Source organism: Culicoides brevitarsis, chromosome 1 (genome assembly GCF_036172545.1).
Source record: "Culicoides brevitarsis isolate CSIRO-B50_1 chromosome 1, AGI_CSIRO_Cbre_v1, whole genome shotgun sequence".
NCBI lineage: Eukaryota > Metazoa > Arthropoda > Insecta > Diptera > Ceratopogonidae > Culicoides > Culicoides brevitarsis.
Genome location: NC_087085.1, coordinates 13,214,123 through 13,286,211, shown reverse-complemented (window position 1 = coordinate 13,286,211; position 72,089 = coordinate 13,214,123). Strand labels below are relative to the sequence as shown.

Sequence of the window (72,089 nt, the reverse complement as noted above, 5' to 3'; positions counted from 1 at the left end):
ATTTTTATCCGGCACGACACAAACGGAGAAAGGGAAAAAGTAAATCTATAGAAAAAAAAGTTAAACAATTAGCAGGAAATGCGTCTGTTGTCCTAAAAAACACTCATTAAAAGTCTGAAAGTTTCAGTTCGAACGAAAGAAGAGAAATAAATTAATTAGAGTTATTTTCGGAAAATGACAATTAAATCCAATTTCGATGTCGTTAACATCATGATCTCATCTCATAATTGTCATTTCTGGTTAGCAGCATGTTGATGTAATTATTTTATCTTCTAACCTGACTCAAGCCTCCTACTGTGACGACGACGTTAAATAAATGTAAATTAAACTATGTGGACCATGTTAGATATGTGGTTTTGCCACAAAAATGTGGGATATGCAAATTTTTCTAATTAAACTTTGGCTTAGATCGAGAGAGATGTAGAGAAATTCCGGCAAATGTCATTATTAGAAGTTTCCATGTCTTTTATTCCGCCTCTTCCTCTGTGTGGTTGTGTGGCACAAAATTCGTGTAAATGTCTTTTTTGACAACTACTAATGATATTGTCTTGTATTTCGGTCCTTTTAGCAACATGCACCTTTCCGCCCGCTTTGTCTTTCGGAACATTTAATCGAAAAAAATCCTCAATATTGTTCGAGTTTCATGTAGATTGCGTGCCACGGCATTAGCATGCAACCAAAAATGCTACCCTAGAAGTCATCTACGACGAACAAATAAACAACAACGCAAAACAAGAGAAATAAATGAGAAAACATCCTGCAATATGTTTTGCCAAAAATAGACTCGTTCATGTGCAACAGACTGCAATGGTGCGCTGCCCCATAAAATTTTGCCAACGAGAAAAAAGTGTAATAATAAACGGAGAAAACGCCCTCTGGATTGAAAAAGGGGTCAAATTAACCCCTTAGAAGATGAATTTATCCTTTTAGGGGTAAATTTTACCTCTTCAGGGGTCACGATATTTCATTAAGAGGATAATTTGACCTCTTTTGGATTTTTTCACCCACAGACTGAAAATATTAATCCCTTCAGGAGGTTAATTTAACGCCTTAAAAAATAAATTTAACCTCTTAAGTGGTTAATTTGACCCAAAAGGTCAATTAGAGGTCAAATTAATCTATTAAGAAGTTAAATTAACATTTTAAGGGGTTAAACTAACCTCCTGAAGGGATTATTATTTTTAGTCTTCGGATGAAAAATTCCAAAAGATATCCTATTATTCTCTTACGGGGTCAAATTAACACCTCAAGGGCTTAATTTGACTCCTTTTTTACCCATAGGGCGCGAAGACGACGACTAAAGGATCACGTGCTATCTAATTTGGCTGGCGTTGTTGTTCTGTTGCTCTTGCTCCTAACAAGCAGACAGAGAAACATGTGTTGTTCTTCGTCTCTTATACTCTCGGTTTGTCAGTAGCTTTGGCAATAAGACGGAAAGTGGTTGTTAATTATGTTCCGTAGGCAATTTTCCATGTTTTCATTAAACATACTCACAAAAAAAGACACGCGTCGTCGTTGCATTGAAAAGACTTCTGTCTATCACTGCGCCCGAAAAGCTATAAAAATTTCTATGGAGATCATCCTCGAATTTCTCCCGAATAATAAACAAACAAAAGAAAATTTCATCTCATTCCCAATACTTTTTTTTCGTTCGGTTGAAAAGAAAAGGGTTTGAACGTGAATTTCAAATAAATATATTTGTTTGTGGAAAAGCGAACCACGTTTTCCCAGAACATTTATTTATAGACCGTATATAAATTTCGCCATAAAAAAAAGACAAAACCTCTTTTGTTCATACGCTCCGTGTCTTTTTCCATTATTATTTCATTTATTTTATTTTTTTGGGTAAATTGCAAGTATGGGCTTAACGTTTTCCTCAGCAACAGCATTTTCATATTTGGAAAGCATTTGTGGTGAAATGGACAACGTTGTAAAATAATTAGTCGAGCTGAAATTTATCAAGTGTTCTTTTGTTTTTGGCACGTGACTGTTATTTTTTAACAATGGCAATAACAAATTTTAATTATCTCGGTACATTTTTTTTTTGTATCTTACCAGAAATGGAGGTGCCTTTTTATTTTATTGCTTTTTTTAAATTTTTTTAAGGGTAGAATATTAAATTTGGTCGATATTTTTAACTCAAATGTCATTAAAATTGCTTAAAAATAATTTATAATTAAATGTAAATTAAATCCAATTTAATTAAAAAAAAAATATTTTAAAGTTAAAGTTTTAAAATATTTATATTAATTCTGAAAGCTTAATTTTTCAAAAAAAAAAAAAAAAAATAAATAAATAAATAAAAAATAATTAGATAAATAAAAATATAAATAAAATAAATAATTAAAATAAATTATTTTATTTCATAAATTTATTTTTTTCTTATTATTTTATATATAAATAAATAAAATCCGAAGAATACAATAAAAAAATTTTAATAAAATAATTTTTTAATTTTAATTTTATAAAATAATAAATAAATAAATAAATTAAATAAAATAATTAAATAAAAATTTTAAAATAAGGAAACATTTTTTGACTTTGTATTTTTTTACTATATTTTTGATAATAAAGACATTAAAATAAATGTTAATAACTTTTATTCATGCGAATTTATAATTTATTGTTTAGATTAAGGAACTATTAAATTTATGTAACCAAAAATATTTGTCAAATTTTAAACAATAGATAAAAATTTTGTATAAAAAAAATTTAATAGCAAAAAATATTTTTTTTTAATAAATAAAAGGCGTATATTTTTTTATTTAAACACATTATTATTTTTATTGTTTTTCAATGTTTTTAACATATTTTTTTTTATAAAACACAAATTCATATAAATTATATAAACAGCAATTAATCAAAAATTGTTTATGGCACAATCACTTTCTTCAATATTTTTAATATATTTTATTGTTTTTTAATTAATTTTATTATATTTATTTATAAATATTACGCATAACAAAATTTTTCCTCCAATATTTATAAAATTTATTTTTTTTTATAAAAAATAAAAATTATTTATTTTCTAGATTTGATATTTTTTTTCTTATACATAAATTTTTTAATTAATTCTATCATTTTATTTTCAGATCAATTTATTTTTATTGATAAGCTTAATTTTTGTGTGACCATAAAACTCTATCTATAATAATATTTTCTATTATTATTATTCAACACTTACTAAAATACATTTTTTTATAAAGATTATAATTTATCTACAAATATATCATACATTAATTCAATATAAATATAATTTTAACAACAAATATCTTTTTTTTTTGTTTTGGACTAATTTGACACGAAAATATTGAACAAAATATGGGCTCGTCCAGATATGCATCCAGTACTTATTTTGTTCAATATTTAATTTTCAACAAAATTTTTTTGAGTTTTTAAAAAATATCAAGAAAACATTAAATATATGTTTGTCATATATATTTTATAGTTCTATTTAACAACCTGTTTCTTGATTTCTATCATTAAAATTCTCCTAGAAATTGATTCTAATGGGTGGTTTGAACTGTTTAGAGTGAAATTGGAAAAAAAACGTAGAGTAATTCGGTTTACTACCGCGCAAACCACAAATTATAAATCCCATTTTCCTATATAATTATTTATTGGAAATAAATTTTAGAGGAAGCATGCCCTTGTGTTGCAGCAATTTGCAGCATATTTTCTGCGTTATTTTATTTTGCGTGCACAAAAACAAATTTATTTATGGTTTGTGGCGCAGTTATCGTCATTATTATGGTTATTTTATGCTCAAAATATGCGCTCAATGTATAACAAAACTAATTCATGTTCTTCCGACGTCAGCAGCTTAACACAGAAATGCATTTTTCGCTGGAAACATTGAATTTCTCATCTTCGTGTTTTGATAAATAAATGAGTCAAAGTTCAGCGAAACTTGTAGTTGTGGAGATTTCGCTCATTATTCGCACGTGTGGATTTGCGGTAACATTAATTGAATATTAATAGTGGATTCTAATGAAATTCTAATCAAAATTTGATATTTTTTAACCTTAAATGGTGCGGTCAGCTGGTGCCTGTGTGATACGTGACTGATTATGTTAAATAGATGGCACAACTCGAAAAACTGGTTTTGATAGTAAAATAAAAAAAAAAATTAAGTAAGCCAATAAATTCGCAAGCATCACATTTTTTCGTGATCGCTTTTTCAATGTTAAGGTTAAGTTTTAATGGAAAACCAGAATGTACCGTCATTCTGAAATACTTTTGATTTTTTTTTTCTTTTTTTGGGCATGAATAAATTTAACATAACCGCTCATTCAAAGACGCGAAATAGATTCGTTTAATACTATCATCACAAAAATCGTCGTTGACTTCAAGGGTTCGCGCGTAAAATATTCCGTTACAACTTTATTGATTTCCCTCGTTAAATGTTAAATTTATCTCTATTCTTCCTTAAATTAATTAATTTGAACCAAATCACCTTCGAACGCGACTTTGTCGTTGTTGTTGCTGCTGCCGTTCGTATTGTTGCCCCGAAAGTGGTTCGCGCTCTTCAAAATTGGATTGGGACTGGGGTGCAGAGACGAGTTGTTGTCCGATATGCCAGTTGTTGTTGTTGTATTTACCATCGTGAGTGGCTCAATTATCAGCCGGTTCGACTTTGACGTGATATTTGTCGTAGTTGTCAGTGTCACGGGTGTCTCGGAGTTGGTTCGATTGCGCGATTTGCGCGGCATAACACTATTCTCTAACCTAAGTTGGGCATTGATGTCCTTCGTTTTCGCGCAAGTACACGCTTTCATGAAGCTTTTTTTAAAATTATCACTCAGGTAGGCGTACAAGATGGGATTTATCGCCGAGTTGACGTACCCCAAGCATCCGACGAGCAAAAAAAGCGTAATTTCAAGGCGCGTATTACAGTCTTTGGGCTCGGACGTGATAAGAGCGACTTGTGACACCCAGTACGGGAGCCAGCACAAAATGTACACCGTAATGACGGTCAACACGAGTTTCGTTACCTTGCGATGCGACTTTTTCTTGTTCTTCGAGTGCGAGTTTTGCGTCTTTTTCGAGACTTTGCGCAACTTTCGTATCACGAGGAAGTAAAAGGTCGCAATGAAGCACAATGGAAGCGCGAATCCCAGCACGAAGGAGTAGATGGTGAAGTAAAAACTACTGGATGCTTCGTGTTCGGCGGGCCAAACGATGCGACACGAGGCACGATCGCCCTGCACATTCGTCATTGTGTCGGAAAAGACAATAATTGGTGACATTATTATCACAGATGCGATCCAGGCGATGGCGGAGACGATGCGAGACACTAGCGGTGTGCGGTATTTGGGCGACGAAACATGATGACAAATCGCTGTAACGAGAGGAAAGGAATTTTGTTAGATTTCAATGTAATTTATCAAGAAATTTGAGGCTTCTAACGCAGATAACGGAATTGAAGTCATAGAAAATTATTTTTCATGCACGTGCCACGCTCCATTTTTTATTATAACAATGAAAGATGAGCTGGTTATTCCCCTTTTTCGAAAAGCAAATTATATAAAAGTAAATTTTTTGCTTATCGTTGATTTATTTGAACAATTTGCATTAAGGCGAATGCAAATGAAACTTAATAATTTTGAAAGATGCCCGATATCAGAATTAAAAAAAAACGAATGAGATAAAATAAAATAAAAATGTTTAAAATTTCAAATTTACGAAAAAATTAAGATAAAAAAATAAATTACCTAAATATATAAAGATTAAATAAAAATATATTTAGTTAAATAAATTTAAATTAAATCTTATTTAAAATTTAAATTTATTATTTTTTATTTTTAATTTTGATTTTTTTTTATTTTTGTACATATTTTGTTAATTTACCATTTTTAATATATTAATTATGAAATTTTTTATTATTTAATTAATTATATTATTTAATTTAAAAAAAATGTTTAAATTTTTTTTTTCCATTTTTAAAAATTTTTCTCTATATTTTTTAAAAATTTTTTAAATTTATTCTTTTTAATTTTTTTATTTAATTTTATTAAAAATTATTGTGTTTTACTTGAAATGGCCTAACAATAAACTGCAAAACGCAAGATTGTAAAAAAAAGATGTTAATGAACTGGTTGAGGAAATTTTTTGCATTTTTGTCTCTTCCTATTCCTGTACAGATTTTATCTTCAAGAAATGTACAAAAAAAAAATCAATTAGGCATCAAGTGTCACATTCGCAAAAATTCGCACGTGTAACAATAAAATTAATTTTTATACATTTTTTAAACAAAAATCAGTCAAGTGCATACATGTTTATCGCATAAAAACGACGGAAGAAATGACGAGATTAATCTGATGTTTTCACGAGACTTATGTGAGACGAATGTAATGCACGAGTAATTTTTGTCACGAAAATTTCAAGGTCATTTTAATTAATTTTTTTTAGTAATTAATAAATGTTGTAGAGTTATTGCTGCAGACTCCGATACGCCTCACAGAAGATGTCGCCGCGCATAGTTATAAAAAGGTGCTGTCACGTCAATTTTTTTCTCATTTTACAAAAGTGATTTAGACAAAAAAAAAATATAATTAAATAAAAAAAAAGTGAAATTTTTCTTTCGACAGTTTTTTTGGTTGTCTTGTTATTGCAAAGGTAAAACAAATGTTTGTTTTAATTAAATTTTTATCGTAATTTTTTTTTTCACCGAAAAAAAAAATGTTTGATAAACAACTTTTTACTGTTTTGCGAATTTTTTGTGTCATCAGCAAAAACAAATATTGTACCGGTCTAGAAGGTGATGCGTTCGCATTTGAGCTTTATTCGTAGACCGGTTAAGTGCAATAAATTTTAAATATTTTTTTTTTAACATGTGAGTCTTATTTAAATTTTCTTAATTTTTTTATAACATTTTTTTTAATTCTGTATAAATTTGACGTCTTTGTGATTCTTTAAACGAGGGTGATAAATTTCATTGATTATTCAAAAACAAATAAAATTCTAAATTTCGCAAAAATGTTGAAAAAAAATGGAAAGTGTTAGTTTTGATAAATTTATAGTCAAATTTTTCATTAATGGATTTTTGATAAAGTTTTTTTTTTTGTTTAAATATTCAAAAAAAAAAAAAAAAAAATTGCAAAACAAAAAAAATATAAAAAATGGATATAAAAAAAAAGATAGTGAATGCCGGAAAAAAATGAGACAGCTGTTCATCATTCAAGTGACATTTATCAAGGAGGAATTTGAATAATTTTCACAAATTGATATCTCCTTTAGTAGTTTTTTTTTTCATGTTTTATAATAATCCAAAACTATTATGCAGACACACGCGCGTTTCTTATCAGTAAATTTATGTGCATTGAAACTTTTGTCTCTTAAGTAACTAACGAAAAAAAAAACTTAAGTTGAGACACGTTTTTGGGTAAATTATAGACAAATTTCCGGCAAACAAAAAAAAAACTTTTTACTCACCAATATATCTGTCTGCGGACATGATAAAGAGAAATATCGACGATGTGAATTGCGTGATAGAAGTTGATACCATGTACGCCTTACACATCGTGCTGCCGAAAGCCCAGTGCTGATAATGCATCGTCGTGATAAGAAAAGGGATGCCAATGAGGTAACATTCGTCTGCAATCGCCAGATTCAAGATGTACATGTTGGTAACGGTCTGCATATTACTAAAACGCAGCACCACATAAATAACGAGTGTGTTGCCCATGACGCCGATGATACAGACGATCGCATACAAAATTATCGAAATGATATTCGACATGGGCATCTCGATCGGCGGACACATTGTGTCGTTGTGAAGGAGGAAATCCGTGAAATTGTCATATTGCGACGTCGTCGTGTCATTCCAGTAACTATCCAGCGTGTCTTCGTTCATTTTTGTGATGATTTTAACTGCAAAGATTAAATGAAAAGTAAACATTAGTATATGGGGAATTCGTTGTTTCAACAGATTACATACGAAACGCATTTTTAATTCAAATTGCACTCAAAGTTTTTTCAAATATTATTTAAATAAACAAGTTTTGACGTAGGGCAATGTCAATGCATAGCACATATTTTTACGATGATGTTGCTTCAAAAAAGTAGGACAATGTCAGTTGTCACGTCGTCGTCTTTTTCGTCTTTGAAAAAGCCAAACAAAGCCCTTTTTTCAAGCTGATTAGTCAAATCACAATTTACGCCTAATGTCTTCTCCAACGCTCTTTATTTAACGATTTAATTATGCAAATGACTCGGATATAATTTGAGACACATGGCATGTTGATATATAGATTTTTTTAACTTTTTTTTCTGGTCATCTTCGTTCTCATGAGGTGACATTATTATAGCTTACACACGAAAGAAACTGAACATAACACGTGCGTCCTGAATGCATGTAACTGTAAAAAAATTATGGCTCGCGAAATATTTGCAAGATGCCATGAAAAAAATTTAAAATTTTGTAAAATGATGGAGAAAAATTTTTTTTCGATATTTTTTTTAAAAATTTTTTGACTGAAAACAAAAATTGTTAAAATAATAAAAATTTGTTGAAAACTTTAATTTTTTGAGTAATTTTTGTTTAATAAGTCTTTGATTCTGCAAAATAGTTAATTATTTAGCTTTAATTATTTAATTAATTATTTTTAAAAAATTAATAAATTTTAATAAATGAAAAAATTAATTGAAAAATTCTTAGTTGAAAATTGATTTTTCTTAATTTTGATAAAATGAAAAATGACTAAAAATTTAAATAAATATCAGAAAATTTTTTTTTGCATTTTTTTTTACCGAAATAAAGCATTATGTTAAATGATTTTTTATCTTCTAAGTATTTTCAATCAAAAAAATAAAAAAAATAATCGAAAAAATTATTTTTACTTTTTAAAATTTAAGAAAAAAAGATTGAAAAAGTATTTCTTGTTATAAAATTATTTTTCAAAACTTTGGAAAAAAAATCATAATAAAATACAAAATTTTGCGATTGCGAGACACAAATTTTTTACAATGTAAACATGGAACAAACCACGTAGCCCATAAACTTCTAAAACGACAATGACCGCTTGGATGTAAGTTGAAGGAGATAAAAAAATGAAACAATTTTTTCGAAGTGTGAATGAACTAACAAAAAAAGCTCACAAAACCAGTTAAAAGTGAATAATAATAAAAAAAAAACAGTTTTAAAATTTCTTTTTTTTTTGTGCCTATTAAAACTCGAATGAACGTAAAATTTCTTAGAAAGCGGGACCACAGGGCGACATGAAACAATTTTTCTTTTCTACGAATTTTTTCACAAATAGCTCAAAGTAATTTATTTTGTAGATTAAAAGTAAATCCTTCAGTCTGTGGAATTTTTTTTTCGAAAAAAAAATCCATAAAAAAATATAACACCTTGATGTTATCTAAATTTTATAGCTACGTGATAAGTAAATAATTAACAAATCGTTTCCTATGAAATTAAAGTTAAAAAGAAGAAAAAAAATGTTGAAGGTTCAATTTTTATAAGGTGACATATATTTAGCGATCATTAAACTGAAGACGTAGCGAAAGAAGTAATTTATTTATAATTCGCATAAAATTATTTAATAATAAACTGCAAGTGCGCACGATTTTCTCCGAGTTCAATGTGCCAGTAGTGGCAACAATTATGCCACATCGATAATTATTTGCTGTGTTTAACAACAAGGTGAGAGACAATATTGACTTAATTTACGAGAAAGGTCTTAAAACGTTATAAAAAGTTGCTTCTGCTTGCAAATTAACTCGAAAAATTTCAGACTACATTTCGTTTTCCTGGCAGCAACACTGTTGTCTGTTGCCTTATATAATTTTATTCCTGATGCAATTATTCGATTTTTTTTTACTTTTGGCGCGACATTCAAACTGCACCATATAAAAAAAGTAAAAACAAGTTGTCTCTTTTGTGCAGCATATTTTTTATCGAAGAATCAATATTTAAACATAACATCGCGTAATTATGTAATTATGACAATGAGCATCTTCGCCTATATTATACAGAAAGACTTTCGTTGTGAAATAGACTCTTTTTTTAATCATATCATAAAGACGACGTTCGACCTTCAATATGCTACATGTTTAAATTTTGTAATTTTTTGTTTTAATATTGGAACAAAAGACGGTTTATGTCAATATTGGTATCGTGAAGATGCTGCATTGTGGGTTGCGTCTCTATAATACCGGTTGATATATTTTTTTTTTTAGTTTTTTAGTGAATTTTTTTTAAAGAAAAGTGAAATTTCGGATGTTATATAGTCTTTTAGTTGATAAAAAGACTTTGTTTTATTTATTTTTTATTAAAAAACTTAAAACTTTTAGAAAAAAATAATTTTAAAATGTTAAATATTATTATTAAAATGTTTCATAATAGAATTTTCTGATAAATTTTTAAAAAAATATATGAAAAATTAAAAAAAAAATATATTTTTTTTCCTTTTAATAAATATAAAATGCATTTGATTATTAAAAATTTTAAATTTTTAAAAAGAAATTTTATTTTGTTTTTATAAATTCATAATTTAATTAATAAATAATTAATTTTTAAATTAAAAATAAAATTTAATTAAAGATTGACTTTTAAAGATTTTTTTTCGAATTAAATAAAATATGTTTTTAGATTTTTTGTAAAAAAATATTTAATTGCAGAAATAATTAAATTTAATTGAAAAAAATATTTTTTATAATTTAAGTATTTATGTTTAATAATTTTTGAAAAATTAATATTAAAATTAATATTGAATAAATAATATTTAATATAAATTTAATAATTAATTTTAATATTAATTTAAATTAATTAATTTAATTAATATTTTAATTAATACTCTAAATATAAAAATTGATACTCGTACTTTGTTTGAAAAATTAATTAAATTAAATCTTTTATCATTATTTTTCTGTCAAAATTAATTTTTATTTTTTTTTAACTAAAAAAATAATTTAAAAAAAATAGAAAAAATTATCAAAAATTGAAAAATTATATAAAGTCACGCAAAAAACACTTATGTTGCTCGTACCATTAAATTTATGAACTTTATATATTTTTGTAAACAAACTTTATTTATACATGCACGACATTATGTGAACACGTCTGGTGTATTTTCGATATTATATGACTACATATTTTTCATAAACGAAAGCAAAAGTTTTTATTTGTTTTTTTGAAGATTTCTTCAGCCTTCTCATAGAATCGAACCTTAATTGAGGTCTAGAAAAATACTCATGCCCAAGGATTATCATAAATTTAATTTAATGAACTAGCTCTGCAATTAAAAAATGGGTTAACGGTTTTATTTACTTGACTCTGTTTGCGTCACACAATTCTGTTTTTTTGAAAGTTTTCGAGTGTCACTGCCAATTGTACTGTTGATCTCTTAAGCCCTTTCACTCCTGCAACATTAACCAACAAAGGAGCACGTGAGTCGAAGGGAGAAGGTATTTTTGTTTATTATTGTTCGTAAAACAAGTTTGTCGCAATGTGTCACACAAATGTAAACAATTAAGTTACAAGAGGGGCTAATTTCCATGAATTCATGGCTATCATAACCCTTGGAGACAAACGTGTGAGCATTGATCAAGTCGCGTCGTAACACAAAAAAAAACTTGTTACATATGTGAAATTTTGTGTTCACGAAAGGGCAAACGACCACGTGGTAGTGCCATCCATCCATGCTTTGCAAAAAAAAAAGATACAAAACATAAAAAACAGGTTCGTGCTACAAAATACAGCTGTGATATTACCAAATATTGTGAACTTCTTTTTGTGTCTTTTAATTTCTCAGCGTTGCTGTGCGATGTTGCCATCGACACACACACACACACACACACGCGTGAATCAATATTTCATGCCGCGTCGCGTACGCGTTCTCATCTCGCGTGGAATTATTTAAATTTTTCGTGATAATACGATGCGAGGTATGTATACTATAGACGAGCACGATGCGTGCGTTTACCACAGAAATTTTAAATTTTGTGGTAAAAATCAGGTTGTTTCAAAGGCAAAAGAAGATCAGAGCGAGAAAAAGGATTGCTGTATAGAAATGATAATGAATGCTTCGTTTTAAGCAGGATACATTACTGAAATTTGCTCATAGTCTCAGGTCCGCTTGCGGCGGTCAGACGTGTCTCTTGTGAGAAAAAAATTGTTTTTTTTTTTTGAAAACAAAAAATTTGTTGCAAAAAGTTTAAGTGAAAAATATAAAAAGAAAAAAAAATTATTAAAGAAAATAAAAAAAGGAAAAAGTTTGCAAAAAAACTAAACAAAATAAAAATTAATAAAAAAAATAATAAAATAGTGAAAATAAAATCAATAATGTAAGTTTAAAAAAAAATAAAAAAAATGAACTGTTTAAAAAAATAAAATTATTAATAAAAAAAATAATTTAATATTATTTACAATTGGAATATTAAAAATCAAATAAACCATGGAACAAATATTAAATTTCATTTGCGAAATAATTTTCATCCGATAATAATATTTTAAATTCGTTTATGAGATAAATTTTATTCTTTAAAATTATTTTTTTTTAATTTTATTTAAATGAGAAAAAAATATTTATATAAAGTTTAAAATAATAATTTTATTTCAATATTTAAATTTTTTTTATCGTAGAAGTTATGATTTTTTTTTTATTTTTTTTTTCTCTCATCGAATTACAAACTATAATGATATAATTTCAAATTAATTTTATTGTAAAAGATATTCACTAATTTTTTTATTATGTTTATTATTCATAAAAATTCAATATTTCGTAATAAAATTTTACAAAGTTATTTTGCCCCTGAAAATATCTTTTTTTTTACATAAAATAAAAATTATAATAGTCATGTAACAGAAAACCAATCAAGTTTACATTTGTAAATCTATTCCAGTTTCGGATTTTATTTATGTAAATTTATTTCAAATATATTTGGAGCGCCAAAATACAAACTCGTCGCGGTTGTCATCACTTTCCAAAAAAACCAAACAAAAAAGAGAGATAAACGATTCCGCCATTGTAAATAAACCATAACAGTTCAATAATCCCCACAACCAGCTTGTGGCTTGCATTCAAATCTCTCGGTTTTGCAGTACAAAAAGTGCATTAAATCGCACGGAATTATGTAACAACAACAAAACCGACCGAAAAATAAAAGGGAATTCATTGTTTGTCAATATTATCAGTGCATTTACATTACACAACACCAACTACCATTTTCGCACAAAAATATTTTTGGTAGATATTAATTTATTTGTGAATGATATTTATGCAAAATTTAAACTCTTGTTCCACATTTTCGCACAAAAATATTGTTTGATAATATCGTTTTATAATTTTTTTTTGCCGAAAATATCAAAAAAGTCGAAAAAACCGGTAAAAGCTTAGAAAAAATATAGGTTGTCAGAGGAATTAGCAATGCAGATGATGTTCGAAATTGTCTGGTCAATTAAGCTTAGACATCAACAGACATCAATAAAAAAAGACTTTGTTCCGCTAAATGCTAATTAATACAGAAAAGTGACCAAAGTTTATATTTCTACGTGCTTTTTTAAAAAACAGGCTTTAAAAATTTTTTTAAAGCTTTTTATTACATTTTTTATAGAAAGAGCTGTAAATTTTAGCTCAAACATAAAAAAAATCAATTGTTTTCATAACAAAATATAAAATTTTTTAATAAAAAAAAATTTGAAAAAAAAAAATTAGAATTAAAAAAAAAATATTAGACGATTTATGGCAATAAATTAAGATTTTAGAATTGGGTTCAAGGATTTTCAATAGAATATTTTATTTTTTTTTTCTTTTTACTTTTTACGTTTTAGTTTTTATGTTTTGACATATTTTTATATAAAATTATACAAAATTTTATTTTTACGCTTTTTTGGCCGTGAACCTTTTTAAGTCAAAGATAAAAAATAATTTTATTTAATTTTAATTTTAAATTGACTTCAGTAAAATTTAAATAAATAAATTAAAAATATAAAAACAATAATAAATAATTTTTTTTCATAAAATTGGTTAAAAAATAAAGAATATTAAAATTAGAATTTTGAATTAATTTTAAGAATTTTAATTTGAATTTTTCTTAAACTTTAATTTAAATTTAAAATTATATATTCAGATTTAAGTTTAAGTCTTTTAAGTTTTTTTTCTTATTTTAAAAAAAAAATTAAAATCTTATGTGAAAAAAAAATTTTTTTTGGCTTTGAATGAGGAATTTTACGAATTTAAATCATTTTTTCTTCGAAGTGTTAAAAAATTTGTTAGAAAAATATTTTTGTTACAAGGAATTTCACACTTTTCTCAAACCAAGACAATTCCTCGAACGCAGCTCAAAAGATCATTCCATTACAAATATTTGCAAACAAACATTTTTGGTTAACAAACACCAATAACGAGGTGTGTTTCACTAAAATTGTCGAATATCAATTTGCCTGTACCTATCCCCGTGCAAAGCGAACGCTAAATAGAAAATTAATTAGTTCATTTACATTAAATTTACATCGTGAAAATGGGAGCCTTTGAACTCTTTATGGCATAATTAATTGCTTTTTGTGTATGACGATAATGACATATCGACATGTGCGGCATCCACATACCAAATATTAGTCAATTGTGTATTGATGATTTGCGCCTTTTTCACACTTGTCACGTAATAATTGATGGTTGAGTCATTTATCTCTACCACGAAGGTAACGTCGCGTAATAATTAGATCGGTTGTGTTGTGTTTTCGGTATTAGCACATTTACCTTCGGTGACATCTCGCGTTAGATATTTTGTGTCTTCTCGCATGAATACTTTGCATAATAATGTGATGATAATTATTAAAATTAAAGCAGTTTAGGCCAAATAACTGAACAAACCATTAAAAACCTTAAAAAGGTAACCATGTGGCGATGGAAATATCACAGGTGTCTAAATAGAACGAATTAATATTAAAAAAAAAAATTTTTCTAAACTAGAAAAAAAATCTAAACATAAATTTTTACCGATATCTGATAAAACGACAAATTTGCAAAAATTTAGAATTCAAATTTACATTTTTTTTTCTCAGCTCAGCGATAAAAAGTCCGGTTACATAAATATTGAATTTGAATAACTTTGTCGCCAGCTTGTTAAATTTTTTTGGTTTTTTTCCATAACATCGTTTTGGTGTCCGGACAAATAATAGAGGTCAATGCATCTTGAGTGTTTGCACTTCTCAAATAAATTTTGTTAGTTTTGTTTAAACACTTACACAATGATTTATTTTTGTTAGAGTCGTAAATTAAATTACAGTCTTTGAAAATAAATCGTTTGTTTATCCATTCTCACTTGTCGAATAGTTTAAGTGTCCCAAGGAAATAAATTTCACTTTGAGATGTTAATTAATTGTAACAAATTCTGATAAGACACGATAAATTATTACGTTATCTGACCAGAAACAGCAATAATTCAATTTACAGTGACGACAGATTAAAGTTTTCAATTAATTTCTGGGTATCATGATCGATTAAATTTAAAATCTATGAAAATATTTGGAACAAGGTTCATTAATAAAGTCGGAGAACGAACAAAAAATGAGTATTAATGATGTTTGATGAAAAGATATTTGTGTCCTCGAGTGACATGGCGTGACATGTATACACAAAATGATAATTAATGATTTATTTATTGACATTGTTGTTTTACTTTCTCTTCGTTTTTCAGATAAAAATGGCTCCAAATATAACAGATGTCGTACTGAAACCCGAAATAATAGGTTCGGAACCACTACTTGTAAAGGAAAATCTTTCTTCTGCCCAGAAGCTGAAGCCAGCTGAAGAGGTCAACAATAATAGCAGCAGCGACAAAAGCCAAAAGAAATCAAACAGATATTTCGAGCAGGATCTTTGCTGGCGAAATATCATCATTATTTCCTATTCCTATTTCTGCCTCGTTTATGGTTTTTACTTACTTAAGTTTACGTCTTGGCCCAGTTTCTTTTTCTGTAAGTTTTTTAATTTATTTTTTTTTTGACAAAATTAAGAAATTAATATTTTTAAATTAAATTTTGTAAAAAAATATTTTTTTTTTAATTTATATTTTTAAATTAATTCAAGTTAGATTTATTTAAATGAATTTTCAAAAATTTTAATAATTTAAAAAAAATTTTATTAAAAAAATTAATTTTAAAAAATATTTTTAAAAAATTAAAATTTTTAAATTTTAAATTGATTTAAATTAATTTAATTTTAATTTGAAAAAATTTTTTAATTTAATTAAATTATTAATTATTAAAATTTTTAAATTTATTAATTAAATTTTAAAATTTTTTAATTTAAATTATTTTAATTAAATAAATTTTTATTTTTATTTTTAAATTATATAAATAATTAATAGTTTTGTCCGAATTTTATTTTATCCGATGGGGGGGCAAATATAATTTAATTTAAAAAATTTAAATTTAATTTTTAATTTTAAAATTTTTAATTTTTAAATTTTTTTTTAAAATTTTAACATAAAATTTTCTTTTATTAATTTTATAAAATTATTGAATTTTTTTTAAAAATAAATTATATTAGGTATTTTTATGATATTAATTTTTTTAAATAAATAAAATGTTTTTAAATTTTTTTAAATTATTTAATTAAATAAAACAACAAAAATATTATTACAGATTAAATTTTTTATTTTTTAATATAAAAATTAATTAAATTTTATTTTATTTGTATTTTTAATTTAATTTAAAAAAATTATTTGATTAGTTTAATAAAAAAAATAATTTAATTAATTTATTAAAAATTTTTCAATTAAATTCATTTTTATATTTTTTTTTTTAAAAAACTAATTTAGGTATTTAATTTAATTTTCTTATTTTTTAAAATTTTTATAGGTAATACTTTTTTTTTTAATTATTAAATTTTTATTACATATAATTATTATTTAATTTTATTTTTTTAGTATGGGGATCCGGTTTCGCAAGTGCTTTCGGAATTACCGCAGGTGCTCACAGATTATGGGCCCACAAGGCATACAAAGCAAAGGCACCGCTACGTGTGTTTTTAATGATTTTGCAAACACTCGCTTTCCAGAATTGCATTCACGAATGGGCAAGAGATCATCGTGTTCACCACAAATATACCGATACAAATGCCGACCCACACAACTCAAAGCGTGGTTTTGTGTTCTCCCACGTCGGTTGGTTAATGATGAAAAAACATCCCGATGTCAAAGCCAAGGGTAAAACAATAGACATGAGCGATTTGGAAGCCGATCCAATTGTGATGTGGCAAAAAAGGTAAATATTCCCTTGAATTTGTGTTTTTTTGACAGAAGTTGATTGTTCAAAATGAATTTTTGATTGTATTTGTCTCTGTCTTGTCCTCTGTTGCGATGAGATTTAACTTTATTTATTTTTTTTTCGCAGAAACTTTGGTTGGTTCATGCCTTTAGTGTCGTTCTTCGGACCAATGGCGTTGTTGTATTTCGGATTTGGCGAGTCTTTCTCCATTGCATGGCATTGCACGATCACGAGATGGGCTCTCGCTGTCAATATTACGTGGTTGCTCAATTCCGCTGCGCACATGTGGGGATGGAGACCATACGACAAGTAAGTTATTATTTTAATCGCCGCACGTGCAAAAATTATAAATTTTTAATTACTTTTCCGCCGCTTTGCAGAACCATCAGTCCCACCAACACGACAATTCTCGGTTTCTTGTGCTTCGGCGAAGGATGGCACAACTACCATCATGTCTTCCCGTGGGACTACAAGACATCCGAACTGGTCAATTATACTGTCAACTTTACGAATGGCTTTATTGACTTCTTTGCGGCAATTGGGCAGGCGTACGACTTGAAGACGGTGTCCGAGGAAATGATTCGCAAACGTGTCTTGCGTACCGGCGACGGATCGCATCCAATTAGCAAGGAAATGAAGAAACAAGAACTGCAAGCAAAATTAATTGAGTTTGTAAACAAGTATCACGAGGAATCGACAGACTTGGTGTGGGGATGGGACGACAAAGACATGGATCCCGAGGAAAAACGATGCGTTACGATTTACAACAAAACTGGCAAAGTAGAATAGAGAATTTCCTTCCTTCTGTGGGTTTCGAAACGATTTTTTCGCAATTTTATATATTTTTTTTTTATTTATACGACCGAAGAACGATGGAGAGAGATGAGGTTTTATTATACCGTATTTATTAATTGTATTTTCTTCGTCTACTCCATCTTTCTTCTTCATCATCAGAACAACAACAACAAAAAAACTTTTTATTTTTCAACATTATATTTTTATTAATTATAATGACCGACATTAATTCATACACGGTACACTTCTCCACTTCTCGTTTCAAACGTTATTAATGTTTAGGTTAAGGACTATTCGCACCCTGCCATGCCACGTGGATGGAATGGGCGTGAATTCATGCAAGAAAAATATTTCTAAAGAAAATTAATAAGGACAGGTTATGTCAATGTGATAAATGTAAGGAAAAAAAATACTTTTAAAAAAATGTAAATTTAAATAATTAAATGATGAAAAAAGGGGATAACAATATTTTTTATTACGCAACGGATCATGTCCGTCCTTAATAATGTCTCTGAGGGAAAAAATACCTTTAAAATATTTTTTTATGTAATATTTAAGAAATTAGGTTTAACATGTTAAAGTAAATAAATCAAATTTTGTAAAAAAAAAAATGATTTTTTTTCTTCTAAAAAAAAGTTTATGGGGTAATGTTATTATTACATTAATTTTACGAATATTATTTTAACATAATATAATTTAATTACTAAAGGTGTTCAGTTTTTTTTATTTTTTTATATATTAATATTTTTATTATAAATATTTTATTTTTTATAATATTTTAAAATTTTTTTATTAAATTTTTAATAACTAATTTTTAATATTTTGGAACAATTTTGATCAATTAAGAAAAAATTTTTGAATTTTTAAATTTAAATTGTTCTAAATAAAAATCAAAAAATCTTAATTGATGTTAAAATTCAAATTTAATTAATTTTTAATATTTTTTTTTCAGATATTTTATTTTTTTTTTTAATTTTAATAATTTTTTAATTTTATTTCAGAATAAACCTAAATGTTGGTTAAATATCTAAAAATAAACAGATTTTTTTAATGTTTTTAAATTAATTTTTTATTTTTATTTTTACAGATTTTTCATTTTAATTAAATTAATTTTAATTTTAATTAATATTTAATTTCATGGAACTAATCAAGAAAATTAAATTTAAAAAAAAACAGAATTCCGACCTTGATATTGAAAATAATGGAAAAATTCCGCATTTCCAGTTCAAAGCAAAGCAAGTCATCTGTTGCAAATGTCTCACATCCGATTAAATTGCATTTTCGTCTGTTTTCCCTCAGCGATTTCTCACTTTCATCTCTGACTCTTGTTATAAATTACTTAATTCTGTTTGCAACATCGACATGCCATTTATTTCATGCTATAATTTCCGCCGTGCGATAAATTCGCAAATAAACAACTTTGTCATTTGTTTCAGTTCCGACGACGCGATGATCCGATGTCTTGAGGTACTTTTTATTGTGTTTTTGTGTTCAAACGACGTGCTCCGTTGTTACTACAACTTTTACTACTTGATGTAAAAATAAAATAAAAATGAGACGGCAGCTATTTGCGATGAAAATAATCTATATAATCGAACAACATAATGAAATAATAATGACAGTAGTAGTAAGTTTGTATTGTTCGAGGAACGCAGAAGTAGATAACATCATCCAAATAGATTAGTTGTTTGATTCAATTCCACACAGTCACAGATATAATAATAATAACATAAAAAATTATACGTGCCATGTTTGTCTATCACTCGACAAATCGATGCCTAAAGGGGATATCTTGGTCCATTTTCTTTTTTTTTTCCTGTTTTTTTGTCATTTTTTTCAAGAAAAGAATTGAAAAGTGGGTCAATAACCTAAAAAAAAGCGCTCAAGTGAACTTTAACATGAGAATTACATCAAATAGGAAATACATGAAAACGACATAAAAAATCCTCTCACATGAAATAAAATCGGAAAAAGAGATAATAAAAGCAAGACAAACTTTATCACACATTTATTCAAAAAGACATATCGTTACGACTTTTCCACATTCAATTTTTTTCCTTTTTTTTTGGTCATTGAATAAAAGGACAGATCGACTGACCATTGACCGACTACCGTTATTTTGATAATGCAATCCTTTTGTGTCCAGCAAGGGTTTCATTTTCGGCAGTCGATAATGAATCAATATTATCTCCCATTTGTCACCGAAAAAAAAAAACTCGCAAACAATTGTCGAAGAATGGTTAGAGACGTAAAAAATGCGTTTACGCTTCATCACACAAAACTTTTACGATGCGAATGTGACTTTTTTTTGCGTGTCTCTTTGAAATTTTCTCGCTTCAAAAATGTATTAGATTGGTTCGCGTCATAAACTCGTAAAATAATCCACACATCATGAGCAACATTAACGATAAATCACAAAACCACACATAAAAATGTACGCCATTAACACATCATTATCTCCAAATCTGAGACTCGTAAAATAAAAAACAGAGGAAATTTATTTTTGACATGACTCATTTCTTTTGCCGCAGATTTTTGATGAAAATTTAAATGTGGCTCATCGGAGATGCGACAAACGAACGTACACTTTTGAAATTAATGGATTTCCACTGATTTTACGACTCTTTACGAAGGCGATGCATGCAGATCATAACGACGGCAATAAATATGCGAAAATTATGGCAGAAGCAACTAAAATTCCACAGCATAAAAGCATTATTTATTGGAACGTTTGGTATGTTGTACAAGTGGCAGCAGTCGAACAGATGATGATGAAGATGATGAATTTTATCGTTGTTTTGAGTATTTGTTGTGCTGTTATGATTATGTGATATTGATTGATTAGCTTTTGCACGTGTGTTGTGCTGATGTGAGTGTAGGTATCATTTTCAGGGATGTGTTTATGAGGAATTTGGGATAAAAGTCAATAAACGTTTATATCAAAAAAAAAAAAAAAAAAAAAAATATTGGAAAATAATTTTTAAGAAAAAAATAAATTTAAAATTAATTTTTTGAATTAAAAAATTATTATAAATTAAAATAATTATTAAATTAAATATTTTACTTTAAATATTAAAAATTATTTAAAAAATAAATAAATAAATTAATTAATTTCATATTAATTTTGATAAAATTTTTATATTTAAATTATTTATATTTTTTTAATTAATTTTATATTTATATTAAAATTTTAATATTTTAAAAAATATAAAATCCAAAAAATTTAATAATAATATTTATACTCAGTCATATTTATTTTAATTTTTTTTTAAGAAATTTTTTTAAATATAAATAATTTTATTGTCGAATTTTATTTTTCTAAAATTATAATTTATTTATTATTTTATTTTATTTTGACTATTATTTTTTAATTTAATAATTTTAATTAAAAAGTTATTTAAAAAATTAAAAAAAAGGACAAATTTTAATTAAAAAAATTGGTAAAAAAATAAAAATACTTTGAAATTAATATTTTGTTTAATCATAAAATTTAAAAAATTATTATTTTTAAAAATATATAATAAATTAATTTAACAATAAATTAATTAAATAATTATTTAATTATTTTTAAAGTTTAAAAATTTATAAAGTCAGTTTTGAAGAGAATTTGAAAATATTTTTTAATAATATTTTTTTCAAATTTTAAAAATAAAGCATAAAACAAATTCTAAAAAAAATAACTTTTTAATTTAATTAAAATTTAATTTTCATTTAAACTAAATTTTAATGCTTTTTCACGTCTCTGAAATTCTGCATGCGTCAACATTGATTTATATTATAAATTACATTTTGATTCAAGGACGTCTATTATATTTCCCTACAGATGTTACTTGACTCCTTTTCTTATATAAATTGCCTCTTTAATTCGAGACAAAATAATGAAGACAACGAAAATAGTCGACTTGCAATTAATATTCTTCGTAACAAGTTTTGGGCTTTTGTTTCACACGCGGAAAGAAAGCAAAAAAGGCGAAAGTGTTAATTCAATTGCTGTCCCCCAAAAAACGTAATGGAAAGGAAACATTTTTAATTCAATTGTGCGAGAACAAATGAGGACAAATTTTCGTTTTCCCATAAATTATTATGTTCGTCATTGTGACGACAGGAAAAAAAGGATAAAAAAAATAACATAAACAAGTGTTTGAATCAGTCATTCGAAAATAATGCGAAACAATTTGTATCCTGCAAAAATAAGAGAAAAAGAGAGCAATGACATCCAACATGTGTCTTCCACATCTTATTGTATTTCTAATTAATCAAGCTGTGAAAGAGCGGAATGAACGGAATGAATTGTTGAGTAAATTGTGTGTGCGTTCTTCTACTATTAATTTTTCTGTTATACTATTTTTTTTGCAATGTTAGTTGTCTGATTGTACTCACATGTATTTTTTTTGTTATTTTTTTCTGACAGACGGCATCATTAGAACGAACAAACATTCGAATGTAAGCTGGAAGCAAAATAGATTTACTAGAAATATGACTGCCCAATCAAAAGCGTATCATTTATGAATCAAAAGAGGAAAAAAACTTCGATCAACGATAAAAAATAAAAATAGAGATCTGACAATGCCATTCTTGACAACTTTAAAGCAATTTCAGATTTATTCGATAACGTCTTCGTGAAGAAAAACGGCATTTTATTGTGCATGTGTGGCAAAAAATGTGCCTTCTGGCACAAGCATAATCACGTACCACGTACAAATATTGCACCTAGCGATGTTTTATAACGTCAAAAGGAATGCATTTTGTGTGCCGAATGCACAAGAAGAATGTATTGTATACTGATGCTAAACTCTGCAGAATCATCACATGCAGAAAATTTTTATCGCTGCTTTTTTTCTTCCTCCCTGAAATCATATATTTCACATTTTTATGATATTTGCGCTACGAGTTATCTGTAACAAAATTTTTACGAGCCTCTATTATTGGATGAGCAGTTATCATATGATCTTTCAACGTTTTGTTAGAGATACGTATAAACAGAGGCGTTGCTTGATTTTTTTTTATTTTTCGAATAAATTATTATAAAAGGCTAAATAGTAAATATGTTTCAATTAAATTTTAAATTATCAAAATCTTTTATTTAATTTTTTAAAAATTATTTAAAATCTTTTTTTATCTGTTAATTTAAAATAATATTTTTCTTTAATTAATTAATTTAAAAAAAACATAATCAATTAATTTATTTATTAATTATTTGATTTTTTCACAATAAATAAACACTTTTTTAATTATAAAAGGCTAAATATGCTTCAATTTAAATTTAAATTATCAAAATCTTTTATTTAATTTTTTAAAAATTATTTACCATCTTTAATTTAAAATAATATTTTTTTTTATTTAAAAAATATTTTTCGTGTGCTTGAAAAGGTTAATTTTTAATTAATTTAATTTATTTTTTTTTTTATTTATTTTTTTTAATTTTTATTTATTTAATTTTAATTATTTATTTAACAATTATTAAAAAAAAATTGAAAAAATATAAACCTCACAAAAAAAACTCAAGCAATTTTTTATATTATTATTTTTCATAAAATTATAAAAATATAACTAATTTTATTTTTTTTTTATTTTAATAAATCAGGTAGAATAAAAGAAAAAAAAATTGAAAATAAATTATTTTATTAATAAATTATTTTTAAAAATTTATTTTAAATTAAATTAAATAAAATAAAATAAATTGTTTAACGAAAAATATTTAAAAAAATAATTTTCGTTCAAATTTTTATCTTCTGAAACCCTGAAAAATTGCACCTTTGATTTTTAATAATTTTAAAACGTCTCTGCTCTTTATTTGTTCAAATAAGAAACATATTAAAAACTCAAATAAAGCATATCTTGAGCATTCTTTTTATGAACCTGTTAGAAAATAATTTCTCCGGAACAAATATTTTCACGCATGTTAAATTTTTCAATTTAATGCCATTCAAAAATTCCTTAAATCGGAAAAATGCACCTTTTGCATGTATTATCGTGCCATCCTCTCAATAAACAACTACGGGTTTTTTGCATTTTCGCAAAATTTCATATTTGAACGGTCCATCGAACCAAGCAAATATTCGTTCGTTCACACTCTCGATGGTGCATGACTCTGAAACAATTTTGCAAAAACATTCGATTGAACAAGCAGCAAAAAAAAATTATTTTTATTTTATTTTATTATAGTATTAAGAGACACTGGCACAATCAAGTCACAACCATATAATTTTCTAAATGTGAAAAAAAAAACGTAAGAAGGAACTCAATATTTTTCTTTTGCTCTTCTCTTTTTTTTGTGTGTGTCTTAATGTTGCAAGTCTCAGGTCTATTTCTTGCAGTTATTTTGCAATAATGATAATAATAAAAAGAGAGTATTTCTGATAAAATCATTTATTTTCTCCTCATTTTTCATGGTAAAGTGTGCAATGCATCTTACAATTTTCTTCTTCTTCGCTTCGGCAATATGCAATTTCACATGTGTTGCTCTCGATTTTTCTTCTCTTAAATTGAATATAATGGGACACATTTCATTATACGATTAGACTTTCAATTGCACTCGAATGACTTTTACTTTTTGATCTTGATTCGTGATACGAGTTCAACTGTGAATCTGTGGTTGTGGCTTTAAAATCGAGTAATATTGCGGTTTATCTGTGCTCTTCGCTCTCTGGATTATGAGGAAAAATGTTGTAAAATAAATTAACTCTGAAATATCGTTGTAGCTCTTTAGAGACATTTTGTGAATCCATGTCCATTATATTCATTGCCTTAGTTTTTAACGTATTTTGGTTAGAATTTAACAAAAAAATTAAAGGAATTGAATCGGAATGCAATGCAAAAATTAATAGGTCTAGACATCAATAAATCCATGACTTAGATTTTTTTTCCTTTTTTATTTATTTTTTTTTTTTTATTTTATAAATTCACGGTCAATTGGAGTCAAAAAAAAAAAATTTTTTTTTTATTAAAAAAAATATTAATTTTATTTTTAGTGCTCATTAACAAAATTTCCTTTGAAAAAGATCGAAAAATCAGCCACGAAAAATTTATTGAAAGAATCGATTTGCCGTTAATGTTTGGACGAATTACTTGCCTCATTAACTTAACTTTTCGTCATTTATCTACAAGTAAATACAGCCACTGGATAAATATGCCGATGATCGTATAAATGGCATTAAAATATGTATATGTTTCTGCCGTTTGTGGAGGAACGTTAATCACCAATTTTTTTTCGGTTGGTTTTAAAGGGAAGGGCGCATAATGGAGTGATGGAGTAACATCATCATCAAAAATCGTTTTGTGAGTAAATATTTTAACTTGGTTAGCAGCAGCAGCGACGACGACGAGTAAACGATGGGTAAATCAATTTATCTGATTGTTTGCTTTTAAATGACTAAATACACCGTGAAATTTAGTTAGACTAACAACATTAAAGGAGTATTGAACGAAATTTAAATATTGACAGAGAAATCTTTTTTTTTTGTGAATTTTGGGTTTTGTTTGAAATTATAATTAATTATAAAGACACCTAAATTTTGACAAAATATTAGAAAAAATTATAATATTTTTTTATTTTCTGCTGAGTTTCATATTTAGTTTTATTGAGATTAAAAAAATCTAAAAAAAATATTTTAATAGTTTAATTCAATTTAATAATTTTTAAAAAGTAGAAAAACTATATGAGATTTTAAAATTTTTGTGTCAAATGATTTTTTAAAAAATAATATTTTAAAAGTTTTATAACAATTTTAAATAATTTAAACAAACAAATTTAATTTAATTTAATAAAATAAATTTAATAATAATTTAATTTAATAATTTTTAAAAAGTAAACTATATGAGATTTTAAAATTTTTGTGTCAAATAATTAAAAAAAAAATAATTAAAAGTTTAAATAAATTTAAATAAGTTTAAAATAATTTAAATAAATAAATTTATTTAATTTAATCAAATAACTAAACATTTTAAATTTTTTTTTAATTTTTTATTAAATATTAATTAAAAAAAAAATAGAATTTAAATTAAAATTAATTAAAATATTAAATAAAAAATATTTAAAATAAATATTTAAAAAAAATTAAAATAATAAAAAAAAAATTATTATTTTTTTTTTAATTCAACAATAAATAAATAATTGAATATTTTTTAAATATCAATTAAAAATTTCCACATTTCTGAATTAAAACTAAAAACAAAAGGAAATTTAAATAAATAAAAAATAAACTAATAAAGTAATAGGAAAATTGCACAAAGTTTTGAATGAAAGTAAGCATAAACTACAATTTTATCTTTAAATTGTGTCATGACACACTTGCTTTTCTTATCTTTTCTTCATGCATAACACTTCCTAGCACAACTTTGTAAGTCTTCTTTTGAAAATGCATTCTTCCCAATCTTCGTTAGCAACAAACATCGTACGTATGTTACATTATTAAAAACCGAAATTTGCAATTTTGTGGAATAATTCATGCAAACATCATTCAACAAAGAATGAAAACTCGAGATTTTGTTTATCTCGCCTACACATGCTTGAGGGATTTGTAACTCTTGCTTATATGTAAAAGACTTTTATGACTTTTATTGTTTCTCGGCTTAATTATATGTTATTTAAAGTTTTTACGAGAAACTTTTCTTTTTACTTCGAAAGGTAAATGAATTTTCGAACAACTTTTTCGTTATAGTACGGCTTTTGCTCGCGCATGTTTTACTCGGGAAAATTGCATATTTTTGTAAAATTTTCCATTGAAAACAACAACATTGAAGACAAGCATGTTCACTCAAGCGGTGTCAGGTGATGAAACCATTAATCAATTTTATTTTTGTTTGCTTTCGTTGCTTGTAGCCTGCTTTTATGTAATAATAAATCGATCGTGCGTCAACATTAATATTAGATAAAAGGTTCAAGACGACGCTCGAGTGCCGAGCGAGTGTGACGAGAACTTTAAATAAATTTAATCGAAAAATTTTCCTCTCCGCAAAATACAAAAGGGAAACGAAATCAATTTTGTGTGAGGTAATCTAACGTCTTTTGTGTGAGAGAAAATTGAAATCATTCCGTAATTTGAATAGAATTTCCTAGCTTTTGAGCAAATTCCTCGAGTATGAAGTCGAGAGTTGAAATTAACCCAAGACAATGGATGTTCTGGTTGAAGCAATTAGGTATCATTCTTTCTTATTCATCACCATTCCTTTTTCAATTCAATTCAATAACGAAGCATCATGCACAAACTGTAGAGATCCATGTTTCGAAAGTTAAAAATAGCCGCAAGGCATAAAAAATAATTTTTTGAGTTTCCAACCAACATAACAATTGTACATTTGGCCAATATTATAAAATTTGAATTAAGTTGAAATTTAAAAATGTGCATTGGGCCAAATTTAAGAATGTTCATTGGGACAAAATTAAGAATGCGCATTGGGTTAATATGTCAGAATTTGCATTTGGTCAATATATTTGAATGTGCATTGGGTTGAAATGTGTATGTCCCAATGCATATTCTAAGATTTTGACTTAATGCAAATTCTAACATGCACTTTCAGAATTATTGTGTTTATGCACATTCTGAAATTTTTGCCCAATGCCAGGCCCAATGCACATTTTTAGATTTTGCCCTAATGCACAATTTAAATTCCAACCTAATTCACATTCTGAAATTTTGCCCCAATGCACATTTTTTGTGTTGGTAGTTTTTTCATTATGTCTCTCAGGATAATTTTAGCTTTCATAACGTGGATTTTTCACAATGCACACACTCAAATTTAATTATGCAAGAAATTCTCTGTTGAATTCCAGGCGAGATGATAAATTGTGTGGGTATCGTAATAGAAAAAAAGGGAGAATCAGGCATCGTCGTCGTCATATCAGCACCTTTTGAAGGCTCTTGATGGATAGATGCAGCAACAAAAGTACAAGAAAAGTTAAAGAAAAGATTCACACCGAAGATATTCGTCGTGTCTAGACAAAATCCATCTATCTTTAACAGCACTCCCTTTACTATTATTACAAAATATCTTTCGGCGAACGAACAAATGAACGAAAACACGGCACATCGCGCCACGAAACCGTATGAATTTATTTAAATTTTATATTTCCCTCGTGGAAAACCGCAACAACAACAACAACCCAACTCTCGCACCCGAAACTTTTAATCATTGACGCCACATCAATTAATTTTCGTCGAAATAAAGAAAGAAAAAATTTGCGGCAATAAATCAAGACTCGTTCGCCTTCCTTCAATAGACAATGTAAATTTCTTTTCGTGTCATTTAGCACTTTTCGCTTCTTTTCATCTGATTTACATGCCTAATACTGAGGTAATCTAATCGCTTGCGATCAAAAAGTAATGAAGCGTCGAATTGCCAAGTTAATGGGGGAATTCAAAGCGAACAAAAAAAAAATAAACGACGCAAAAAAAGGACAAAATTTTTCCATGAATAATAAAATCTTTTTTTAAGGTATTCAAAGCGTGGATAGAAAAAGGTTGTAAATGTACTCCATCAATATTGAGTGATTATTATGTCAAAGATATAAAATCAAATATCAGGTAATTTTTTCATGCTAAATAGTTTTTTTTCCTTCGGAGTGAGTGATTGAAAATTTTTTTGAAATAAATTTAAATGAAATCATGTGCGTTAAAAAATGTGACAAATTTAATTATTTTTTTTTACAAAAAGGTAAAAAAATTTGATGGATGACAGCTTAATAAAATTCATTAAAAAAATTTTTTTTTTTTCAATAAATTAAAGGAAAAATGAATTCCAGTCTGAAGGAATGCAATAAAATTTTATAAAAATGATAAAAAATGTTCAAGAAAGGAATAGAAACATCTTTTTTTCGACATGACATTCGAGACAACGTTGTCCCTTTTTTTCCTCGAAAGGAAGCGGAAATCGTAATATAAATTGCCACAAGGGATAAGGCTTTAGACAACATTTGATCCTTGTCAAATGTTATTGTTTATACATACATTTTTTTTCATCTAAAGGGGTTTAGTCCTAAAAACTTTCCCGAAACACGTCAAAAAACTCATTTTTCAAACTGTGAAAAACTTTTGAGCATTTTTTTTTGTGAATTTAATTCAACTCTTTGTGTTTTAAATTTTTTTTCGCTGAAAATGCAAAACAAAATTTTATTGCGGTAAAGTCGTGTGTTGACTGATGTGGAAATAAAAACGATGTAATTAGATTTTTTTTTATTTTTCCACAAAAACTAATTTTTTTCTCTTATGTGATTTTTCTCTGCAAGTTTCGTAGTTATGGTTATTAATTAAAAAAAAAATGTTGCTACGAAACAAAAATGCATGACGAATATTAACTAGACGCCCCCACACACACAAAAAGCTGTGCGGTAGGTAAAAAAAATTAAATCACATACAAAATGTTTAGGAGTGGCTTTTTCCTCATTTCCATGAAAGTTGGATTAATTTGTTTGCATTTCTCAGGCCATTTCATTTTTTTTCCTTTTTTTTTTTCTTTTTTTTCCGCTTTTGTTTATTTTTCAACTACTAAATGAGCACCAAATGGACACTTTTGTTGACGCAAGTAATTTCTGGTGAAAAATTTAATAAATCTAATTATAATAAAGAAATTAAATATTTGCTTTCGCGTGGAAATTTTTTTTATTGTGTACATTTTTAGGTGTTACATGTTCCGGTCCCTTTTATTTACTTTTTAAATATTTTTTTTTGTAAGGCAAAAAAAATTACCGGGAAGGTCTGTTATTAAATTATATTTGGCAAGATTTTCTTCAAAGATTGACGGACCCACACACAAAAAAAGGTGCTTAACGACACTTTAATTAAATTTAATGTTCTGAAATCGTCTTTAAATAATTTTTTTTTGTAGTATTTTAATAATAAAATGTCAATCACTTGTCACAGAAATACAAAAAGTACTTCAAGTTGACTAGACTGTGGCATGCCCTTAAAACACTTGAACTTGACTCGAAAATCTTTATAGTTGCAAAAAATACGACGACTGCTTTTAAAGAGTATTTTTATAAGAAAAACAACACTCTTGACATAAATTGAACAAATAATAAGCTTTTAAAGAATTTCCTTTCAATTTTCCTTTTTTTTGCGAATTGTAGGTGAAAAAAAACGCGAATATTGAAACGATCCAATTTAATGTAAAGTTTCTTTCTCCTCAATTCGTTTAGTATTAAATTTTCTTTTTTTTATATTTACAAAGAAAAATTTCAGCGAAAAAAGAGGAAAATGTGTTAAAAAGAACAAAACACTCTCGATACTCTTTTCAAACATACACACAAGAAAATCCCGTGTAACAGAACACAGATTTGTGCATTTATTTGCCAAACTTTTTTTTCTCACTACATAAATATTCTTGTATCCTCCGTTTTTTTCTTTCTTCGTACTTTTTTTTTGCTCTCCAAGGTGGATTTAAAATGAAATTTTTGCACGAGTTGGCAAAAAATGCATTTTTTCTAAGAAAATCTCATGTCGAACGAAGGTATTCGATATTCGTTTTTAGCTTTACATGTGCATTCAGCAGAAATGTAATCACATACACGATATTTGCATTAATAGAAAAAAATGCTTTTTATTGATACATTCTTATTTCCTGAAGTAAAAAATTAATATGCAAAAGTTGGCAACAAAAAAAACTAAAAAATTTTTCAATATTTTCGATTTACGTACAACTTTCCATTTAATGAAACTGATATATAGCGAATCCACATATTGCGAAAAAAAATGTTGCATAAGGAATTTACAGGATTAAGTCAATGCAAGCAAGATTACAAGCCAAATATGTGCATTGGGATGAAAGTAATGGCAAAAAATTCAAAATGTCAACTGGGATGAAATTTTTAAATCTGTTTTTGTTAAAAATTTTCAAATATACATTGGGTCAAAACTTTTAAATGTGTTTTGGGTCTAATTTTTAAAATGTGCATTGGGTCAAAAATCTAAAATGTGCATTGGGTCAACCATATAAAAATGTCAAGTGATGTAAAATGCTGAATGTGCATTTGGCAAAAGTTTATAAATGTGCACTGGGTCAAAGTTTTTAAATGTGGATTGGGTTGACAATCTTGAATGTGCATTGGACAAATATTTTAAAATGTCAACTGGGGCAAATGTCGAGTGTATAATACTTTGAATAATGCTTAAAATATTAACTGGGACGAAAAATCCAGTTGTATCATGGGTTATTTTTGATATTCTCTATACATCCACGATGTTGTTATATAATAAATTTGGTAAATACAACGGATTAGTTAAATAGGAAGTTGTACGTAATAACATAAGATGTAAAGCTATGGATGAAAAAGTAAGTTTAGTTCTCAGTATTTGTTTATGCATAAACATTTTGAGGAGAATTGAATAAATATTGATAATAACGAAAGATATCTTTTCACAAGAGTTTAAGTTTTGAGTTTTATCTTTATATAAAAGAAAATTTTCAAAAAAGGTAATTTAAAATATTATTAACTTTACAAACTTTAATATTTTTTGCAGACTGTTCTTTTGAAGTAAACTCGTATTTTTTTGTAATAAGTCTAATATTTTTTATTGATTTATTTTTTTCCTTAGATAAAAGCTTTTAAACTTCCCTTTTTCTTTAACGTTTTATCTTTAATCTATCTTTTTCCATTAATTTTTGTGTCTCTCTTTGCCCGTAGAAAACATACAAAAAAAAACATGAAAAACGATATTTTTAGATAAAAAATATTATTTTGCTTTGATTTTCCGTCCTTCGTCTGTCGCTAAGAAACTCTAAAGATATACATTTTGTTAATTTACTCAAAAAAAAAAAAAAAATTTTTTGATGGCAATATTGATTTGTCGTTAAAATTTTCATAAATTAAGACGTTTTAAAAAAGTTTTGACATGTGACATTTTCATGTTGAATAAAAAAACATATTTTTTTGATGAAAAATTTATAAACTTTCCAAGTCATTTAAAAGATTTTTTTTATTTTAGCAAGAAAGAAAATGTTTACTTGAGTAATTTTTTGTGTAATCCCTTGAAAATCTACACGCAAAAAGTTTTCTTTTCCTCCGCTACAGACTTAATTGTTGACATAGATGACGATATTAAAGATATTTTTACAACAAATATTTGTTTTTGTGCTGTTTTTCTCTCGGCGTAGTCGTCGGTGTCTGTGACACAAAATTTAATTTATATGCGAAAGAAAAAAAAATATAAAATTTAATTATCCAAATGTATCCATCCACATATTTGTCAAGCATTTTGTAGCAACTTGAGGCACACGCAGCAGGACAAAAAAAATAATGTTTTTATGTACTTCCTCTTTCCTGCTTTGTTTTTATCCATAAAACATTTGAGTAATTTTTTAGGTTGTTGAACTTAAATAATAAACTTAATTTTCGAGTATGACGATAAATTTTAGTCAATTATTTTTCATTACAGCGCAATTTTTGTTTTTATCGTGAATCAAGAAAAAAGTAGCCGCCTGAGGAACGCGTACTATACCACATTTCGCTTATTTTACTCCTCACTTCACAATTTTGTACTCCTCACTTCACATTTTTGTACTCCTCACATGTAAAAAGCCCGAAAAATCGAGGTTACCTACCGCATTTTTTCTTCGAAATGCGCTAAAAAATGTTTTATAGTTAAAAAGTGACCTTAATTTGTATAAAATATGTTGATAATCCTCTAATAATTGGTTTTAGAAGATAACTATTAGTTAAAGTCCTCAAATATTTAATTTCGCCATCATCAACATCATCATCAAAATTACGATCCATTTCACAAACGAGTTTCTAGTTGATTGAAATTTTATGTTCAATCCTTTGCTCTCAAGAGAAAATTTTAATTTTGTTTATTAAATAAAAACATCATCCTTTTATCCATCATCATCAGCATCATACTAAACACTAAACTATATGACGAAGTCACATAATGAAATTTACGAGAAACTTTTCGAACTTTATTAAATCTCTGGGATTGTCTTAAATGTGTTTACACAAGTTTTCCCTTTCATAGTTTAATCCTTTTCTTTGCTTCTTAAAACTATTTCACAAAAACTTTTTTTTTTTACAATTCTTTAAATCTCTCATTCCCCGAAAAAAAGTCAAAATCTGATACAAAAGAAGCAAAAAATGAATAAAATTCCAATTAAATTTAACGAAGTGCTAAAAGTATCAGAGCTTACATTGTGTTTCGGTAGTTAAAGGCAACATAAAGAGAGACCAGAACTAAATTTTAATGCGCCGCAATAATTTTTAATGACAAAAAATAGAAAAATAAAGTCATTCAAAATACTTTTCTTTAGAAATAAATGAAATAAATAAATTTTCATTACAGTAAATGTTGTTCGTTTTTTTCGTCTGTTTTGTTTTACTTTAGAAAAAGTGCAAAAAATTATATAAATTAATATATAAAAACTCGTATAACGATAATAATTCTATCGTACGTAATCGTAAAAATTAATATTTTGAATCCTTATGATCGTTCATTTTTAATGGTGGCGACAGGAATTTTTATGATTTTTTTTTCATTTCTATAAAAATTCTATACAAGAGCACTTGATGTGGTCGCTGGCTCTTAATTTAATTAGAGAACCAAAGTTACGCAATTTTTTGTTTATTATTTTCATTTGCGTTGAGGCAAATTTCAAACAAATTTATCTCTGTTATCTGTGGGGGGTTTGCTCTAATTGGACTTTCTCTACCTTTTTTGTTGTATTTTGTTTATTTGTCACCACAAATCCTTTTGTTTCGTGCGTAATAAAGACATATTTCTCTTTTCACACAGAAGAAAAACCCGAATTTAGTTGGAAGAGAGATAAATAAATCAAAAAAACAAGAGATACTCGATATTGAGTTTCTATTGTTCAATCATGCCAATTTTCGGTTCAATTGTTGATATCTAGCAAGAAAGTTGAGCAAATACTATTCAATAAACTAAAAGTATAAAATGTGGGAACATTTATTCAGAGCAAATATTTTTACGGAATGCGGAATAATATATGCCGAGTTTACATCCTTTTTTATTATACTTCTCTCTAGTTTTATCGCAAATCAATTTGATTGAATTTCGGAGAAACAAATATCCCTCATGCGGAGTAACAGATAGAACTTTTTTTAAAAAATAAATTCAATCAAGTTAAGACAAACTTTGTGGTGAATTTTATAAAACAATTTATCGAGACTCGTAAAAAATTGTTTTACTGGAAATAAATTTTTAAATATTTTGCGTGTGAGGCAGTCAATAAATTACGAACTTTTTTTTATTGTTATTAAGAGAAAAAAAAATTTTTTTTTTTCAATAAAAAAATAATTTTTAAAAATAAAAAAAAATGAATAAATAAAAAGTTGTACGGTTGAAAAATAAATTATCTCTAAAGTTAAAAAATTAATTATTAATAATTAATTAATAAAGAAAAAATTAATAAAGATAAAAAATCAAAATTTGAAGAATTGAAAATTAAAATAGCTCAAAAGCTAATCTAAAAATCTAGTTTTTGAAACAAAAATATTTAAAAAAAAATTTCTTTTTTTTTTTAAATAAAAATAAGACATTTAAATACTAAAAGATATTGTAAAAATAATAAAATTAATAAAAAATTTTATAGAAAAAATCAATTAAATTAATTAAAATTATTTAATAATTTAGTTAATTTAATTTAATATTTTAATTTGAAATAATTAAAAATAATATTTTTTTTAATTTAATAAAAAAAATAATTAAAATTAAAAAATTGAAATAATTAAAAATAAAAAAAATTATTAAAAAAAATAAAAATTTGTTAAAAAAATTCTCATAATATTTAATTTTTAAAAGGGTAAAATATCGTTTTTCAAAATATTTCAAAAATGCGTAATTTTAGATATAAAATAAAACACGTGCGTCACGAGACCATTTCCTCAAATTCACTTCTTTCTCAATAATAATGAAATTTGATGAAACAACGCTATATCGCTAAGTTGCTTATTTTTTTCCCTTTTTCCAAGAATTAATTATAGCGCCTCCATATGCCTTGATATCTGATATTTTTAACAATGTATCTGTTTTTAGCATAAAATTCATTGAAATCACATAATGATCAATTACAGAAAAAAATCCTCTCATCAAAATGTTCTAATTTATTTACTTTCAATTATATCTCTTTTTCATGATAAAAATATAAAAATAATTATTTTTTTTCTACATGACACGAAACTAGTTTAGTCACTTATTCATCAATTACGCTTGAACTGACTTTGGTGCCAATTATAATTGAACAACATTTATTGTCATAATAATTATAATTAATCTATGCAACACTTGAGACAGAGCGCAAAAATCGATATTTATAAAAGCGTTAAAAAAACACGACTGATTAACTTCATTCAGTAGCCACACTGTAAATAAAATAATTCATTAAAGGCAATAACTGACCAACAACAAGTGTAATAAAAAAATGTATTAAAATTCCTCTTACAGCTTTAAGAGTCGTTGTTGTCCATCGTTATGATACATGCACAAGAGTTACTCCAATTTTCATAATTAATGACATGGCTGTGTTAATTATCAAGTGTATCATATAAAAATCGATAATTCACATGCACGCACCGTTACACGAAATGTAACACATTCATATGGCGAACAATGAGGTGAACATATGTTGATTGAACGAAGGTGTACAAAAATGAGCGTTCATACGATTTTATCATCGTACAAATTGAATTGTTTACAAGAGAGACTCGGAAAATATTTATCGCGATAAAGCATCGACGCGCAACAACAAAAAACTAGAGTGAAATTGCATTTAACTAAAATCCATACAAAATTTTGAAAAAGCTCATTAATTTAATTTCCGTTCAAAGTCTGTTAATGAACAAAGATAACGTGCGCAAAATAAATACGAAAGTTTGTGCTCGATAATAAATTAGATTTAAATCTACTTCAAACAAATATCAATTAGCAAAATTAAATTTGACACGTGGATTAGTCCTTTTGCACATCATCATCATCAACAGCAGCAGCAAATCGTTACAATAATAAACTATGATTCATGCTAAATAAACATCAAGCAAGAAGTTGCTTTGTGTGGCGAACTGTGAAATCTATTTGTCAATTTCACGTATTTTGTACTTGCTTGACTTATTCTTCATTTTCACTCTGCTATACTTCACGCTTCACATGCACAAAAGTTGCGCTCTTCTGTTTCTTTTGCTACTTTGTAATGTAGTTCGTCGTCATCGTCAGCTTCACAGATGAATAGCTTCGTGCATATTTGTGAATTCAAGCCATAAAGTAGTAATTTATATTGTTTTTCATCTTTTGAGGATTCTGCTTGACTGTTGCAGAAGTGGCAGAGTGGGAAATGAATTTGAAAAAAAAAATTCTCGAAATGAAGATTTGAGCGTATTTTAAATTTTTATAACAAAATACTAATTTTTTTTAAATTTATGATTTTTTTTTCAAATATTTTGGGTTTTTTTAATTTTAAAAATATTTTTTATTTTAAAATTTTATAAAAAAAATGCCGAAACTTTTATTTTTTGAATAATTATTAAAAATCTTTTTTTTTAAATTTTATTTTAACTTTTTTAAATATTAGGTATAATTTTTTATTACGTATTATTTTTATTTTATTTAATTTTTTTGATTTTTTTTTTAAATTAGAATAAAATTTTTAAAATATTTTTATTTCCAAAATATTGAGAATTTCATATAAAAAAAATCAAAACTTTTATTTTTTAAATAATTATTAAAAAATTAATTTATTTTAATTAATAATTTTTTTTTAATTTTAAAAAAATTTTAAATTATTTTAAATTAATGTTAAAATATTTTAATTTAAAATATATTAAGAATTAAAAAAAATAACTTTTTAATAATGTTTTATTTTTAATTAAATTTATTTTTTAAATATTTTTTAAATAAATTTTTAAAAATTTTAATTAATTTGAATCAAAAATTTAGATAAATTTTGTTATTTAAAATTAATTATTATTTTTATAATTTTCAAAATAATTTGTATTAATTAATTTAATTATATAATTTTTTTTATTAATTTTTAATAAATTTTTTAAGCACGGACAAATTTTTCTTGAAAACTATTTTTTTTTAAAACACGTTAGAAAAACGAAAGAAAATTTCTTCCAAGAGAAAAGAATAAAAAATGTCTTTTTTGACGTACAGATGCGAAGAAATATGCAAATAACCGGCTCGAGTCCTTTTATTCATCGATTCTCTTCAGCCCATAAGATGTTCATGTCTTATCTTGTCTTTTCTCGTGTACTTGAGCCGTGTACATTTTGAGAAAAACACAACCTTATACACTTCACATAATAAAAGTCAATTTACAACAGATACCCTTTTTAATTCAATTTTCCTCTTTTCGCCATATTTCTTTATTTATGAAGCATGGCAGCAGCAGCACATTGGCAGCTTTTCACCTGCGTCGAAGGTAAACACTCTCCTAAGAACATAATCGAAGCACTTTTGTCTGTCTGAGAGGTTTAATTTATATCAAGAGGTGTTTATTTAAGTCCATTCAATTAATTTTTTTTACTCTTCATTTTCAGGAAATGCGAAAAATCTGGACATTAAGCAAATAATCGTAATAATTAATAACGAGAAAGTGTTGAAATGGGCAAAAATCCCTTAATGGAGTCATTTTGTTATTAAATTAATTGAAAAATATGATGAAGATTACTGTTATTTTCTGAGCAAATGGCTTAAGAGCGCCTACAAAGTACTTTCAATGATTAAGTTCACTGTAATTTTCTATGGAAAAAAATAATAACAAAGTAGCACTCGGATTTTTATTATTTTTTTCTATATAAAAAACTTCCTTAATTAGAGCAATTTTGCACAATTTTATAAAAATATCCGTTTAGCATATTTTTTTAATATTAAAAAAATAAGAACTTCATTTATTTTGCAGAAACAACTTTGCTCGGAAACGAAGTGCTTTAGCCCATAAAACGCTTTATTATGATTATTTTCTAAACTTTCTGTTTTATGAAGTAGCACAGAAGTTCATTTTTTTGCAATATTTTTATTTTATTTTAAATAGAAAAAAAATGCTAGAGCGCCACATTTATTTTTATCGCACTCATTTTATTTAATCGTAAAGCTCATTTACATTTAATTGATTTCCATTTCATTACAGATTTTCCGTTTCCGTTTGCATTGATGCCGCTGCCTTGATGTCGGAATCACATTAAAAAGTTTCCCAACAGAGTTGATTAAATAAATTAAGGAAAGTTTAACAAAGTTTCGTCTCTCCCATTCTCTCGTGTTATTTATTTAATGGCAGATCGCGTGTGACGTAACAATGGCAACAACATAAATCGAACACTCAAAACTCAATACAAACAAATTTAACAAATTACGGCACGAGCACGGATTTTTTTTTTTCGCAACAAAAAAAAAAAAAGATTTTTCTCGATGTCGTGACGACGACATTCAACAAGTTGTTTTTCTCCATTTTTGTAAGTATTGCAATTTTTGTGATTGATGTCTCGGCCATCGAAAACAGATATTTTATTATTTACGAAAATCGGGTTTTGGGTTTTTCCTTTAAAAATTAGTAATAATCGTCTCTTAGTGTGTCTGACATTTATTTTCTCGTCAATTTTGTTATTCAAATTGTTTTCGTCCGCACTTTTCCATTATCTTCGCGCAAAGTGATACAATGTATTTTATTAATGCCGAAAAAGGTGTCAGGTGTCCCAATGAATATAACGAAAATTGTTCCCGAACAAATTTGATATTATTTCGACGTTAAAACAATCTGATCTCTCTCTTGTTTTATTTTTTTTTGTTTTCTAAATACCGATAAATGGTGCTTATCATTAAATATTCATTCGAGACTTTTTGGCGAAATTCGCTATTTGTACATTAAATGAGGGAAATATTAAATAACTTTATTTTCGAGAAAATGAGAGAAAATATTTGGGCGAATTAATTTGTGTATTTTAATTTTTTGTCATTGAAGGGGAATGAAAATGTTAAAACTAACATTAAAATTATAAAATCATCTAAATTATTTAAAAAAAATAAAATAAATTAAATTTAATTTTATTAAAATTATTTAAAATATTATTAAATTATTAAAAATTATTAATTAGTTAAAAAATTAAAATTATTTTTTTTCGTAATTTTTTAACGATAAATAATTATTTTTTATCAATTTAATTATTATTTAATTATTTTTTAACTATCAATTTAAATTTTTATTAAATTATTAAAAATTATTAATCTATTTAAAAATTAAATTTCTTTGAAAAAATTTCATTAAAAAAAAATATATAATTTTTTTAATTTTATAATTTAAAAAATTTCAGTTAATTTTTTTTAACTAAATTCAATAAAATGTTTTAAAATAAAAAAATTATTTGGTGCATTCCATTCTAAAAAATACCGAAATCCCAGATTTTAAATTTACCTATAAAAGTACAGATCTTATTATCTTATCTTGATGTCCATCCGAAAATAATAAACTTTTGCTAAGACAACATATATTTTCGACTTATTTTAAAAATTTTTATCAATGGTTCAAAATTTTTTAAAAACGCAAAAATATCACATTTTTGGCTTTTCTGACCAAACAGTTCGTTTTCAACCATATGTTCCATGGCAAAAATTTATGTACTCGAGATGACAAACAATCCTGGTGAACAAAAATTTTAAAATAATAAACTTGAAATTTTGACCTTTTTTCGCTACACGGATTTTTCATATATTTTGCGATAAAAATTTTTTAAAAGTATCATAAAATTTTTAAAAATAAGGGTAAAAAAATTTCGCCAAAGCAAAAATTTCTTCTTTTTTGATGGACATCACGATAAATTATTCAGTTTTTCATTTCTATTACTGTTTTATGGAAAAATCGGTAAATTTAAAATTCGGGATTTCAGTATTTTTTAGAATGGAATGCACCATTTATCGTTAAAAAATTACGAAAAAAAATAATTTCCCCTTTAAAAAAACAAAAATTTATTTGCTTTAAAAACGAAAGACAAACCAGATTAATTGCACGAAAAAACACCTTTTTTGAAGAGGTGGAAATAATATTAAAATAATTTCATTTAATTTTTAATTAGGTATTCCCGATTTTACGATTGATGTCTTTTTATCTCTTCAATAAACTTTTATCTTCAATTCGCAGTAAAATTTTAAAACGAAAAAGTTTTCGTGAAAATTTTAATTGAATTCGATCGTTTCCAAAACAACCAAAAACTCATAAAATTAATAAAATAATAAAGATTTAAATCGATGAATTTAAATATATTTTTTATATCTTCATATGAATAAGAAAGAAAAAATCATCAAAATAAAACTTTTTGATTCAAATCACCTTTTGTTACTTTTTTGCTCAGTTTTTGATAAAGCCTCTTTTATGATATGGCTCTATTATTATTATTATGATAGCTGCGAGTATATTTTTTATGAAAAGAGCAAAAAAACAAAAAAAAAGTGGAAAAGTCAACAGCATTACAAGATATGTATAATAGAAAAAAATGTTGGGAGCGGAATATTTAGGTAAAAATACAAAGTAGAACAAAAACGGCTGAGAAAAAATAACAATAAATGGTACTTTTTATTCAACTTTCATGACTTGCAATCTTGCTATACGGTAAGAAATCTATAGAGAAAAAAAAGGCAAAAAAGTTTATTGTTTATCTGTTTCCTTCTGCATCATTGTTTTTTCATTATGATTGTTATGAGAATTTTATTATAAATATTTTAAGATTTTTCTTTTCAGTTGGTTTAAGCGAAAATATGGTACGATAGTTATTACATTATTTTATTTTAAAAAAATTTTTTTTTTTCAATAAAAAAATTATATGAAATTGCCCGCAACTATTTTTAACAGATTTCTTTTTTAAATAATTTTTTTTCTTGCAACAAAGTTCAAGTGAATTAATTTTTGCCACTTTTTTCACACATTTTTTTTTGAAAAGCAGATATTTTTTCCATTCCATTAGCAGATGAAAAGTTATCCTTCATGCTAATCTCCCTTATCTGCACTACTTTTTTTTCCTTTACTCAGCTTTAAGCTGTCTTATAAACCATGACAGCTAATTTCACTCTTCTGTCTCAACCATTCCCATCATCATCATCATCATTGTGCTCGAAGGTACGAAAAACATAACTATAAAAGTATTTTTTGGGAAAAGTAGCATATTTGTCAGTCAAAAGTAACGTTCTCAGAAAATTGTTGTGACAGAATCTCCTGGAATTGAAATGCGAGAAAAAAGAAAAGTTTTTGTCATGAATAGTTTTGTTTAGTTCTCTTCATAAAATTTGAGACAGAAGTTTGAATTGTATCAATTTCCGGTTTTTTCCGAAGAAAGTATCCCTGGGTGAAAACAAACAAATTTTTGTGGGTAATTTTCATAGAAATCGATTTCGTATCTCGAATTAGCATCGAAATCTGCCCAAGTCATCTCGTCGTCTCCGTACATATATAAATAAAACATTGTATTTGTCAAATCATTTCACTGTCATGTCTGTTTCGGGGGGAAAATTGATGTAGAAATGTGGCGTAATTGATAACTTGTTACTTTTTCGGCCGAATCCAATGTTTATATTAGAATTTTCGAGACAACCCGAAACTGTGGCGTTACGCAAGCTAATAAGTTTAATCATGACTGTATTGAATAAATTTCCTGCCAACAGATTCAATTTTGATCGGAAATTGTTCGAGTGTAAAGTTAATGAACATGCTTTTGTGGCAGCAACATGAGTGAGAAGGAAGATTTGCAATGTCACTTCAAATACGACAGAATCTTCTCCCTACGGATTGAAAAGTGTTCAAATTAATCCCTTAAGTTATTGAATTAATCCCTTATTTTGTAAAAAGGGATTAATTTAATACCTTAAGGGATTCATTTAAACACTTTAAGGAGTCAATATAATATCTTAAGGGATTTATTTAACCTCCTTCAGAGTTGGTCATCAACAACCTTATCAATTAATCTCTATAAGAGGTTATATTAATCCCTTGAGGAGTTAATTTAATACCTTCAAATGGTTAATTTTACCCCTTAGTGATTTTTAAACCCTTCTTAAATTATTTTTTTAAAAGAGTTTAAATTAACCACGTGAAGGAATTAATTTAACCTCTCAAGGGATTAAATTAACCTTGTAGCGGGTTAATTAAAAGACGTGTTTCTTTGCTTAGTCCAATTACTCGACTGATTTTTATTTTAATATTAATTGACTAAAATCATTTTTAAAGCATACTTTAATTAAATACGGGAATAGTAAAATTTCAATGTTCAACGTGAGTTTAAGGTTCAACATGAGTGACATCACAACCTCTAAAAAAGAATATTTTTTTCGGGCTATTGATGACCAACTCAAAAGGAGGTTAAATAAATCCTTTAACGGATTAAATTTACTCCTTAAAGTGGTTAAATTAATCCCTTAAGATATTAAATTAATCCTTTTACAAAACAAGGAAATAATTTAATAATTTAAGGGATTGATTTGAACACTTTTCAATCCGTAGAGTTCATGATACGACTGCGGTGACAGACTGTTCAATTAAGGAATTCAATGGATGTCATCAATATATATGTGAATTTGTGGGCGGCACGTGGTGCAAATTAAGTTTGTTGTGTCTGTGCCAGAAGTTTGCCATGGAAGTAATTTACACGCTTGAATTAGTAAATTTCAAAGCAAACATCGGTCCATTGAATGTCACTTAATTACAAAGTTATTTACAGCTTTTTTCCTTAATTGAAACTAATTGGAGCGAAATTCTTTTATGTAACTTCTTTGCCTTCTTTGTATACAAAAAAATCAGCAAAAACAGATTTTAATGATTCATCTTTTCGAATAGGAAAAATATTATTTTTTATCTCTTCTCTGGAGAACATTTATCTGGTTTTTATGAAGATCGTTAAGAGATATTATAATGAGGTCTTGTAAAAAGCGAAAACATGTTTTATGGCATAGAGTGCTAAACAACAAAAGTCGACGAACACGACGACGACTTAATTCGAGATTTATTTCGGATTATTTTCTCAGACAAGGAAACTTAAGATAAACTTCATAATTTTATCCCTGAATTAATTTTTGTTCATGCGTCCCATTTATGCGATACCCTAGTAACTGCTGTTATTGTCCCGAGTATTTGGGAGTAACTGGAGGGCAATGAAATAATTTATGGCAAAAATAAAATGGAAAATGCTGTACAAAAGGTCCTCATATAATAGAAATATTTACAGGACAAATAAATTACTCAAACAAAATTATGGCTTCCGTTTCTTCTTGGAAACTGGGCGCATTTTAGCAGCTTGACATTTTTATTATTATTTATCAAGATTGGATTTAAATGTTTTTGTATATTTGATACAAAAAAAAAATCCATTGATTTTTTTCTTCGAACAAAATAAAAACAAAAACTTTGTTGTATCTTAATCCATAAAAAAATACAAGCAAACAACTTTCAAGGTCTTTGTTTTTATTGGAAAATTTTTCATCAATTTTTTCCTCCGTTTGTTTACATTCTGCACACGTTTTTCATCACTTCGCATCATCGAGCGACAAATTATCATTATTATGCAACCAGATACAGACAATTGCAGCATGCAAATGCATTTGTGACGGCCAATTGTCAAGTCAATTGCAAGAAATGCCGACGCAGCAAATTGCATTGAATATTAAAAATTACAAAACGTGACCTTTTAGTGCCAGACGTCTCCACGGAGTCTTAAAGTGCATTCGTTTAGCTGCATAATCACGAGTCTTGGCATTCTAAAGGTTACAAGTGGTCACTTTAAAAAATTCATTTTCTAAAGCTCGGCGTAATCTACTTGGCAATTTGTCGGGTGTCTGTGTCCTGCTTGCTGCTGCTGCTGCACACAAAAGTCGTGATAAAAAACATTTACAATTTTTTTTTGCGGACCTTTTGTTACAAAATACTTTCATTTCGACGAGAGTGGTCTGCAGATATTTATTGTTATGTTTCATGCTCTTCATTCTCGTGCAACGCGAGTGTTTGTAAAGGATAATAAATTTCACACTTTATTATTATTTAATATGGCTCGTGAGTGTGATGTAAGAACTGGGTGTGGAGTAATTGTTTCGCCGTTCGTTTTTCCTTCTTTCTTACTTTTACTTAGGGCGGTTTAATGTGCAAAAGTGTTTTAAATTTCATGAGAAGGAAGTGTATTGAGGAGTTCTTTTGTATTTTTGTACATCAGTTATAATGAATTTAGACAAAAAAATTGAATCAAAAATTTATCACAAAAAAATGCAAGAAAAAATTAAGTATTGACTTTTGATTTTTTTTACAAATAAAATTATGTATTAATTATTAATAAAATATTTTTAATTTTATTTATTTATTAATTTGCAAAAATTTTAATTAATTAAATATTTATTGATAATTAATTATTTTAATCAATTTAATTTATTCATTATATTTTTTTATTTTTAAAAATTTATTTTTAATTTAATTTTTTTTAAATATTAAACTCTAAAAAAGTTAATTTTGCTTAAAGTTTTAATTAAATTAAATTATTAAGCCTAAAAATAAAAAAAAATATGGAAAAAATATATATTATTTTTTTAATAATTATTATTATTTATTTATTTATTTTTTTGATACAATTTTTATAAAAAAATATTATAATTTAATAAAACTTAATTTTATATTTAAAAGATAAAAATAATTTAATTAATTTAACTTGATATAATTTTAAGCATTATTTTAAAGCATAATTTTAAAGCATTTATGTCAAAAAATAATTTTCTTTAAATTTTTTTTATTTTTCCAAAAAAATATGTATACCTTACTAAATTTACTTAAAACGAAATTAAACAAAAAAAAAAAAAAAAAAAAAAAATAACACAAAATTTTAAAAAAATAATTAGGAAGAAATTTAAAACATTTTCTTCAATCGTATTGTCCTTACTAACTGATTATTATTGTTATTAATTTTATAAAAATATATTTTTCTTCTGTACTTGACATTCACCTAGAATATTTTTCCAATAACAATATCCTGATAATGCTCCATTACATTATGATAAAAAAAAGAAAGAAAAAAAAATAATCTATACTAATGTGAATTGAATTAAAACACGATACAAACTTCTTTACGTAATAAATTTCTTGCAGACTTTTAATTAAAACAAACCAAAAAGTGCGATATTATATATTTTTCGTCTCTATTATCGCACCATCGGGACATCGTTCCTTGCTCATTTGCTGTTTACACAACATGCGGTAAACACTAAACACAGCCAGACAATGTATTTGATGAAAAACAGCAAAACAAAAACAAAGATATTACTATAAATTATGTAAATTTGTTGTCATTTATTTATTCATTTTTTTTTTCATTCTTTCTTTCTTGTGTGTGTGTGTGTTATGAAGCTCATTCCATGCGTTTTTCACACAAAACAACACAAAAGCTGACTTGCTTTCCTGCTTGTGCGACACAAAAACCGCCAGAGCCTTGCTTGCGGAGAAAATGAATCACTATAAGAATAAAAGATATTGTGAAAATCCCATGTAATCACATTCTGGTTTTTGCGGAGCAGAACAGAAACAGATGAAGATGAGAAAAATAGCGTGTCATAATGAAAATTGTTAAATAGTACATCTTTTTTGATGGGGCGTTACATTTTACAGGAACGAAATTTAACGGACTTTAATGTGGTTTTTTGTCATTTTTTTGAAGGAAATTAAATTTATTATGCGAGCATTAACTTAATTCATCTCTATTGTTACGGAAGATAACGACACCACAAAAAAAAAATGTCCAACAATGATGACAGAAATTGAGCAAATCCTCTTACGTTGGTTAATTGTTAAGTCATGTCATATTGTATTTTTTACGGTTTCCGTGAGATAAAGGTTGAATACGAAGCGGACTTCCCTTGTCAAAAGGATCTACGATTGCCCTACATTGCCAAACACAATAAATTATAACATTTAAAATTTTACGCTTACCTTAATTTAAAACTTTTGTGTAGCGGAAATCTTTTGTTTATGAATTTACTATATTTTTCCACACAGCTTTTTTTGTATTATTTTAGAATAAATATTTCACGATAATTTTCAAACAAAAGTAAAAACACACTATAATAATTATTCTATATATTTACTTCAACTACGGCTGAACAAACTTGATTAATGATAGTTTGTTTATAATTTGTGTCAGAGGCAGCCAAGTAAGTAAATAAATTCTGCTACATAATTTTTTTCAAATATTTCTTTTTTTTCTCTCTATATATTTTTGTATTTATTAATATATTATGTCACGTATTTAATTTGCACCAGTAATTATCATTAAAGATTATTAAATATTTTTTTTTACTACATTGAATAAATTTATGATTAATATTTTTTTTTTACTTTTACATATATGGCAAAAACACGCTATGTGTAAAGAGTCATAAAATAGTCACTTTTATGAACGACGTGTAATTATTTTTATTTAGCACATATTTTTATTATTATTTACCATAAATGTATGCACAGCAACAACTATTTCAGCTATTCCCTTATTTTTTGCTCTAAAGGTAAAATGTGAATAAAATGGTCATTATGCCCTGAAAGAAGAGAAAAATATTTAAAATTAATGTAAATTTTCAAAAATATTTTTTTTGTGACAAAATGATGATAATAATAATTATTTCAACGCTCGTCATAAAATTATTAAAAGACACATACGGTAAATTTTTAATATAAATCGTTGATGATGATGATGGAGGTAAAGAGCGGTGCATTATAATGCAATGATAATAATAAAATAAAAAAAAATAAAACGATGTGGAAAAAAAATATTCGTTCCCGTATTTTATTTTATAGTTAATGTACACACGGGGAATAATTATAGAATTTTTTTTGTTGGCATTTTCTTCGTCCACACATTTTAACAATAATAATAGAATATAATAGGAATGTAAATTATCTGTTTATTTTATTACATTACTGTGTAGTTATATATTGACACTGACAAGCCAATGTGTATGACATGTTTATCACTCACCAGAGCACATGCATGTATTTTTTAATATAAATTGTTATTATTAAAAGGCTGTCATGACATGCAAGCGTGCGCGAGTTTCCGCAGCATTTAATTTTTCATTCGTTTTTTTTTCTTAGCGAATTAATGAAGGAATTTATGAGAGTTAAATTTGTGAAAATTATGATAAAAAAATTTAAAAGATTTTAAAAATTTAGCATGTGTTAATTTTTTTTAGTATTTGAACCACGAATATTTCTTCTTAATACAAAAAAAAAAATAAATCATAAATTTTGGATAATATTTTTTTTTGAAGCTTACTTTGTGGAAGGATGTTGATGATGATAATGATGTTGAACAAAATAAGTGGCTTACGAAGGAATTATTTTATTAATAATAAATTAACAGATAAGAGTTTTTTTTTCATAAAAGAAAATATTTTTCTTCATTTGCGAAGAAATCTCATAAGAAAAGAATTTAGTTTTAAATATTTACTTTAAAAATATTTACACATTCTTGATATGTAAAAAAAATAATTAATTCACGTCTTTGATGTTTTTTTTTTAATTTAATACAAATTAATTCATTGTTTTTTTTTTAATTTTTTTAATAAATTATTTTTTTTTCTAAATATTTATTTTAATTTTTTTTTATTTTTTTTTTCAGTTCGAGACCGCTTAGGAGCTCCTCTTATTTCGAGACCGATCACGTTTGCAGTCACATCACAACTAAACGGTTGATTATTTTTCTTTCTGTCTGCTGCTGATCGTTCTGCCAACACATACGAAAATAAAAGGCAAGTCAATGTATCGCGCGTACAAACGCATTATCTCAACGTACAGACCAACGACTTTCCAGTGATGATGAATTTTCCAAAACATTCCTCGTGTCGTCTATCGGCTTTCCGTAGTATTTTTGTTGAATGAAAATATTCCCAACACATGCGAGAAAGGAACAAAAAATCCCGAGAGAAAGAGAAAAACATACAACCGAGACATGAAAATGCATTTTCCATGATGCGCAGAAACGAAATTTCGAGTCAACAACTTGTAGGAAATGTTTTGTACAGTTGATAATTTACGGAACACGTGGATGGTGTTGTTTATTATAACAAGTTTTTTTTGTTTGTTTGCGTTACATGACATGGATACTAGTTAGGAAAGTAAGAGACAAACGAAAAAACTTTTGTTCATTGTCTGTTTCGTTTTTAATTTGATAAAGTTTTAATTAAATGCCAATTTTACACAAAGACAACTTATGAAATTATCGTAAAACTTTTTTTTTTGAGACAATTTTGAACATGTGTGACACAAAATATGCTTCATAAATATTTTTACATGCATTTAATTGGCGTTATATGTAAATTTAAATAGAAGAGTTGTTATGCAGATTATTTTGATGATGTCATTTTTGTTCGTTGCTCTTAATTAAAATGCATATAGGAAAATAATTTTCACGGAAAAACAGATTAAATGTCTTAATTAACGTTAGAAACAGCAAAAAATGCATCAAAAAATTATTCGAGCGATTAAATTTTTATGTGCGAATTAAATGTCAAGGCGCTTATTTGGGTCAACATATTTTTTTTTATATTTTATTTATTTAAAATTAATAAATTACTCTAATTCATGTAAAATTTTATTGAAATTAAATCTCATGTAAATTAATTAAATTTCTTGGCACGCGTTTTGTAATTAGATTTACATAAAATATCTTCTTTAATTCAAAAAAAAATTTTTTTTTCTTAAAAATTTGATCTTTTTTGTGTAAATGATCAATCAAGAAACGCATTTTCAATAATTATAATTTTGTTTATTTTTTCACATATGTTGAATTTGTGTTCCAGACAAAAAAAAAATATTTATTTTTTTTAATATAAATTATCATCATATTTTTGCGTTGTATTTTTATAGTCATCATAAACTTTGTATGACTTTGTATTCGTAAATTGTTGCACACGAGTCAAATAATCTTCATAAATTTTAATTTAAAATCATGTTTTTCGGCTTTTCCTTTTGCATGTGGGAACGTGATGATAATTAAAATACAATCAAATTTATAGAATTTCATATTTTCAGTTGGTGACAGTTTTATTAAAATTACGTGACTGACGACATGCTTTTAAATATTATCTATGAAAATCTATTTTTTTTATCACAAATAAATTCTTGTAGCTATAAATTCCCAATATTCTAGTAAAAAAATGTTTTTTTTTTTCAATAACAAAAAATATAATAATTGAACATAACAAATAACGACAATGTACAAAATTGAAAATTTTTCATTTATTTTTATTTTTTTGTCATTTTTACCAAAATAGTCAATCCCTTTACTCCCACAAGAACAAAAAACTAAATTTGTTCGAAATACAATTTAATCAAAAATAAACAACCGAAATTGAAAAACACGAATATCGGACATGAATTGGAATGGACTGATGAAAAATTTATGATATGACACGCAAAATTTTTGTTTATTTAAAAAAAAAAGTTGAAAAAACAAAATGTTTGTAATGTAATAATAATTCTTTTTTTTTTGTAAACCACTCGTTTCTATGGTAGTTGATCACACGAAAAAAAAAATTGAAATGGAAAAAAATTGATAAAAAGTAAACAAGCATGAAAATGAGTGAATAAAATGATGATTGGACTCAACTGATGTATAAACAAGATTTTTTGTGTTCGATGTTGAAATAATAAATTAACTACAAAAAAAAAAATAAAAATAAACGTGTGAGAGATGTTGATCAATGAATAGAAAATGAATGGAAAAACAAGTATTCATGTGTTGAAATAATGAAAAGGAAGCTGTCAACACGTTAACAAATCTATCAAAACAAAGAACAAAAGATTTTTGGGGAGACTTGTTAAAACGACAAATCAGTGATAAACATTTTAACGATGACATTTTAAGAAATTTTTGTTTAGATTTCATAAATTTATTATTTACATTTCATAATAATAATTGATAATTATCCACATTTCCGATGAATTTGTCTGACATTTGATGTGAAACGTGTGCGATGAATTTAATCAACATGTTTATGAAAAGTTTTCATAATTGAATTAGTGAAATTGTTATTGATCATCGGATCAATGCCACACACATGTGTGTAATTATGAGCAAAAATATTTGGAATATTTGTGTGAACGATAATAACAATAATAATTGGATTTTAGTGTTCCAGGAAGCAAAATTAGTAAATAAGATAATAAAATGTGCATTTTAATTGGGATGAATTGAATTAATTTAGAAAATAGACTTGATTATAGAAAGTTTAATTATGGTTTTCAGGCATTTTGAGTTTTTGAATTTAATTTACAGAACAAAATTGAGAAATTTTTAAGATAATTTTTCATTTTAAATATTTTTGAGACCTTAATTTTTTAAAAATTATAATTCGAATTTTTTAAATTTTTGATGAAAAAAAAAATTTAATATTTTCTTAAATTTTACAAAAATTATTTTTTTTTAAATTTTATTTAATAGGAAATTTAATTTTTGAAAATATAAATATTCTTGACAAATTTCGAACTAAAAATTAAGATTTTTTACTTTTCATTTTAGCATTAAAAAAACAAAAAAAAAATTTTTTTAAATTAATTTACATAAATTATCTCAATTAGGTACATTTATTTTGTTTTTTAAAAATATTATTTTAAATTAATTTTTTGACTAAATTTAGTTTAGATCTTTTATGAAAAAATAAATTTTATTAAAAATCCTAAAGCAAATTTATGCCAAAAACTGCATGATGCTTGAAATTTTCAAGGCAATTAAAGGTCAAGCCATGCCATATCAAATTGCAAGGAAAAACTTTCCGTTGATTAATCTCAAGTGCCATATGGATGTAATAAACAAAAGTTTACATGCATAATTTTCGGTTACAACTTCGGGATATAACTTATGTCATGTGTCAGCGGGACATCAGCTGGCGAGGAAAAACATACAAGTCATAAATTTTAAAATAAAGTTCAAGGATAGTGGCAATAAAAACCAAAAAACAAGCATAAAACAATGAATAAATTTAAAGTAGTACAATGTTTTTTGTCGTAAAATTCGTTTCCTCGTTCCTTATGTTGACTCATCATTTATGTTTTCTTGTTATTTAAAAAAAAAAGAAAAAAAAAACAAGTATAAACAGGTCAATTTTGCATTTATTTTTCGCAAACATTTATATTGGTTTCTACTGACATACATTTTATTTTTCCGCCTATCTAGGTACCTACACATTATACTTCCGATTATACTTTTATATACAGTCCAACATTATTATGTCGTTATATATTTCGCATAAAATATCCGGAAGGTAGGAAGAAGAGCATAAGGGTGGTTATATAAAACAAGCCAATACATAACCGCCACTGTCTTATATAATAACATTAATACTCTTTTGCTACCTACAGGCGAAAAATGGGTGAAATTGATCATTTGAGAGATCAGATTAATTCGTTAAGTTCGTTTTCTGATTCTTTAAATACATTCGGGGTTAATTCAACTCCTTAAGGAATCAATATGACCTCTATAGAGGTCAACCTGATCTCTTCAAGATGTCAATTTGATCCCTTCAAAAAGCTATATGGGAACAAATTGACATCTTAAGAGATCAAATTAGCGTCTAAAGAGGTCATATTGATTTCTTAAAGAGTTGAAATAACCCCGAAGGTATTCAAAGTATCAGAAAATTCATTTAACGAGTTGATCTGATCTCTTTAAGAATCAATCTCACCCGTTTTTCGTTTTATTAATCTCTTCAAGAGGTTAAAATAAATCTCTTCATAGGTGGACCTCTTAAAAAGGGATCAAATTAACCTCTTGAATAGATCAGATTGATTCCTTTAGAAGTTTAAATTTACTTGAGGTTTCAATCTGATCTCTTTGAAAGATCAAACTGATCCTTTTTGAGGTTAGATTGACCCCTTACGATGCCAGTTAGACCCATTGAAGTTGTTACAAATGGACAAAGTGACATCTTAAGGGGTCATTTTGACCTCTAAAGCCATCAGATTCAAACCTGAAGTGAATTTAAACTTTTAAGAAATAAATCTGATCTCGTCAAGAGGTTAATTTGATCCCTTCTAAAGAGGTCCTGTGAAGAGATTTATTTTAGCCTCTTGAAGAGATCATATTAATTTCTTAAAGAGTTAAATTAATTCTTTAATATCAAAAAATTCATTAAAGGACCTTAATTTCACCCGTTTTTCATCCTTAGAGCTCTGTACGTATGTATATTGTATGCGACACAGGATACCTTTTAGAATTCCACATAGTATCATCATCAAAATGCAATTCAGTGTCGAAAAAAACCTTGAAAGCAGTTAGTATAGCAACAATTTTCGAACGAACGGGACTGCTTTGCGCTGTATCGCGGTCGTGACTAAATTTTCCGCTTGTGCTATCATCAGTCAGTTGCTTATTTGTTGCAAAGCAAGCAAAAAAAGGAAGAAAATCTCGTCGACAAAAACTGATTTTTTTTACTTCTGTGTCGCCGCAACAACTACTTAAACAGCTTATAAATTTTGTTTATTTTTCCAACACAAAAGGAAAAGCTTGCAAATAAATTTGCAACATTGCTTGTTGCAATCGAGGCAGCGATAAAAAAATCAATATCGCATCGCTTTTTTAAACGACTGTCGATTATATTGTCGTGGTTGCAGCTCCCGTCGTCGTCGTTGGTGTTGCTGATACATGTCTATCACTTTACGTGCCGCATAGAGAGTGAGCGTAAAAAAACAAACGTGATTGTTAGAGAATTGTTGCTTGCTGCTGCTGCTAATACGAGTGAGAGAAAACGTTTGCCAACAAAATGAAATTTATTTTTTCCATCAGTTTTTTCACACTTGTTTGTCGTAAGTACCAATGTAAACATTTTGTCATGTCATTCCGTCGTCTGCCATGTTCCGCATCGATGATAGACAAAATGTGTTGTAATGACAAGATCAATGTTGGCGATATTGTCTTATCATCGTGTACGTGTATTTATCATTTATCTCAATTGGAAATCAAGGTCGCGATTTTATTTTTAGACAATGTTGTTAACGCGTAATTTTCAACCGCAAATTTCATTACAGTTCTGCACTTGGCGGTCGTTGTTACGGGAGATCCAATTAGGGATGAAAATTCAACCGTTCCATCGTCATCCGGCAATGCAAAAGAGGCCGTCGTCGTCGAGGATTGCGATGCTCTTCATTGCGCCGATGAAAAAAAGGAAAATTTAATTTGTGCCGCATCAGAAACCGGATCTATCGCGTCATTTCACTCGGAATGCGGCGTCAATTTAATTAACTGCTATCAGCGCGTGTATAATGCGCCCAAATATCACATAATATCGCGGAAAGCGTGTGCCCACAAGGATGTTTTGTACATGCGAGGCAAGTGTGACAAGTTAAAATGTGACAACGGGGACCAGGAGAAGGCAGTTTGTGCGACAAATGGCACGGGAACGGGACTTTTCAAGTCAGCGTGTCACATTGAAATTCTCAATTGCTACCAGAAAATTTATGCACGACCACGTAAGTGAATAAAAATTGTTTTTCCAGGTCTGTGAAAAAATTTAAGTCAAAAGTTATTGATTTTTTTTATTTAATTTATTTTTTATCTTAAGTTGAACTTAAAGTTGCCAAAAAAAATTAATTAAATTTAATTAAGAAAATTAATTTATTAAATATTTTTTTCCTAAAATTTAGTTGAAAAATCCAAAAATAAAAAAATAAATAAAACAATAGAAATTAAAAAAAAATTAAATTTCTTAAAATTTTTTTTTTTAATTATTTTTTAAATATTTTTTAATTTTTTTAAATTTTTGTTTCTTACCTAAATAAAAAAATCTTGAAAATTTAAATAAAAATTTAATTTTTTTTTAAATTTTGACTAAAAAGAGCTCAGACTTCATGTTTTTTTACTCAAAGTTAAATTTAAGCTTAAATTTGAGTTACAACGTTTTGCAGCCCTGAATTCTTTTTTTACACCTGCACAGATAAATAAATATCAATGAAACTCTTTTTTTTCAGAATATCGCATTGTGGCATCGAAAAATTGCGCCAACATTCAAGGATGGCAATAAATAAAAAAATGTGTGGATTCACATGAGGAAATTGAAACACAATTGTTCATTGTTGTTCACGTGTATGGCAATTTATCATCTATCAACATTTATAAGGAATCAATTTAGAAAAGTAGAGTTTTTGTGCATTTTGCATCCAATTTGCGAAACTATTTGGAACGACTTTTATCTAAAACGTCATTAGTGAAGCTTACGCAGAAAATGCGTTACCTTAAAAAACGAATTCTTTGTTTTTTTACAAAAAAAAAAAAAAAAATTAGAAAAATTGTCAATAGCAAATTCTGTCAGAAACGATAAATGTGTAGAAAATTGTTCATTGTTCAAAAAAAAAAGAAAGTAAAATATAAGAATTGAAATGTTCGAAACACATTTTTCATGTTGAAAAGACGTAAGGTAAGGTTAGGTAATTTTATTGTGACACAGTTTACGTAACAGTCCGAAGAACTTGTTTTATTCTGACGCCCAAGTCCAGTTTGTTATCCAAACAAAAAGCCATTTAATAAGAGGAAAATTAATTAAACGAACAAATGAGCGTCACCGGTTGATTTAATTTATGTTATGAACTGTAAACAACGTCATTTTTCTCTTTTTCTACTTTTTTCTTTCTCTTACCGGCATTTTATTTATTTTTTTTAAATGCATTTCAAGGACTTGAGAGAAAATATTTTTTTATGGATTTTTTTCAGTATGATCTATTCTTTAAGTTTCGTGAAATCAATAAAATAAATATTTTTATTTAAATTTAAATAATAATTATTTCAAATTAAAACTTTTTGTCAAATATTTTCGAAAATCCAAAGAAAAAAAAAAAAGTTAATTAATTTCAAAAAATGACCGTTTTTTGGCAAATATGCATTTTAAATTATTATTGCTAAAAAATTTAATAAAATAAAAATATTTAATTAAAATTTTTTTTGTGAAAAATTTTTTTTCAATTAAATTGCTCTGAAATCAAATTTATTTTTAAGATACATTAAAAACAACGAAAATTAAAAAACGGTAAAAAATAAGCGAAAATTCATTGTAAAAAAGAGTTAATATTAATATAATTAATTAATTAATTTTGTTATATTTAATAAGATATATATAGATTTCCCACTAAAAAGGATTATGGATCAGTCAAAAATTCATTGAATATTTGTCATTTTGTATGAAATTTTTTTTTTTTTTTGATGCCCCTTCCATTTTGAAAAAATGTTTTTGGGACAAAAAGTTCGAAATAAATTTGGAGCGGCCTTAATAAAAAATTAAATTACAAAGTGAAAAAAATATTAACAATTAAATTCAATTTAATTAAAAATAAATTAATTTAAATTAATATTTTTCATTTATTTTAATAATTTTAATTTAATTATATTATTAAAAATATTTAATTATTTTTTTTGTATTGAATTAAATTATCATTCATTAATTTTTTTTTTAAATTTTAAAACTAAATTATATTTAATTTTTAGTTTTAATTAAAATGCGATCAAGTCAATTTTTTCGCAGTACAATATTTTAAAGAAAATTACATTAAACTGCTTCCTGTAAAATTTTCTTCTTACATGAAGCCAAGTAAATGTAAAATTTCACTCCATCCAACCAGGTGTTAATTTTCTGAAAGTTAATATGAGACAATTGTTTCTTCCTACACAAAGCAACGACTGAATGTCGTAATGCAACACCTAAATGGTGATTTTATTGCTTGTTAACATGGGAACCATATTGATGATATTTGCCACAAGAGAACCAAAAGTGTCATATTCGGTTTTTGTCTTGGTTTTAATTAAACGAAATATTCAGTGGGGACGTCTGGTTTTTTTTTTTTCTTTTATTTGGGAACATATTGCAAGACCCATTGTGTAAATAATAAAATAATAATTCAAAAACACTTTCCATAAATTCATTCCTTCTCGACACATCCTATGAATATATTTCAATTTAAGCAGCTCTCCGATATAAATTACGAAAAATACAATTCCCTGCCCAATAAATTCTTGCACTTATTCCGAAAATAAAAAAAAAGCAAACTTGTAAAGTATACAATAAAACACATAGTAATAGTTATCTCTGTGCCACTATAAAAATGTAATCTAACAAAAGGTAGAAAAATTGTCTTGAAAACCGGCAACGATAGACTTTCTGCATTCATAAATCACCGGAGAAAGACCACATTTATCCTTTTGTTAAATATAATAATCATAAAAAAATATGATGGTCATGTATATTGCATAAAATATATTTTTACGAGCACTCAACAGACAGTCTATTTTGTCTCGCAAGACGTCTTCCTCATTTTTTTTACTGCGAAAAAAAAATTGTAGTTGAATGAAAACTATGAATTTCCATCTTTTGTCATAATAATGTATTACAATGTAATAATGGTAATATGATTCTGTAATTTTACGTACGTGCCAACTTTTCTTTATTCGTCTCTCGAAAAATATTCAAGTGCATTACAAGAGTTACATAGTACTTCAAAAAAATTCGTTGTAAATATACAAACTTGCAAGAAATACAGATTTTTCGTTTTATCTTTTCGGAAGGATAAACAAGAATACGAAGAACATCTTTAATAGTTTTCTTCAGCTTATTCGAGAAATATACGAATTTAATGGTAGTTGTTAAGGAGATTTATTTGGAAAGAATTCCTTTTATTACCTCATATAAAATGTGTCACTTTGGAATATTTGTGGTATATTTTTGGTAATTTTCCTTCTTTTTCTTCTTATCTCTTCTTCTCTCACATTTTTCAGCTTTAATTTTTTTTTTCGTATAAAGTGAAATACGTACAACTTTCCATTTAACGAATCAATTTTTGTTCACAAAGAAATTTTTATCCCAGTGCATATTTTAACTTTTTTTAATATTTGTCTCAATATACATTAAAATTTTTTGACCCAGTGCGCATTTTAAAAACTTTGACCCTATGCACATTCAAAAAATTTTACCCAAAACACATTCAGCATTTTTGTCCCAGTTGACATTTTAGTACAATTGACCCAATGCACATTCAATATTTTAGACCCAATGCACATTTTAAAAACTTGACCCAAAACACATTTGAAACTTTCTCCCCAGAGGACATTTAAGACTCGTCCCAATGTACATTTTCAGTTTTTAGCCCTGCTGACATCTACTTAAACCTTTATATTCGTCATATAGCGATTTTTTTTTCGCTTTACGGGGATTCATTATATAGCATCTTTGCAAGTTGTACGTATCATCAATCCTTTTTTACTTTGCCAAACAAATTGAAAGCATGACTGGCGCAATAAATATCCGCATTTTATTTTTACACGAAATAAAAATTTAAATGTCACACAGCCTTAAATAATCTCGTGGAAATAATCCGGGACCACATATCTTTCAATGGCATGAATATTTATAAACTTCAATCTCTCTTGGGATACAACAACAATCAATTTTGTTCGTTAGACTTAATCTGAAAATAAAAAAAAAATCGAAGCAAAAAAAAATTTCTATAACAATCGGGATAAAACCACCAATCATGTGGAAAAATGATTATATCCTTTGGTGAATGTTTATTCATATGAGAATAAAAAAAAATATTAAAACTGAAAAAAAGGACTTGAGCTAATTGGCTTCCCTCCTATTTTATTCAAATGCGATCAACCAAATGAAAAATAAATTGATGACCCTTGAAAATTATAGTTTTTATTTTTTTTTTTCGTTTCACTGATTTTTTATTTAAACTCACAATTATTCGTAATTATTTTTAAATCACGTTATCATCCATCATAATTTGCGATAATAATTTGTACAAATTTACTTATCGCATCAAAAATTGTGTTGCTCGTCAAATCACGTCGACACACATGGGAATCACGAAATTTGCATTTATAATAATATTTTCTATCCGACAAATATTTGTACGTCTATTAAAATATTCAAATTTACTCAATGAAAATTATATTAAATGTCGTCTTTATGCAAACACATCGTCATCGTCGTCGTCGTTCTCGTGTTAGACAAGAAAAATCATGATGTCAAAGGTTTTACACGCAGACACACACAGTTGATGTGTGAAAATCTCACCCATTCTCTCTTGGGTTATGCAAACTTCAGTAATGTAATTTGTCATTCATTCAAATTGTTCGTTTTTTTTTATTATTTTATTCTTGCTTCTTGATCTCTCTCGCTCGTCGTTTCATGCTGTAATGAGATAACAAAGTATGTAAATATTATATTTTACATGCTTGAATTATCATATTCTTCTTGCATGATGTCTGTTTACACGAGCCATTCATATGTAATTTGCATCTCGTTTTATTTTATATTTTCAGTTGATTTAAAATAAAATAGTGGAAAATTACGTGCTTGGAATTTCACTTTTGTAAGGATTTTAATTTAAATTGTTTTATTATTCATCACTTGATTTATAAAATTTTTGACAAATAGAAGAAAATTAATCTTGTTAAAAGTTGATTTAATTTTTATTTCTAATAATTCGTTATTTGTTCAACAAAATATAATTATAAAAACGAAAATTATTTTTTTTTATAAAAAATTTTTAAACATGACAAGTGCTTAGATTTCTATTGAAATATTTTTAAAATAAAATTTATTTTTATTTTAAATTAATTATTTTATTTTTTTTTAATTATACTTTTTATTATTTTTTTAATAAGTAATATTTTTTTTTTATAAGTAACTTAATATTTGCAGATATAATTTTTTTTTTAAATTTTTATATAATTTTTTTTTATAATATAATATTCCTCATAACATTTAATTTAATTTATTTATAATTTTTACACTACTTCAATTTTTTTATTTGAATCGATTTAATTTAAAAAAAAAATTAAATTTTTTAAATTAATTTTTAAATTATTTTTTTTTATTTTTTTTATTTTTTATTTAAATAATAATTATTTATTTATTTAAATTATTTTTTATAATTTATTTAAATAAAAAATAATAATTAAAATAATTTTAATTAAATTTAATAGGTTTAATTTATTTTATTGAAAATAAAATAATTTAATATAAAATAATAAAAAAATTAAATTTTAATTTAAAATTATTTTCTTGATATTTTTTTGTTTCAAATGTAATTTTACTAGAATTTTTTTCAATAAAATTTTATTATCCTTTTTTTTTTGTAAAATTCTTTTTATGAACTCAAGCAAGAGTCATAAAAAATATTTTTATTTATAGCTCTAACCTCACTTTAAATGCAATAAAAAATAAATTGAACAATGATCAAACTTTTATTATGTAACAATTTTTATCATTTTTTTTAATTGTCCAATTAAAATAATTTTTAAGATAAATTTAGAACAATAAAATTAACTTCTCAATTAATGAATTTTCTTTTGTTAAACTTTTCTTGAATTCATGCTAATTTATAATTAAAAATAGCATCAAAAGCCGTAAAAGTCGATTTTCTGTGTCAATGATACCGAATCAATTATCTATTGCATCCTTCAAAATCAGGTCTTCTTCTTTCAATTGAAATTGTTTGTTGTTGTTGTTGATTGTCCTGTTTTTGTCTGCAATTACAGTGAATATCAATAAATAATTGATAGGCAAATGCCTGATTGCAAGACTCTTCAATGCTGTTTATTGCTACAATTGCTAATTATTCTCATGGATGAATAATTTAGATCAATAACGTTCGGAGAACTCTCTCTATTTTATTGAATTTTGCATCAATTATCACGATGAAAGCCCCGAAGCGACAGACCGATGAGCAAATATTATTTACGGCTTGTTATTAATTTCGAAAATCCATTTAATGGACTTTAGCTCTGCATTCTAATTAGTTTTTGCTGCTATTTTGCTCTTTGACGCTTTTTCGTTCGCGTGCAACATGTCCAACACAATAAATTTTAACACCGCACGCGTAAAAAATATTTATGTGTCGTGAAATTCAAGTGGCTGCAGTTAATATGGCAGATTTTAACTCTTTCTCATTATTTATAGTGCGATCATTAAAAGTGGCATAGTAATTAAACGCATAAGCTGTAAAAATTATTTTTTTACAAAAAATTCACAGAACAGCTTGTTCAAAAAAATTTTTACCACAAAACGCTCTATTAAAATAATGAGCTCGACGTTGCATAGATTTAACCTCTCGTCATCGTCATGCGAAGCATTTTGTTTCAACTTTTCGCGTTTCGTGTTGTTGCCGTTTCGTGTATCAGGAAACGTAAAACAGAATCGCATTAAAATGTAAAATAAATAAATAATATTGTTTGGAACGGCACCAGCAGCAGCAGCACCGCAAATAACAGCAAAACAACATCGACGAGCGAGAAAAAAAAGCGAGAGTCGTCGCCCGAACAGACAAACAGCTCCAACAAAGTAATGCAAGTGGAATAATAAACAGTTGGCGTAATTATGTGATTATCGTGGCAGCAGCGCGAATGTGTTTGCTGTTAAACAAATATGAATGTATAATAACAACAATGAATAACATTATGATTATATTATTATTATTTTCGTTGTGAAGAGAAGCAGATTGTCCTGGAAATGAAATTCATTGGTATTTCGTGGGAAAATGACACGGATTTTATTTTGTGAAAATGAGAGGAATTTTCTCAATTAGTTGGAAATTTTCGTGATGTTTCTCATTAATTTGCTCAGGAAAGTATTTTGTTTTTGTGCTAAAATATTTTGAATATTTTCTACGAAAATTTGACGTTTTGTACGAAAATAAATTCAACTTAAACGTTAGCGATTAAAACATTTTTCGGAATTAGACTTTATATTTAGTAAAAGGCTCTTATAAATAAATAAAAAAAAATTTAAATAAAAAAATAATACTTCATAAGAGGTTTGAAAACAATTTTTTATAAAATTTTATTTGTTTTCCTGTATTTTTTGTTTTTTATTTATTTTTAGCATTTTTCAGAAGTATTAACAGTTTGATGTAAAAATAAAAATAAACGAATATTCACAAAATAAAATAAAATAAGAAAATTAGATAAAATTTAATTCTTTTTAGTTTTAATATTTATGATAAAAGTTGATATCAAACTAATTTATGAGTGTTGAAAATTTTAAGATAAATTTGATTTTTTTAAATATGTCGAAATTTCTCAAAAAATAATTTGTTGAATTAAATATTGCAATTTATTTAATTTTTAATTACGTCAGATTTTTACATAAAATAAATGAAAAATTTCTTACCTGAGAGGAAATGTCTTTTCAGTAGTTTAATTTTTATTAGAAATTTAAATAAGTGAATATAAAAAATAAATTTAATTAAATTACTTTATTAAATTAATATTTTTTTGTAAATAAATCAATAAAAATTTTTTATTAAAATTTATTTATTTTTTTTTTAATTAAATAAAATAATTTTAAATATATTAAATTTTATTTTAAATACATTTTATTTAAATTATAATTTTTTTAAAAAAAATTTCTTATTAATTTTATTTTTTTTTTTGTAGATCAAAACATTATTTTATTATAATTTTGTTCTTTTTATTATTTAAAATATTTTTAATATGAATATCTTCAAAATTATTTTTTACATTAAATATTTATTACAAATAACTTTCGATAAACAAATTTAATTTTAAACGTAAAACTTTTTTTCAAAATCTAAAAAATTAACGCTTTAAATGAACTGAACCATTGAAAAAATAAAACTTAATTAATTTCCAACAAAGACAAATGTATGATAACCACAAAACTTTTAAACAAAAAAAAACCAACATAATCAAAGCAATCACACATAAATTTTAATAACAATGGGGGAAAAAAATCTGCATTCACTCATAAATTTAAATTTATAATTGCACATATTGACTGATACAAAATAATCTTTTTCATTAACATAAACATTAATTAAATCAATATAACATGCATGCGTGCAAATATTTTTTCGCTATAAAACGGAACAACGCGTTGCCGGAGTGCACCAGTAATCAATTATAATTCTTGTGTGTTAAAAACGTCCAATAAATAAATATTTACGCTTGTTTAAACATAATTTAAACGTTGTCAAACACCATAAAAACATACATCAAATACAATGAAACTGATCCACTTAATAATATTTATCACAAGTGAGTGAAGCACGCAAATAAATTTTGATGAATACGATCCAATTAATAAAAAAAATCACGCTGATCGCTTTTTTTCACAATTTTTTTTTTATTTTTTGAAATATTTTTAGCCACAATTTGCCTCATTTTGACGACATTAATTGGTCCCGTTGCGGCGAAAAATTGTCCGCGTCCCTGCCCTTATATCTACGACCCGGTTTGCGGTTTCAACGGGAATGAACATCGCGTTTTCGGCAGTTCGTGTCAAATGAGTGGCTACAATGACTGCGATAAAGGGGACAACGTTCCAGAATTCTACAGAGTAACCGATAACAATTGCAACGATAACAAGACAATTGATATGAGTAAAAAACTGTAAATGACACATGGAATTTCTTTATTTATTTTTTTTTGTGTCCTTTTGTCGAAGCAGAATGACCCATTTGGAAGAATAAGGAGGCACATGTAATGCCACACATTTGCATCATAAACAGACATGACATGCAAATCGTTTTTCCTTTGTGTGTTTTTTCAATACAAAACAATTTCCATGTTTTTTTTTCTTCATTTCTTACCACAAACTGAGCGGCATGTCTTAACGTAACAATTTCCATTAAAAGAAATTAAGGGGCACGAAATGCGTCTTGATGATGGTCAAGGTCGATTTTTTGATATTTTTTCATTTAACGAATTTTTTCGATGGGAATTTTTGGAGAAATGCCAAAAAAAAATTTTTTTTCGAAAAAATTCCGTTTACCCCTTGGAAAGTTGTTTGTAAGTCCTGTGGAAAGGAAACAGATAAGTCTCAACATTTCTTGAACGTGACATGTATTCAAATGAAATACAGAAAATAAATAAAGAAAAACAGATATCTGATCATTTGGATGAGAAAAAAACCACAGCTGACACAAAAATAAATGTTTGGAATGCATTTTTGAGTCACGTGTTCGTCTTCGTGCAAAGTCCCTCTGAGACGAGAAAAAATAAGAAAATTTTTCCATTGAAATAAATTGGAGAAGACGATACAATTTCTGCATTCAGATAAATTTTTAACCCATTTCACTCAAACACCTAAATTTAGCATAAATTTTATTTTTTTTTTTCACTGATAATACTTTTTTTCTATTTTTATATGCTTTTTTATTTAAATTCCAATGTTTTCTGTCTTGGTGTCACGCTTTTAGTTCTCTACTGCCCTCAAGATGGCGCTGTTACTTTACAGTGCATTTAAGTAGCGTGCACGTTGGTAATTCTGAGAGACCCAGAATGTGCATTGGGACAAGGTTTTAGATTGTGCATTGAGGCAAGGTTTTAGATTGTGCATTGGGGCAAGGTTTTAGAATGTGCATTGGGACAAGGTTTTAGATTGTGCATTGGGGCAAGGTTTTAGAATGTGCATTGGGACAAGGTTTTAGAATGTGCATTGGGACAAGGTTTTAGAATGTGCATTGGGACAAGGTTTAAGAATGTGCATTGGGACAAGGTTTTAGAATGTGCATTGGGACAAGGTTTTAGATTGTGCATTGGGACAAGGTTTTAGATTGTGCATTGGGGCAAGGTTTTAGAATGTGCATTGGGACAAGGTTTTAGAATGTGCATTGGGACAAGGTTTAAGAATGTGCATTGGGACAAGGTTTTAGAATGTGCACTGGGTCAAGGTTTAAGAATGTGCATTGGGACAAGGTTTAAGAATGTGCATTGGGGCGAGGTTTCAGAATGTGCATTGGGGCAAGGTTTTAGAATGTGCATTGGGGCAAAGTTTTAGAATGTGCATTGGGACAAGGTTTAAGAATGTGCATTGGGACAAGGTTTTAGAATGTGCATTGGGGCAAGGTTTAAGAATGTGCATTGGGACAAGGTTTTAGAATGTGCATTGGGACAAGGTTTTAGAATGTGCATTGGGACAAGGTTTTAGATTGTGCATTGGGGCAAGGTTTTAGAATGTGCATTGGGACAAGGTTTTAGAATGTGCATTGGGACAAGGTTTTAGAATGTGCATTGGGACAAGGTTTTAGAATGTGCATTGGGGCATTGGAGCTTCGAGAAACTTCATAGAAGCTTCGAGAAACTTCATAGAAGCTTCGAGAAACTTCATAGAAGCTTCGAGAAACTTCATAGAATGTTCGAGAAACTTCATAGAAGCTTCGAAAGACTTCATAGAAGCTTCGAGAAACTTCATAGAAGCTTCGAGAAACTTCATAGAATGTTCGAGAAACTTCATAGAAGCTTCGAAAAACTTCATAGAATGTTCGAGAAACTTCATAGAATGTTCGAGAAACTCCATAGAAGCTTCGAGAAACTTCATAGAATGTTCGAGAAACTTCATAGAATGTTCGAGAAACTCCATAGAAGCTTCGAGAAACTTCATAGAATGTTCGAGAAACTTCATAGAATGTTCGAGAAACTTCATAGAAACTTCGAGAAACTTCATAGAATGTTCGAGAAACTTCATAGAAGCTTCGAAAAACTTCATAGAATGTTCGAGAAACTTCATAGAAGCTTCGAGAAACTTCATAGAATGTTCGAGAAACTTCATAGAAGCTTCGAGAAACTTCATAGAATGTTCTAGAAACTTCGAGAAACTTCATAGAAGCTTCGAGAAACTTCATAGAATGTTCGAGAAACTTCATTCATAGAATCTTCAAAAAATTTTTAAAACCTCATAAATTTTAAAGAAAAATTACATCTTTTGTAATAACTAAAAAGTATAAAATAAAAAATTATAAAAAAAATATTTTAAAAAGATGCTTTTTTATTTGGGGCCCTAAAAAGTTGAAAATAAATGAAAGTTTTTCAAAAATTAAGCAAAAGAAAAAAGCATGCGAGGCCAAAATAAGTGAGAATAACTTCAAATGTAAGTGAAAAGTAATTGAAGTAAAATTGTTGGACTCGAATGTCTTTTTCTTTTGCTTAATTTTTGAAAAAAATTCATTTATTTTCAACTTTTTAGGGCCCCAAATAAAAAAGCATCTTTTTAAAATATTTTTTTTATAATTTTTTATTCATTATTTTTATTGCAAATTTAGACAAAAGCAGTGATTTTTTGCACAAAAAAAAATAAATAAAATAAAACAACAATAATTTTTATCATCGAGAAGGAGAGACAAGACATCACGTTACATCATTTAATTCACGAACGTTTTATCAGCAGCAACATTCCACGGGGCGGCATCACAACAAACTACAACCGATTAAACTTTACTGCTAAAACAGCCGTTAAAATGTCGCGTCAGATACACTTCAACAATGCAGCCACATCTCACTCTTTTTTTTTCTCGCTCTTTTTATATGCTTTTTATTGAAATTTTTATACCTACTCTCTGTCATCGTGTCACGCTTTTAATTACATACTGAGAATACAGATGGCGCTATAATTAATTATCGCATCAATTAAGCTCGGTTTAAAAAAAAATCGGTTTAAATTGTGCATTGGGTTAAATTTGAAAGACTTAAAATGTGTATTGGGACAATTTTTTGAATGTGCATTGGGGCTTATAGAATGTTCGAGAACTGACATCTTTTGTAAAAATAATAAAAATTAAAATAATATTAAATTAAGTTATACAAAAAATATTTTAAAAACATGTTTTTTTCTAAAAAAAGGGCTAAAAAAGTTAAAAATTGAAAAAAAATCAAAATTATAACAAATGAAAAGAGCATTAGAGGCCAAAACTTCAAAAAAGTAAAAAAAAAAACTAAACTAAAATTGTTGGGCTCAAATGCTTTTTTCATTTTTTTTTATTTTCAACTTTTATATTCATGAACTTTTCTCGACTTATTTCTTAAAAAGCATATTTTTAAAATATTTTTTTTATAATTTTTTTCTCTCGTAAAAGCGACACGAAACATCATCATATTATCATCAATGGCACGTTATCAGAATAAATACGAGGGAAATTTTTGTGAGTCTTTTTTTTCCGAAAATACGACAGAAGAAAAAAATGACGCGAAAAAATGTTTTTATTATATTTTAACTTTATTTTTATGCGTTTTGTATGAAAATGAAACGCCCGAATATTCCAGTCAGACAATCAAATATTCGTCATTTATCATATTTATTGCCAATTTTCGGTTAGCATTGGACTGTCGGGATTTTTTTTTTGTGAGAAAAAAATTATTTTTATGAAAAGAAAGTTAATGCTATTATTTTTATTTTTATGTATCTCTTACATCTAAATGTCATAAACTTCTCGTTCAAAGAGAAATTGAAGAGAAATAAGAAGAGGAAAAAAACAAAAATCGTAAAAAAATGACACTTTTTTGAATGAAATAAATAAAAATACGTTGAGAGGGTAGGAAATTTTATTTTGTTCAAAAAGTCGATAATTCTCAAAAAAAAATGTGAATTTATTTAATGGCCTTTTGTTTGTCCATAAATCTGTTTGTGTCATTTTTTCCTCGTTTTTCAAGGTTAGGCATGTGGTAAAAATTGAACAAAAAACTGGTTTGATGTCTTTTTTATGGAAAAATTGACAACTATCTAAAATATGGACAAAAAATTCAATTCCTTAATCACACTTGATGTCGAAAGTTGTTGAAACACAAAAAAATAAATAAAAACGTTGTATAAGAATTATTTACACAACAAAAAAGAAGAGGAAAAAATAAAAAAAGGATAAAACAAAGGCAACAGTTACAAGTGTCATATAATAAAAAAAAAAGATGTAAAAGTGTGGAAAAAGAGCATTTAACCATTAAAAAGGTAGAAAAATTAAAAATAATAACAACAAGTTAAAGATTTTCTACCTTTTCATGTTGTAACTTTATCCTTTTATTACTTCCCTTTGTTTATTTTATTCTTCTTTTTTCTCTCATTGTTTTTATAACGATGCCTCTCCGATGGAAAAGGTGACAAAGTATAACAAAGTTTTATTATGGCGTTAGTGGTGACACTCAGTTTTAATCCAATCACAACTGTTATTTTTTCTGCCGTGCAGCTTTAACCCTGAAAAATTAAAAGTTTTAATGATAAAGTTGTGTGAAGTGACGCTTTAAGGCAAATTTCAAGAGAAAAAAAAATTGAGTACAAAAAAAAAATCGAATAAATGCTTTTGGTATAAAAAAAAATGCAAATCACTAAAATTCTGCATAAAATTTTCTGAAACATTTGATTTTTATTTGACATTTATTACGTTAAATATGTATTAATAGAAAAAGTTTTTTTTTATTTTGTCTCGAACAATAAATGGTGTAATAATTGATGACAAGCAGAATTAAAGAGACGATGAACTCAGCAAAAAAAAAATATGTTCATTTTTTTCTGATTTAATTTTAATTTTTATACTAATAGAATTAAAGCACAGACAGAAAATTAAAAAAAAAAATAACCTGATTTTTTTTTAGTCTTATTTCTTGCATTTTTATATTTTTTTAATAACACGTTTCGTTAACAAGATAAAACTGACAGTTTTTTGTACTCCTTGTTTCCTTCGTCGTCGTTTTTTTATTTTTTGCATTACGGGTCAGGGGATTTTTCTGCATTGTCATTGTTTTTAAGGCAAATTTATTTTTCATCGTATTTTTTTTGTCATGCAAGAAACGAAATTTTTTAATTAAAATATATTAGAGACTTTTCCGAGCTTCCAAGAAGTTGTCCATTTATTATTTTTTTTTTGTTGTTTTTTTCGTAATTAGGAAACATTGAAACAAATTCAACATTTCAACGGTTGTCACCGGAAAACCCGTTCTTGTGCTGAGAAATGTCGACCACATAATGTTTCAAACAATTATGTAAGAAAAAAAAATTATCCTCTTCGCAGGAAGCAATTATTTTACAACAAACTGTCGGACAGCGTGACATTTTACAGTTGTCGCCATGCGTTTATTAAGTACTTAGCGTTAGGAGTGAAACAAAGTTGTTTAATTAATTTTAATCATCCCGCAGTAAGGAGCAAAAACTCGAGTAATTGACTTTTTCTCAAGACTTTTATTGTTTTTCTTTCAATTGAACTCAAGTTTTTTTTTCTTTTATGACGGATTCAAGTCAACGTGATTTGCCACTTTGTAAAACTAAGTTAACCAATCCCAAACGATAACATAATAATAAAATGCAATCGATTTTGTTTCCTTGATTCAATTTATATGTAAATTTTTTTGTTTGCACCGCACATCACGACAACACACAGAATATGTTCAATTTCTCGTCAAATGCATTTCAAATTCAATCGATATTTTATAAAATATTCTTAATTTATTGCAGAATATGATGCAATTTTGCATGTACTGAGATTGATGAGACACCATTATTTTATGGATTTGAGTTATAAATAAATAAATCACATGTCGAAGGATATCTAAGAAGAAAATTTCTTTAATGGATAGAGTTTCAAATCACTCAAAGAGTTGTCAAAAAATTAAAATTTGACAAAAAGAGAATAATTGATATTATTTATGAGTTTTAGGAAAATGTAAGTACAAATTAATTTTGAATTTCAATTATTAAATTAAATAATTAATTTTTATTTTTTTTATTTTATAAAACAGATAAGCATTTATTTTCATTTTTAATTTTTATAATAATTTATTATTAAATTTTATTAAATTAAATTAAATATTTTAAATATAATTAATAAAATTTAATAATAATTATTTATTTATTTTAATAATTAAAATTTATAATATTTTAATATTTTGAAGTTTAAAATTTATTTTTTCAATTTATTTTATTAAAAAAATATTTTAAAAAATTATTAAAAATAATTATAGTTAATTAATTGATAATTTTATAATTATTTTTTATTTTTAAATAATTTTTGACATTAAATAAAAAATAATTTAATTATGTGAATATTTTAATATATTAATATTTTCTCATAGCTTTTTTTTACATTATTTATTTAACATTTTCGAAAAATAATTAAATTTTTACAATAAATTTTAGAAAATTTTTACCATAATTTTAGAAAGTATTAGAAACTTAAAAAGTATTAAATTTTATTTAAATTAATTAACTTTAAGTTTTTAACTGCCAACATTTTTTAACTATTAAAATAAATTTTTTAACTTCAAAAAACTTATTGCAATTTATATTAAATTTTCTTCAAAAATAATTATTTCAAGTAACCAACTTACAATAAAACAAAATTGCATTAAAAGTTTCTTACAGTTTTAAATAAATAAATATTGACGTAATAATAAAACAAAAACAAAAAACACCTTCTTGAAAATAAATCAAAACTTGTAAAACATATTTTTTAAAACCATCCATAATTAATTGTTTGCAAAAATTTAATAAATAATTAAATGAAAACTTACCAAACACAAACAATTCTTCTTTAGTGAAGGAATATTTTAAAACTTATTGTTTTTTAAACGTTTTTAGTTCACTCGGTATAAATTACAACACCAACACAAAAAAAGGGAAAAACTTTTCAAGTACAGAAAACCGATAAAATATCTCATAGTTGATAAATTTTTACTGCCTTCTCTCAAATATTTGCATCGTTCTTACGAAAAACTTGGCACAACAACTTGAAAGTTTTCATTTTCTATTTATTTTCTGCTCCGTGTCGGTATAGGATTTCATCATAACTTCAATTTCTTTTGTTTACCAAAGTTCTCTGCAACATTGTACAAAAAAAAAATGTAAATATTTTAGTTTTATTGAGCAAGGCACGAAGCACGCAAAACATAAATAAACGCAGGTGTTTATACCGTTTTTTATTCGATTTTCAATCAAATTTGCACCGAATCCAGCGATAAAGAATCAAAGTTTGTTTGACAAATATTTTTGCTCGATTTACAACAAAAGTGATAGATGATTGCTGTCACTTGTGAGTTCAAATCACGTCTGTGTCTGAGATAAATTGCTATAAATTTCCGCGTTAAGGAAATCGTTATTATTATTCTTTGGTGTCGTCGAAATGATGAGCGCGTAAAAATAAACAAACGCACGATGGATTTTCTTTTTGATTTGTCATGCGGAAAAAAAATTGTAGAAGAATGTCGTGTCACTCAAGTATGCCACTCGTGCCACACCTACAAGTGTCCTCTTTGTGTGTGTGTGTGTGTTTGTTTACTCATAAAAAGTGAGGTATCAAATTGACATCATTTTCCAATGTCTACGTAAACATCATAATAATGACTTTATTCAAACAATTTTTTTTTTGCACTATAAGATTGAAAATTCCATTATATTATCGGGTAAATATGACACCTTGTTATGTAACAACAATCAAGTTAATTAAAAATAACAACTCTGATACAACATTGGGGGCGTCATTATCATATAAATTAACCCATGTCGCATTTTTTAATTTATTTTAAATAAGCTTTGTTTCCAAAAAAACACGAATTGACATCATTTTAAATTATTTCGAGAATTAAATTATTTTTTTTTAACAATAACGAACTTTTGTGTCATTTTAAATCAAAATTATTTTCCATTCCAGATTTTTCCAAGAGAGAATTTCAACTGAGAGAGAGAGAAAAATTGAATGAAGTAGTAGAATCCCGGTAAATAAACAAAAAATGAACGTTCATGCAAGAAGCAGAAGAAGGAAACTTGGAGTTGCGCAACAACAGGTGTCAACGACATCGACACGAACACAACAAATATTTGTCAGTCGCTTTCGGAACATGAAGGGATTCGCAACATGTGTCACTTTTGTGGCAAATTTCGTCGAAATATTATTAAAAAAATCGAAAGACCACCAATCAAAGGTAAATAAAAATAGAAATAAATCACTTACTTTTAGTATTTATGTTACACGTGTCGCCCATTGAACGTCAATAATTGTCTCCATAGATTTTTTTCTATTTTTTCGCAGAAAGCACAATTTCCGATGTTTATCTTTGTATTTCATGACAAAGGGTCCATACACGACAAGCAATTGGTTAAATAGATAGCAAACATGAATTGACAGCCAGAACAAATATAAATATTCAATTTAGTAACGATGACACGTGCACACGATTGTCCTTTGCACGATATAATAATTTTTTATACTCACTTTTGTTTGATAAATAGATTTTTTTTCTTGCTGCCTCACCTTCTTCTTCTACTTCTTCTTGAATTTCATTCACACAGACATTCACCTCGAAAGTAATGTGAAATAAAGAAAATATTTACATTCAAGATATTTTCTCATGGATTCTCGAGAGAAATGAGTGTGTGTTTGTTTTCTTTTTTATTTTTTCGCACAAGTTGTGCCATGCCGGTGATATCGCATGACTCTGTGGATATGAAATATCTTCCATGGTGTCATAAGATATTTTAATGTACTTACCCAACTCAGCTAGTAGTGAAAAGTGAAGCGATTGCCATTTTTCTGCTGTGTAACGTAGTGAGCGACACTTCTTGGAAGTAGTAAAATATTTGCTTTGATCTCGGATGAGTTGAGTTACAGTCTCAATTTTACATAAATTTATTTTTTTTAATTTTTTTTTTGTTCATTGTGAAAAATACAAGTTTGAAAGACAATTTTTGTTGAATATATCATAAAAATGAAAATTTGTTCAAAAAATTAAAAATAAATAAAAAAATAAAATTTTTAAAATAATTTTTTTTTTGTTAAATAAAATATGCAAATGTAATTTTTAAACTAATTTTTTATATTTTAACCCATAAACTAGTCAATATATTTTGAGTAAATTAAATATTTTTTGTTAATAAAAAAAGTTTTTTTTTACAATTTTAAAGATTTTTAAATAGAAATTTAATTTTTTCTTTATTTACAAATAAAAAATAATTAAATAAAAAAAATAAATTTTTTCTTTAATTTTTTTATGTTAAAAAATTTAAAATTTAATTGAAATAATCTTAGAAATTTATGTAATTAATTTATTTTTTTTTCAAAATATATTTTTTTTATTTTTAATAATTAGGTAGACAAGAAAAATATTTATTTATTTTATTTATTTTTTTTTACTTTGAAATATAAAATTTTGTTTTATCTAAATTAAGACATTAATATATTATTTTTTCACTTTTTTTTTATTTTATTTTAATTAATTAAACATTTAATAAATTAGTTAATAATTTTTCTATTAAAAAGTTTTGAACTTTTAATTTGGTTTAATATTAAAAGAAATAAAAAATCCCAACCATATTTCAAAAATTTTCAAACCTGCAATACATAAACTTTTAACAGTATGAAAAGATCACGTTTTTTG

The 72,089-nt window shown here is 26.4% G+C and overlaps 3 protein-coding genes across 3 annotated transcripts; 2 read left to right on the top strand and 1 right to left on the bottom strand.

Moving 5' to 3' along the window:
* Positions 1-4,211: 4,211 nt before the first annotated feature.
* On the bottom strand, positions 4,212-7,741 carry LOC134828414 (somatostatin receptor type 2-like). Its single transcript, XM_063841396.1, has 2 exons — positions 7,435-7,741; positions 4,212-5,341 (listed from the first exon to the last, which is right to left on the bottom strand). Exons 1-2 carry the CDS (start codon positions 7,739-7,741, stop codon positions 4,434-4,436), a joined length of 1,215 nt encoding a protein of 404 aa, XP_063697466.1. The 3' UTR covers positions 4,212-4,433.
* Positions 7,742-15,648: 7,907 nt separating this feature from the next.
* Positions 15,649-18,462, top strand: LOC134837300 (acyl-CoA Delta-9 desaturase-like). Its single transcript, XM_063852669.1, has 4 exons — positions 15,649-15,922; positions 16,876-17,212; positions 17,342-17,524; positions 17,596-18,462. Exons 1-4 carry the CDS (start codon positions 15,649-15,651, stop codon positions 18,002-18,004), a joined length of 1,203 nt encoding a protein of 400 aa, XP_063708739.1. The 3' UTR covers positions 18,005-18,462.
* Positions 18,463-52,267: 33,805 nt separating this feature from the next.
* On the top strand, positions 52,268-54,142 carry LOC134827297 (uncharacterized). Its single transcript, XM_063839885.1, has 3 exons — positions 52,268-52,756; positions 52,979-53,419; positions 53,918-54,142. Exons 1-3 carry the CDS (start codon positions 52,714-52,716, stop codon positions 53,968-53,970), a joined length of 537 nt encoding a protein of 178 aa, XP_063695955.1. The 5' UTR covers positions 52,268-52,713; the 3' UTR covers positions 53,971-54,142.
* Positions 54,143-72,089: the final 17,947 nt, after the last annotated feature.

What these genes read in the sequence shown, in the direction of transcription:
- LOC134828414 (XM_063841396.1), bottom strand. Translation starts at nt 7,741, where the DNA reads ATGTCGAATATCATTTCGATAATTTTGTATGCGATCGTCTGTATCATC. An exon ending in GTCCGCAGACAGATATATTG is followed by an intron (nt 5,342 to 7,434) that starts GTGAGTAAAAAG and finishes CTCTCGTTACAG; the next exon opens with CGATTTGTCATCATGTTTCG.
- LOC134837300 (XM_063852669.1), top strand. Translation starts at nt 15,649, where the DNA reads ATGGCTCCAAATATAACAGATGTCGTACTGAAACCCGAAATAATAGGT. An exon ending in TTGGCCCAGTTTCTTTTTCT is followed by an intron (nt 15,923 to 16,875) that starts GTAAGTTTTTTA and finishes TTATTTTTTTAG; the next exon opens with TATGGGGATCCGGTTTCGCA. An exon ending in ATTGTGATGTGGCAAAAAAG is followed by an intron (nt 17,213 to 17,341) that starts GTAAATATTCCC and finishes TTTTTTTCGCAG; the next exon opens with AAACTTTGGTTGGTTCATGC.
- LOC134827297 (XM_063839885.1), top strand. Translation starts at nt 52,714, where the DNA reads ATGAAATTTATTTTTTCCATCAGTTTTTTCACACTTGTTTGTC. An exon ending in TTTTTTCACACTTGTTTGTC is followed by an intron (nt 52,757 to 52,978) that starts GTAAGTACCAAT and finishes ATTTCATTACAG; the next exon opens with TTCTGCACTTGGCGGTCGTT. An exon ending in GAAAATTTATGCACGACCAC is followed by an intron (nt 53,420 to 53,917) that starts GTAAGTGAATAA and finishes CTTTTTTTTCAG; the next exon opens with AATATCGCATTGTGGCATCG.